At 38.5% G+C, this 71874-nt stretch overlaps 2 protein-coding genes, 5 long non-coding RNA genes and 2 pseudogenes across 10 annotated transcripts; 4 read left to right on the forward strand and 5 right to left on the reverse strand.

Moving 5' to 3' along the window:
• Positions 1 to 1701: 1701 nt before the first annotated feature.
• Positions 1702 to 5026, reverse strand: LOC133741145 (uncharacterized). The gene is made up of 3 exons (XR_009861648.1): positions 4343 to 5026; positions 3936 to 4259; positions 1702 to 3232 (listed from the first exon to the last, which is right to left on the reverse strand). It is a non-coding gene; the product is annotated as an uncharacterized LOC133741145 (long non-coding RNA).
• Positions 5027 to 8041: 3015 nt separating this feature from the next.
• On the forward strand, positions 8042 to 11915 carry LOC133737744 (MDIS1-interacting receptor like kinase 2-like). The gene is made up of 2 exons (XM_062165246.1): positions 8042 to 11422; positions 11560 to 11915. The coding sequence occupies exons 1-2, from the start codon at positions 8137 to 8139 to the stop codon at positions 11913 to 11915; spliced, it is 3642 nt and encodes a 1213-aa protein (XP_062021230.1). The 5' UTR covers positions 8042 to 8136.
• A 3267-nt stretch (positions 11916 to 15182) lies between these two features.
• LOC133740860 (uncharacterized) lies at positions 15183 to 17112 on the forward strand. Its single transcript, XR_009861475.1, has 3 exons — positions 15183 to 15366; positions 15884 to 16002; positions 16507 to 17112. It is a non-coding gene; the product is annotated as an uncharacterized LOC133740860 (long non-coding RNA).
• A 2694-nt stretch (positions 17113 to 19806) lies between these two features.
• LOC133740098 (uncharacterized) lies at positions 19807 to 29190 on the reverse strand. Of its 3 annotated transcripts, none has more exons than XR_009861014.1 (9): positions 29164 to 29190; positions 28968 to 29088; positions 28574 to 28658; positions 28246 to 28362; positions 28088 to 28125; positions 27353 to 27573; positions 27169 to 27247; positions 20336 to 20432; positions 19807 to 20219 (listed from the first exon to the last, which is right to left on the reverse strand). It is a non-coding gene; the product is annotated as an uncharacterized LOC133740098 (long non-coding RNA). The 3 variants fall into 3 exon arrangements; XR_009861013.1 differs by having other exon boundaries at positions 27169 to 27252; XR_009861012.1 differs by lacking the exon at positions 20336 to 20432 and having other exon boundaries at positions 27169 to 27252.
• LOC133735877 (uncharacterized) lies at positions 21321 to 22859 on the reverse strand. Its single transcript, XR_009859321.1, has 3 exons — positions 22655 to 22859; positions 21829 to 21914; positions 21321 to 21706 (listed from the first exon to the last, which is right to left on the reverse strand). It is a non-coding gene; the product is annotated as an uncharacterized LOC133735877 (long non-coding RNA).
• On the reverse strand, positions 23007 to 26764 carry LOC133740097 (uncharacterized). Of its 2 annotated transcripts, none has more exons than XM_062167954.1 (10): positions 25984 to 26764; positions 25485 to 25650; positions 25282 to 25390; positions 24956 to 25031; positions 24766 to 24830; positions 24016 to 24117; positions 23604 to 23693; positions 23409 to 23483; positions 23262 to 23294; positions 23007 to 23130 (listed from the first exon to the last, which is right to left on the reverse strand). In XM_062167954.1, exons 1-10 carry the CDS (start codon positions 26078 to 26080, stop codon positions 23026 to 23028), a joined length of 918 nt encoding a protein of 305 aa, XP_062023938.1. In that variant the 5' UTR covers positions 26081 to 26764; the 3' UTR covers positions 23007 to 23025. The 2 variants fall into 2 exon arrangements, with proteins under 2 accessions (XP_062023938.1, XP_062023937.1); XM_062167953.1 differs by having other exon boundaries at positions 25485 to 25680; positions 25984 to 26762.
• Positions 29191 to 29583: 393 nt separating the features above from the next.
• LOC133741168 (uncharacterized) lies at positions 29584 to 31275 on the reverse strand. The gene is made up of 4 exons (XR_009861661.1): positions 30651 to 31275; positions 30476 to 30554; positions 30059 to 30146; positions 29584 to 29739 (listed from the first exon to the last, which is right to left on the reverse strand). It is a non-coding gene; the product is annotated as an uncharacterized LOC133741168 (long non-coding RNA).
• A 7683-nt stretch (positions 31276 to 38958) lies between these two features.
• Positions 38959 to 42635, forward strand: LOC133737745 (probable leucine-rich repeat receptor-like protein kinase At1g35710; annotated as a pseudogene).
• A 16432-nt stretch (positions 42636 to 59067) lies between these two features.
• On the forward strand, positions 59068 to 63306 carry LOC133740490 (MDIS1-interacting receptor like kinase 2-like; annotated as a pseudogene).
• Positions 63307 to 71874: the final 8568 nt, after the last annotated feature.

Here is a 71874-nt window from a genome sequence, read left to right on the forward strand (position 1 = left end):
TGGGTCCACTGGTTCTACTGGTGCTGGTGGATCCATCGACATCAATTTTGGGCCAGCTGGTGGATCCATTGACATCAATTTTGGGTCCACTAGTTCTACTGATGATGGTAGATCCATTAATCTCAACTTTGGTTCCACCGATTCTACTGGTAATGAAGGATTTCTTGATTTAAATTTGTTTCATATTCTTCCTCACCCTTCAATACTAATACCAGTACAACTCTTTTGGCACAACAGGAGGACAAACATCCCTGCAACAACGAGGAGGAGATCACCAGGAGGTTGAAACTCTTCCTCTGTTCCCCGTGCACGGCGAGGACGTCTTTGGTAACCCGAAGACTACTTCCGAGGAAGGTAGCGCATTTGGTTACTATTCTGGTGGCTCAGGCGGTTACAACCGTGGATCTCCAGTTTCTCTTGAGCTCAGCCTCAACCCATCCGGAGCTACTAATTAGGCTTAGTATAGCGTAGTTCCAATTTCCTTTTTGTAATATTAAATCAATAAGATGGTGTGCATGTCGTTTCTTCTTTTTTGTTAAACCAACAACAACACCAAGGATCAACCTTGGTCACCTAATACTATTTTCAAAACCATTGACAACTCTGCTGCACACATCAATCATAATGATTTATCACAAACAATCAATTAAGTTGCACAGAGGTCTAGCTAGCATCCTTAGAGTCAAACCAAACACAACAATTTTGTCGTTAGAATTAGGGTTTAATAAAGCTAAACACATCCTGAGTTAGCTAGGAAAAACCCACATCCTTAGAGTTACTCATACAAATCTTATAAAATCTCAACCATTTCCTCTATTAATTTCTCCATTAAACTTACCACAATTCATACCCTATGAATTTACGATTTAGAAACCGAATCAAACTCCATATCGCATAGTAATTCACTTGAACCACTATGGATACCCAACAATGTCACTACAATCAATACCCAAAATTGCACTTAACCATTTCTCCTAAAATCCATCACCACAGAAACACACCCTCATCTAATAACATTTACAGAGAGTTGACTCTAAATCTCCCCATTAATTACCGACCAAGATCAAATTCCATTTCAAAACTTTAAGTGTCCCGCCTACTTAAACTTAAAACACAACAACCTCAAATTCACTTCAATCCAACTCCATACTACGATCCAAAACTTAAGAAAACTAGTTCACAAAATCAATTTCCTTCACTTAAATAAAACTATGTCCACAAGTCATAGTCAGGTCAACAGACCAAGGTGTCCAAACGGAGAATTTCCAATCCAGTTGTCTTTGTGAAACGCAAAATATCAATCAAAAATGATGCTCGCAATATCAACCACGTATACAAAACATGTTCCTCGGATCTCGATTTAAATTTAGAAATACCAAAACTACCACTAGTCCCACTTCAAATAGCCCTTAAGATTGTAGGTACTCGGAGAGAACTCAAATATATAGTCGTTCGTCTCAATCACTCAAACACGAGATCAAACTCCGTTCTCGCATCTCAAACTCTGCTCAACAACTTACAAGCACATGGAAGAATTAACCACAATAATTTCTTCCCTAACCGCAACACTACTCATAACTCCACATGAGTCTAGAATCTATTCAAATGCATCTGTATGTCCAACTTAAGAAGGCAAAATTACTATCAATTAATACTCGTATCCACATCAGATACAAGCATAGGTCCACACCATGCCTTCAACCAAACACTTCTACATACAAAAGGAAACTCATTTCCATAAACAATCCTCACTGACTCATCAGAGTTAAATCCGGAGGTTTCCATTCCTCGAAGATCACAACTCGCGGAAACTAAACTTATTCTAATACGAACTTAGAAGGCAACTCTACCGTCCTACGGACATACACGCTGTCTAGACCCCATACTAAGACATACCCAATGATTATACCAATACCGAAGAGTATATGATGGGGATCCGCTGCAGACGGGCCATCACTCGGGAAGTATTGATTATCACCAAATATGTACCTTACGCTCTGATACCAAACTGTCACGCCCCGAATTTTGAATAATAAATTCAAATCCGAAACATGAATAATTACAATTACAAAATCCAAATCTCGAAACTTCGAGTTCATTATTACAATTCACTCTCACAAGCAATATTGTAAAGCTCAAATGAGCATAACACACCTCACAACGTACAATTGCTGTAAAACTCTAACAATTGCTCTAACCGCACGATCACCGTCCTGGTTCTCCTGTCCTGTAGGATTACCCGCTACACAATTTGAATAGTGTACCGGGAGTTGCAACAACACAAAACCCGGTAAGCTTTTTACAGCCAGTATGAGTAAACAAGAAAGAATTGTTGATTTATTTCTTTACAATTAATATAACTCAACACAATCACCATAAAAGGAAGGATACTCTTGAGGCTCTCTTTTAAGAACTCATTCTTAAAAGACTCAAGTATCCTCAACACTTCTCACATAAGACCCCTCACAGTCTCAAGTAACCTCAACATCACTCATACATGACCACTCACAGTCTCAAGTAACCTCAACATTTCCCTCACAACACCACTCAACAATTGGCAGACAGACTAGAGCTCTAACTGATCGTTTCCACCTACCCGGCGCGAGAGCGTGGTTCACGATTTAATACTATTCAGTTCCACCTACCCGGCGCGAGAGCGTGGGTCGCTGATAGTATGCCATGGTCACCCCGTGACCTATTGATCTCCACAGATCATAACAATTTATTGTTCCTCAACAATAAAACTCAACATCTCTCTCACTATATTGTTTCTCAACAATAAACTCAATACCCCTCACAATATATTGTTTCTCAACAATAAACTCAATACCTCTCACAATATATTGTTTCTCAACAATAAACTCAACACAACTCCAACAGTACATATTATTTCACGTAAATAATATATATACATAGACATTCGCACAGGAATGTCTATTAATACCAACTATAGTTCACACGCATTAAAGCAATAAATTCATTTTATACTTAAATTCATTTTCTTACCTGTGAGCCGCAGCCCTATGAACCGTAGTTGATCAAGTTCATATTATTTCAAAACAAATCTTTATTTCATAAACAATTTCCACACAATTACGACAAAAAAATCAATTAATTATATTCGGTTCGTAATATGAACCATGTGAGGTTTACTCACCTCTAATCCCGCTGCGTCTTCTCAACAGCTCAGAATACGATCCACAATCGTCCACCAACTTAAACCGTCAATCACCTAGTCAGATACGATCTTAACTTAGCAATCATTCATAAACCACATATATACGGAAATCCAACGGTCGGATTCTAGTTTAATAATGATCCAACGGTCAGATCAAAATTATATGATGATCCAACGGTCAGATCCTCACGGATCGCCCTTAGGATCATCCTCCAAAATTATCACGAAGATCCAACGGTCAGATCTTCTTGAATCGTCCTTACTAACATCTTCACAAAATTATACGAAAATCCGACGGTTAGATTCTCACGAATCGCCTTCCGAATCACTATTTCACAATTATACGAAGATCCAACGGTCGGATCTTCGCCCATGACCACACAAAGCCACTGGGACAGTCATAAGATCAACATAACAAAACTACAAGTCCATCGGACGGTCCGATCTTCACAGATCACAAATCGAACGATCGAAATCGATCGAAATCGTAAAATTCATAACTTAATCATACGATATCCAAAAATTGCGTATAATATATCGAAATGATCGTATTGAAATATAGAATCTGAAAATGTACAGAAACCATATTTTTGATCCCCGGAGGGGGCCGGAAAGGGCCGCCGGAGTTAGTGGCAGAGCCGCCGCCGACCACCACAAATGGTGTCGGGGCCGGGCTGCTCTTCTTCCTCTCATCATGCTTAACAACTTTCATAACTAGCACGAAGTCTGAAAATGACCGGAAGGGGTCGAAAATTACCTTGAACAGTATGAAGGTGGCCGGAATTTTCCAGAAACCGGCGAGAAACTGCAGAAAACGGCGAGCTCCAATTCGACGTAAAAACGTCAATTTAAGGCTTCGATTCCTTCTGAAGAGTTGTTAAGAAACTCAAGAAGAACTCACTGGTTCAAGAATCACAGAAAAATATGGCCTGTAGCTCGAGATATACCGATCGAAAGCTTCGGTGGTCGGAAAAATTCCAGAATTTTGCAGAATCCGGCAAGGCTCGATTTCGACGTCAAAGCTTCAATTTCAGGCCTCGATGCCTTCTAGAGAGTTGTTAATAACATCAAGGGGAACCCACTGGAAAAAGAATCAATCAAAACGATGCACTACAGCTCGAGATATACCGATCGAAAGATTTTCGTTTCGGATTGAAAACTTACCGAGCTCCGACGAACGTGAAACCGGTCACTCTAGGTGCAATCCTCCTAGTATGATGATCAGCAGGTTGAGGGGAGTTCATGAAGCCAAGGATCGGAAGTTTTGGTGGCCGGAGCTAGGAGAAAACCGGCGTTGACCAAAATCGAGCTTAAATCGGACCGGGCTTGCCGCCGCCGCTACAGGCCGTGCCGCCGTGAAAGGCTGCCACAGACAGGTGCGCAAGGACCATACGAAGCCAATGGAAGAAGTTTGGTGAGGATCGGTGGCCGGAGGAGGAAGAAATCGTCGATCGAAGTTTTGGAGGCGATTTCCGGCGGGGAACTAAAATCGCAGCAGATTTTCCAATTTTGGAAAAATCTGTTTTTATTTTTGGAAATTTCCAAAAATGGAAGCTTTATACTAAATTGGAAACTTTTTCAAAAAATCATAACTAATTCATACGAACTCCGATTTTTGCGTTCCGCATATGCACGCGATCGTATCGACGAGCTCTACAACTTTCATGAAGAAAGTTTTCCCAAATTTTGAACGTATAAAAAGTCAACTTTCGCGAGCCCCTAAATAACGTTCGTTTTTTCGAAAATTAATCGTTCGAACTAATTCCACAACTTCTCCGAGCCTCGTACTCGCTCCCACTATCGTGAAATCATTTCTAAAAATCCACGGAATTTAATTTGGATTTTTCGGGGTATTACAACAAGCAAGACCAGGTTGGTGGTGTTTATTATTTCCAGCTTATTCTGAATATTTTGATAAATTATTAATTATTCTAAGCTTCATTCAATCATTCTCATGTGCTGAATTTTTACTCCAGCTAGAATATTTAAGGGGACTATGACTGCAATATGTTTTTGGTTGAAAGATTTATGAGCTTGATTTATATAAAATGGTAATTTTTATGAGATGAAAAATGTCGTAGCTAGTAACATAGAAGGCTAAGAACTGTTCAAGGTACATGATTTTGTTTACAGATCTTGAATCTATCATATGCTAGCCTCTAGCTATGCCAGTTTTGTGTTGCAATACTATTATGAATACTAGCTATGACTTAATTTCCTTCTTCAATTTCTGTTTAAGATTCTAGACCCTAAACCCTAAACCTAGACCGACTAGCTCTGACATCATAAGTTTATATATGCTATCCTCTAGCTATACCAGTTTCTAGTTGCAATGCCATTATGAATACTAGTTCTGACTTATTTCCATCTTCACTTTGGTGTTTTAAGGTTCTAGACCTATTAGGTTCCATATTTGATTAAAATTTTCTCCTAATCTGTCACTGGAGATGTTTCATCTTCATAGAGATTCTGAGATATTCAAGCTTTCCCAGATTGAGATGGAGATCTTCCAGATTCTGCTATTTGCTAGTCTGAGACACGTCGAGGAACATCAAGTTTTAAAATTTGGATATGAAATCTAAGAATCCTTAACTTAGAACAGTAGCATCAATATTGATCACGGAATATTAATGAAGGCAAGCCTTATCACTAGACAACTCAAGAGCTACGAATATGCTTAATTAATCAGGTTTTGAGATGCAGTTGTTATATTTGATCTGATCATTATGACTTTGTAACTGAGAATTGGGAATTTCTGTTATATAAGCATGCATGTGTGCTTATATTTACAGGCATGAGTTACAAATCTTAGTTGGAACTTAGTCATTATCATAGTATATCAGTATTAATCATGGTGTTTGAATTTATTATCTGTTTAATCCTCACATGCATGTTTGGCTCTAAAAAAGTGACCAAATGCATATATGCTCTTTCAAATAAGATAAATGCTAATGCATAATCATTGTAAACCTATTAACTAGAAAAGCAGAACTATGGCCACTTTCTCGACTAAATTAGTTAGTTAATTCATATTGCTTTTAGTCACAGGGTTAGGAGTTTGTGCACTAGCTGGCCAGAAATAAAAAAGAGGCATGTACCTGGGCACTTAACCATTTAAAACGTGAAAGGAAAAACACTCTTAAGTGGAATTACACTATTACATTCATAATAGAAAAGAAAGAAAGAAAAAAGTGGAATTACTATTGTCCAGCATTTTGCTTATAGGTTAGATTTTAGAAAGAACTGACATTTCCTGTTTGCATAGTCTGCCTGCTATGTGTGAGTCTCTCAAAACTTTACAGATAAGTAACGAAACCTACCTCTTACTTCATAATGGACCTATAGACTATTTTCGAATGCTCATTATCCCTTTTGAATTTTTGAATTTCTTACATTTATGTGCTCGTGCTATTACTTACATTTATAATGATGATGCACATGCTTTAGTCAATGGCGTGCTTCATTGGTCTCAATCTCATGTCGACTATTTGATTGTGTTGTTTGACATGTCCAGTGAAATATTTGGCGAGATAAAGATACCTGAAGTTTTGAGAGATATTTGCTTTATTTCCAAATATGAGGAATCCCTGGCCTTTTTTGAGCGATCAGATATAGAAGTGCTTATGAAAAGTTTGATATGTGGGTGATTCAAGAGTATGCTGTACGTGGTGGAGAAGTACATGTGTTTTGAATTAGTTCCCAAAATAAGAGTGTGCTTAAAAATTATTAACTAAAAGTCAAGTTGTGTTCAAGGTGCCTGGGGTTAGATTGTTAGAGAGAGTCGAGTAGTAGTGCTCAATTTGAGGGAACTAGTATGATGCCTCATTTCGTGCAGGGGCACATCTTACTTGACCAACACAATGCCATTTCGTACGAAATGCAAGACCAGGTTGGTTGGAATATTTTTCTCTTCTGTTTTGTTCTTTTCTTGTTTATTTATTTGTTTATTTATTAAATTATGCCCTATTATTTGCAGCTTATATTGAGATTTTTTTTTCTTTTGAATTTATTCTAAGATTCATTCAGTCATTCTCATGTATTGAATGAGAATTAAGGGGAGTAGGAATGCAATTAATATGCATGTTTTGATACAGATGATTGTATGTTTCATTTATTTGTAAATTTGTAAATTTGTTGTCTTACTGGAAAATTAGTAGTCCAGCTAGAACTCTACTTTAGAGACATGAGAGGGGAACGATCTGTTGTGATATTAACATAGAAGGTTAGATCTTGTTCAAGTTATGTGATTTTGTTCACACATATTATGATTATATCATTGCTACCCTCTAGCTATGCCAGCGTCTCCTTGAAATACCATAATGAATACATAATCAAATCAAAATGGATGTTAGGAGTTAGGACTAGCTCTGGCTTAATTTCCATATTCAGTTTGTGTTTAAGATTGCAGACTCAGTAGAATCCTTATACTGTAGTATTAAGCTTTTCCCATACGTGGAAACTATGGAATATTTCAATCTCTGTAGAAACTCTAGGCCTATTAGTTCATCAAACCAAAAAATATACGAAGCTTCACACAGAAACAATTATAATATGCATAAGCAACAAACAGGTAATAACAATCACAAAGAAACCACACAATCCACTAGGCATATGATAGGATGACTAAGTAACTAGCATGTTGAAAGAAAAGAAACAACCTTGATTACAACAACTATAAGTCATCTTCCAAGAGTCCAGAGGAAAAATCCAATGTTGAAGAGTCTAAGTCATCACAAAAGGAATTGATTTATACTGGAGAACAAAACTTCACTCTCAAGTCATATTCTATATGAATTACAATAATTAATTATCTGAATTTTCTAACCAACCAACCATCTGCAGTATATTTCTTGTTTGCATATTCTGCATGCTATACTATTGTTAGTAATCTCATCTGAACAATTTAGAGAAGTAACCACATTAATCTGAGAGATATAACAGTAAAGCTGATCAACACCATGAAAGGAGTTCAGAAGCCTCCTCCTCTTCTTGTCCTTCATATTCTCTTAATCTCTTTGCATCTATTGAAGGCCTCCTCATCACCAGGAGCAGAGGCTGAAGCTCTCATAAGCTGGAAGAACAGCTTTGATTATGCACCACCTTCTCTCAATTCGTGGTCCTTCACAAACATAAACAACCTCTGCTACTGGACTGCCATTGTGTGCGATCCCAACACCAAAACAGTCTCTGAAATTGATCTCTCAAATTTCAGCATCACTGCAACACTAACTGAGTTCAATTTCAACAAGTTTCTCGATCTCATTCTTTTCAACCTCAACGGTAACAGTTTCACAGGGTCTATACCATCTTCCATTGGCAACCTTGGCAAGCTAGAAGTCTTGGATTTGGGCAACAATCTGTTTGGACAGGAAGTGCCTGCGGAAATAGGCAAGTTAACGGAGCTTCAGTTTCTAAGTCTCTCCAACAACAATCTCAATGGTAGCATTCCTTACCAGCTGGACAATCTCAAAAAGGTACAATATTTGCTTCTTGGAAGTAACCACTTAGAGCCTGCTGATTGGTCTAAATTCTCAGGCTTTCCTGTTTTGACATACCTTGATCTTTGTTTGAACAGTTTAGATTCAGAATTCCCAGAATTTATATCTGAATGTAGGAATTTGACATTCCTGGATTTGTCTCAAAATGCTTTGACTGGTCAAATACCAGAATTGGTATTTACCAATCTGGTCAAGCTTGAATATCTCAATCTCACCAATAACCAATTCCAAGGGCCAATGCCATATAACTTTCCCAACCTCAAACATCTTTATTTGGGAGTGAACGACTTTAGTGGTCCAATTCCTGAAGATATAAGTTTGTTATCTGGTCTGGAAATTTTTGAAGTGCTTAGCAATTCCCTTGAAGGCAAAATCCCATCCTCTGTAGGCCAACTCAAGCAGCTTCAGCACCTTGACCTTAGAGACAATTCCTTGAACTCTTCAATCCCTTCTGAGCTTGGTTCTTGTACGAACCTCACTTTCTTGGCATTGGCTTTGAATAAACTCAATGGGGAACTGCCTCTGTCCTTGTCCAATCTCAACAGCTTGATGGAGTTGGAGTTATCTGATAATCTGTTTACTGGGCCAATCTTGCCTTCTCTGGTCTCCAATTGGACTAAAATGATCTCTTTGCAGCTCCAAAACAATAGCTTCAGTGGGAATATTCCACCAGAATTAGGCCTGTTAACGAAACTTGATCTCCTCTGGCTGCATAACAACAATTTCTCTGGATCAATTCCCTCAGAGATAGGAAACTTGCAAGTTCTGACAAATTTGAGTCTCTCTAGAAACCAGCTCTCTGGGCCGATTCCTATGAAATTCTGGAACCTCACAAATCTTCAATACGTGGACTTCTTCAACAACAATCTCTGCGGCACAATCCCCCCAGAGATTGGAAACATGAGTTCCATAGTTTCCTTTGATGTCTGCACAAACCAACTTGAAGGGGAGTTGCCAAAAACTATTTCTTACCTCAGAAAACTAGAGCAGTTTTTCGTTTTCAGTAATAGGTTTTCCGGGACCATTCCCCGTGATTTCGGGAAGTATAGTCCTAACTTGAGAGCTGTTAGCTTATGGCAGAACAGCTTCTCTGGAGAATTGCCGCCTGAGTTGTGTAGTGGATTTGCTTTGCAAAGATTGAGAGTGCACATGAACAACTTCACAGGGCCATTGCCTGAGTGCTTGAGAAATTGTTCAGCATTAACAATTGTCCGGCTGGAAGTAAACCAATTCACCGGAAACATTACCAATGCATTTGGTGTTCATCCCCGTCTTGCATCAATTCATCTTAGTCAAAACAAGTTCGTTGGTCAACTCTCGCCACAATGGGGAGAATGCAAAAACATCGCGGATATGCAAATGGACGGAAATAGAATTTCTGGTCAAATCCCACCTGAGTTTGGTCAGTTGACACAATTGCAGTATTTAAACCTAGGCTCTAATGAACTCAGTGGGGAATTTCCAGTTTCCATTGGGAATCTAAGCTTGTTGTTCACTCTTAATCTCAGCAGGAACAACTTGACGGGAACTATCCCTTATGTTCTAGGCGAATTGACTAAGCTCGAGCTTCTTGATTTGTCTGATAATAATTTTACAGGGGTATTACCAGTCGACCCTGGAACGTTTGAGAGGTTAACAAGCTTGAACATAAGCCACAACAAATTATCAGGTGGAATACCAGAGGAGATTGGTAATCTACACCTGCAATACTTGTTGGACCTAAGCAGCAATACATTCTCCGGATCACTACCATTAAACCTTGCCAAGCTTATAATGCTGGAGATTCTTAATGTCTCGCATAACCAACTCTCCGGGAATATCCCATCAACATTTTCCAGAATGGTTAGTCTTGTCGGCATTGATTTTTCTTACAACAACTTGACAGGTCCAATTCCAACTGGTGGCATTTTCCAAAAGAAGCTTCCTAATAATGCTTTCATTGGAAATAGTGGTTTGTGTGGTGAAACAGAGGGACTAACTCCATGCACTTCGGGTCTCAGAAACTCCAACAAGAACATTCTTGTTGGCGTCCTTGTTCCCATTTGTGGTTTATTGCTGCTGGTGACCATATCTGCTGTAATCCTTAAGTTCTGCAAGAAATCAAAGCCTGGAGAAATCGATCATCCTAAGATGTCTAAAAGTTTTGATTCAAGTATTTGGGGAAGACATGGTAAACTTACATTTTCTAAAATCATCACTGCCACCGAGAACTTTGATGAAAAGTACCTCATTGGAAGAGGAGGTTTTGGAAGTGTCTACAAGGCTGTGTTGGACAGAGGCAGAGTCGTTGCAGTTAAGAAATTGAATATGTCAGTAGATTCTAGTGACGACATTCCAGAATTGAATCGCAAGAGTTTTGAGAATGAGATAAGAACCTTGACAGAAGTGAGGCACAGAAATGTAATAAAACTTTATGGTTTCTGTTCCTGGAAGGGGTGCTTGTACTTGGTGTATGAATATGCAGAGAGAGGCAGTTTGAAAATGGTATTGTATGGAGTGGAGGGCGAATCAGATGTACTTGGCTGGGGCACAAGGGTGAAAATTGTGCAAGGAATAGCTCATGCTATTTCTCACTTGCATAATGACTGCTCTCACCAAATCGTTCACCGTGACATAACTTTGAGCAACATATTACTAGATCGGGATTTTGTGCCACGCCTATCAGACTTTGGAATAGCTAGACTATTGAGCTCAGATTCCTCAAACTGGACTGCTGTAGCGGGGTCTTATGGCTACATGGCTCCAGGTATCAGTCATTCAATAATCTTATAACTTTGTATTTCATTTATAAAGATGTTTATACTCGCCCATTAGCATTAATGTTTTATATATGTATGTGATGGGAAAATGTTGTTTGATTTTGTTATTTTAATGTGCATGCAGAGCTCGCATTCACAATGCAAGTGACATATAAGTGTGATGTATACAGCTTTGGAGTGGTGGCATTAGAAATCATGATGGGAAGGCATCCAGGGGAGCTACTGACTTCTCTATCGGAAAATGGAGATATGCTTTTGAAGGATTTGCTAGACCAACGACTTCCGTCTCCTTCAGGTCAATTAGCAGGGCGAGTGGTTTCCATGGTGACATTGGCCTTGGCCTGCGCTAGCACTAATCCGGATTCACGACCCACTACGCATTATGTGGCAAAAGAACTATCGTTGACCAGGACCTGGATTTGCCTCTCTGAGCCGTTAGCCACGATAACCATCAATAAGTTGGCAAGTTTTCATAACTAGAAGTGGCTGAAATAAAAAAACGGTTTAACAACTAAATCCCTTCTCCAAAATTGAAAGAGTCTTGCATTTCCTCTAGTTTCTTGTTATTTGGTGAATAAAAGTATTATTCTAGTGCCAGAGATGTAAGGTATAATTATTAAGGAGTATTTCTGTTGATGTAAAACTTAAATAACTGGTACAGCTGTACTATATCTTAAGTTAGTTCATCATGTCTTGTGGTATAAATTTCAATTACAATTTCTTGTGGGTTGCTTTCGTTTGCGTTTTCAATTCTGACATATTAGGGATCACACTATATTGAAGTTATACAGAAGAGAATTTCTACTTGGGCAGTGTATTAGTGCAATACACATGGAGTAGCTCCAAGTTCTATGGTAGTAGTGTAGTACAAGTGACTTGAAGTAGTGTACAGTATTTTTTTTTTTTTTTTTTTTTCATCCTGCTTTTTCATATATGTAACTTTTAATCTGCTAATGTTTATGATCAGGAATTTAGCAACATACACAGTCTGATGTATGAAAAAACAGGAAACTTCATTATTACTCCAAAAAAAAAAAAGACACTAAGTTAGAGAAAGAGAGCAGCTGCGCTAGGGTTTTCAAAAAATTCCTTGCCTCCGTCCGACACGGCGTCCACGGCGCGTCCATGGACGCCGTCGTCGGACGGGCGTTGTTGTTGATAAGTGAGCGTGGTGCCCGAGATCTTGGAGGAGTCGCTCTAGATCGATGGCAGGTGATAGGAGAGTTCGGTGCCTGCGTCTGGTGGTGGTCTGATTCTCGCTGGCGTGGTTGGAGGCTAGTGCTGTCGCCGGGTCTGCCGGAGGTCGCCTAGTCCAGAGCTGTCGGAGACGGTTGTTCGGTGGTTGCTGTGATGTGGATGGGTGCACTGAATCATCCCAGATTCGATTTGGATCGGGTGGTTTCTTGGGTTGGTGGAGATCAGGCCGTGCTGCGCTGGTGTTGGTGTGGCCGTGTTAGGCGAGCGCGTGAGGTGGAGCAGCTATCATGGGGCAACCGGGTCGGCGGAGTGCTGGAGATGGTGGCCCAACGATGGTCGTGGTGCGAACAAGGCAGGGGACAGTCGGCGGTGGTTTTGCTTGAATTGGACTGGGCCATACATGGCTCTGATCTCTTTGATAGGGCTTGGGTTTGGGCTATCCTATTGGGCCCTGCCTTGGCTTATAGTTTATTTCTAGTTTTTGTTTCTTTATGTTGTTTAGTATGGTCGCGCTTCTTGCGAGCAATAAATCCATATATTTGTTGTGTAGGGCTAGTCGGGCTTTTTGCCTGGGTGTGCACTCAAAGTGCCTTGTCTGCTCTAGGTAGGCGGCGAGTCTCTTGCTTCGTGAAATGGTCGCTACCTCCTAGTGGCAGGGTGAGACTGAGTGTCGTCGGATTTATTTTTCGGCGGCAACATAGGAGGAAAGCTGTGCTAAAGCTAGTAATTATGCTATGTTGTAATCGGGTTACATATCGAGTTATCTTTCTGCTATGTTAAAGCAAATGGAGTAGCTACTTGTGCACTCTTTGCTAGTTGGTGCTTGTTAGAATACAAGTCTCCTGTAGAGCTTTCTGATATTATTTCAGAAAATACTCTAGATGCTTATTGTAATCAGGGGTTTAGGCTCAATGTCCCCTCTTTGTATTCGATAGTTTCATTAATCAAGGCTTGAGGGGAGCCGCACCAGCCCTTTATTCAAAAAAAAATAAAAAAAATTAAAGAGTTATTAATTAATAAAGGGAAACATTTACAGTCTGATGTTAGATTTATAGCTCCAACAGTGTGACGTAGCAAGAAAGTCTTTCTATATATTGGTATACAACTAAAGCAATTGTACAACTATAAGTTAGTTTGGAGACTTATCATCATATTAAAATGGGTCCTTGACCCAAAGCACTAAAATGAGCCAAAATTATCTCACTTACCCCAGCAACAGATTTTTATTCCCACTTACCCAATTTAAAATAAAATGACAACTTTGCCCTCGACCTATTTAATGAATTACATCCATGCCATCGATCTCTCTATCCTCTCTCTCTCATCCTCCCCCGATCTGCATTCTCTCTCTCTCTCTCTCTCTCTCTCTCTCTCTCTCTCTCTCTCTCTCTCTCTCTCTCTCTCTCTCTCTCTCTCTCTCTCTCTCTCTCTCTCTCTCTCTCTCCGCCATTGTTAATTCCCTCATACCTCAATCTCTCCTCATTTCACCCCCCGATCTTCGACACCGATCCAAATCTCAATTCTTCGATTTCCATTAGATCTGAACAACCAAGAACTGCAGAAAGTATCACCCGGTGGTCGACGATGTCGAAGCCGACTGAGATGACGAGTTCCAAGGCCAGAGGGGCTGCAAGTATCTCTCGGTGGTCGGCGACGATGATTTTCGGTCACACCAACTCTCTCCGATCATTGCCATTAAGAAATTCAAACAGTCCTTCCTCTTCGGCAACCCCGAGGCCGCAATGAAAGTCGAGGCTCGTCGGAGAAGCCTGCAATCATCGCAATTGCAGCACCGACTCGGACGTCATCAGATTACCATAGAGGGAGGAGACTTCGCCACCGGAGCCGGGCCGCTCTCTCTCCCGTCCAAAATCCAATTCCGGCTCCTCCAAATTCTGATTCTGGTTTTGGACTTCGACGTGCAACACGGACTGCGACTCTGACAGCTATATCTCTCTCACCTGTTTTTATCTTTCTTTCGCTGTGTTTTTGTATGTGTATTGTTGAATCGTTCGTTTTTGGTTGATCGGAAAAGATTGGAGATGAACGGAAGAAGATAAATCGAGTACTGTGACTTCTCCACTAGAAGTAGCTCACAAACATATGCAAGTGGGGGCCGTGGGTGGAAGACAGTATAATATAAATGGCATCGAGTTTTTTATGACACACGGCACGTTGCCCTTTTTCTCATTGTTGGATATTTTTTTTTCTTCTATTGCGACTCAGCTCAGGGAGCTTTGGGTTTTTCTGAGGTTAGAAGTTTGATGTTTTTGAGAATTAATATAAATGGCATCGAGTTTTTTGCTCTTGAAAGAAAAAAAAGATGTCTATTGCTCCCCAATAGACGTCTATTGGGGGGCAATAAATATTTTGAATTGATGTAATCTCCTCGTTTTTTTTCTTTAATCAAAGTTTTATTTGTGTAGTTTTAGGAAGATTAATTACCATTTCGGTAATCTAAACGTCTATTGGGGGGCAATAGACGTCTACTGGGGGGCAATACATGGCTGATAGTCGTCTATTGGGGGGCAATACATGACTGATGGTCTATGAATTTTTTTCCGAGTTAGTTGTGTACTAGAGGAATGCCGCAACTCAGTTTGTTTCTTTTTATAGGTTGGGCTAAAAGGAGAAGCTATGAATCTCGGTTCCCCAACTTCCACCTCTATCTGCAGTGAATTGGAGGAGGGTGTTTATAGGGACACAAAATCAACAGCCACTGACTTGGTATAAGGTATGAATTGAGAACTAGAAATATTGAGTACCAACTAAACATTTTCATTCTTGTTCCTTTATTATCATAAAGCAATTTTGGATAACAGTGATACTTGAACCCTCCTGCCAATATTGAGTACCAATATTATCATAGAGAAATATTGTGTAGACATGCTATGTTGTGTTTTGAATTTATGTTGAGATAGATAGAGAATGCTATAGTTATAGCTTTGTAATGGATTGGATTAGTTTTGGAGAATGAGAATGTCTACTAATAATATGAGTTGTTAAATGAAAATGCAAGAAAAAGAGTAGAGCTTTATCACCTTGGTATTCACTATTTGACAATTGTTGGATTAAGTTGGGCAAGAATTTGAGTCCATAACATTGATGGTTTTGGTAATTTAAAGACAAGTCTATTATCTTGTGCTTCTGCCAAAGAAAGACAAATCTATTGTCCTTATCATGTTCTCATTTTCAGTTTTCTGCATTTATCTGATGGTTGTCTCTTCCTGATCAATGTCTTTTTGTTTCAGCTGGAGACTACATCACCGCCTTGAGTTTGCTGGATTTCAATACCTTGGTAGACCAGTGAGTCCAGTGAGTTGACTCCCCCTCTCCCTCCTCCTCCAGTCCTCCCTTCCCAACCAAAAAGGTCCTAGTTTCAATACTAAATAAATAGTACGTTCTTATTATGTGTTCTGGATTTTAAGTAAGTGTTGTGACAGTTTTAGCAGTTGTATATGTATGGACTAGATGCTATAGAGTAAATTGATAAATGATAGAATTGTCAATGGAGTCTAAAGATATAGGTTCTTAGAGATAATGTATGATGACTACCACATCTCATATTTTAATGCAATTTTCCTTGAGTCTAAAGATATAGGTTCTTTGGTTTGTTTTTGTTAAGTTTCAGCTCTTCTATTTAGGATCATATATTGGTTAAAACTCAAGGTAGAAAAGAGGTTCTGCAAATGTGAATTTGTGTTTCCGAGTTTCTGACCCAGTTGAACTTTTACTGAAAACTGTACAGTTCAGTTGGGAATTTGAAGTTATTATATTCTTACAGATTGCAGTAGACATCTTAAGGATTGTTTCAGAATTGGAATCTCCTAAAAATGATTTTTCTAGAATTACTTATGATTTTTCAAAGTTGCAGGTCTGCTACAGGAATTTCTGAACACAGCAATACTGGGTGTTAAACTATCTTTGTTTCTTGGAAAATAGAACACTGGGTTTCTTATGCCTAAGGTGTTTGTTGAAATGCGTAGCTGAAATTTCCTGTCAGACTTCTTTAACATCTTATATCCCATTTTGGTAACTGGTATAATTTTAAGCCCAAGTTGTTCATGTTTTGTCTCTTGGATCTTCTTTAAACAGCAGCCTACAGTTTACTAATTTCCAGTTTCCAGGTCATCAGTTGCATATTTTTACTTCTACTTATGGATGTAGGTTATGGAGAGCACCTGTGGATTCCACTTACTCCTAGAATGGTAGACATGCTCAGTGAATAAGCTAAAGTAAACAAAGCAGGCCCTGAGCCTTTGTTCTCTGTTAATTATATGCAGCATCTCAGCAAGGAAAATTTCTGTTCTAGGACACTATAGGATGCCGGAAAGGGATCACTATCACATTTGCTTTAGTTATAGGCATGGTTAATGTGCAATGGACACGTTTTATGGACAAGTCTATATTTTTTGGGTTTTATGTATTTATAGGCACCTAGGCAGTGTTAATTCCTTGTAAATGTTGGGATGAATATTGCTTATGGAATGAAATGGTTTTTGGAATCAAGGATGTGTTGTTCAATTGTACCGAATGTATGTCTTCTCTTCTATCTCAGACAATTCAACACCAACAATAAACCATTGTCTAACAAATGAACATGAAGAAAAAAGAAAGAAAAAACTGTTGTCTGAATCATCTATCTACAATAGTTATTAAACATATTTTGTTTTAGGATGCAATAACACACAATGGCTTTAACAACTTTTCTGTTGTCTGGTTCAAAGTCAGTCAATAGTATTCAATTACTTTGCTGATTTCCAAGCGTCCTTCAGACAACAGTTTTTTACAAAAAAATGTTCTCCAACTGTTCTTTACACGTCCCATCCTTTCAGGATCTGCCAACTGAAATTGCTTTGCACAAGAGTGAAGGTACCAACTCTGTTGTTCTTTGTGGTATTCAGACAACAGACTGGGTAGTAACTGCTGTTGTACTAAATTTTATCAGACGACAGTTTTCTGATATTGTCTGATTCATGTATCAGACGGCATTGAGATAGACAACAGCAAACCTTATAATCAGACGACAGTGAAAAACTGTCGTCTAATTCCGATATTAGTGTAGTGTTACCATGATTTTTGTTTAAGATCGTATAGATATATACTAGGGATATTACTCCAGTTCATAGCAATTTCATGAGCCGAACCTGTTAATTTTCTCCATCTTCATCGAAATTGTACAGCGCGCAGAGAATTAAACTTGAGTTGTACTAGTACACCAAGCAAGATTGTTACAATACTTGTTGCATGCTGAAGATACATAGTAGTACGTGGCTGGAGGAAGCATTAAGCCGGTTTTAGATGCCATGCTATTAACCCGGTTTTAGATGCCGCATTCTCTACTGATAGAAATCATGATGTGCCAGTCCAAGTGTGAGGTTTAAAATTACTTTTTGTCCTCGTATTATTCCGAAATGAAAATTTGAGAAGTGAAATTGCTTATGTTGTGCCTCTCTCAGTCTCTCACTCTTTGTAACATAAAGGGTTATGATGGGTCATAAATTTATATAATTTTGTCTTCTTGCAAATAATCAAGCGGTTGTCTTACTTTATTTTTTTTTTGTTACATTAGAGAAAAATCGAACTCTGATTTAGCCTAGTCACAACCTAGTTCTTAACCCTAACTCACCACTTGAGCTAACTCTAAGAGCTTAAATAATCGGTCGTTTTTGTCTGTTTAGGTAAAATAAAATATGAGATTTTTAAAGAGTTATTTTTTGAAATTTTACTCCCTCTTGCCTTTTACATCAAAATTGATTTCAATCATATGAATTCAAATTTGCTCACCACATCACTAAATGTGGTGATATCACCATCCTATGAAAATTTGCCACGTCGTATAGATTTTAACCATATGGTTAACTTTAATAAAAAATCTCATTAATTAAATATTTTATTACTTTTTTAATAAAACATAAAAGCCTCTTTCAGGGCCTACTTCACTCCTTCTCTTTCTCAAAAAAAAAAAAAAAAAAAGGCTTCACTCCTTCTGCAATTCTCTCCCTGTTTCTTCTAAATTGCCATCACTATCTCTCTCACCCACCATCACCACCACCATAGCCACACGACCCCAGGTCCCCAACTACTTATCTGGCTCCTGAGACAATGAAGAGGACGATATTTTTTGCTTTGGTGAGGCTGAGAGACGTTTCTGTTTGGACGTCGTCAGCGTCGAAGCTTTTCGCCACAAGAGATTGTGGTGGCAGAGATGAATTATTCCACCAAAATAAATTCCACTCTAGGTTTTTTTCACTATCTGATGGTAGAGTACCAATGACTTTGATGAATTATTCACCACATTCAAATCTCAAATCTGGGTTTGGTGGGATTATTTATGCAAAATGAGTTTGCCTTATAGTGAAGAAGGTAGGGAGAAAGTAGAAACAGACTGCAATTGAAATTGAAATTGGGTCATTTTGGTATTCGATCAATCCTAGATTTGTAAAATTTATAAGGGGAATCATACAAAACTGAGTTTGCAATGTTTCTCTGTTTGCTGGGTTTGATGGGGAGGAAGAGAGAGTTTTCTTCTTTTAATTCTCTTTCTTCATCAATCTCAGACGCCCGTGAAATCTTTAGTTAAATGCAGAGCAGTATGCAATTCACTGTGCTCTCCTTAATCCTCATCCGCACCAAAACCATCCAAAACGCGACGACGCTCACCTCCTCCTATCCAACGAGGGGAGCATGCAACATATTTCCTTAGGTACTGGACTTTGTTGGAATATAATGATTGCAAGTTTGATTTTATGTGTAGACGAGAAATGCGTGCTACTATTTTAGCAACAACTTTAATTTCCATCTTCAGTTATTGTTGACGTCTCATACAATTAAGCTTCGCTCGTAAACTGGAAGTGTGCTACTTTTTCCATCTTTGTTAGACAAGTTGAGATATTCAATTGCCGAGATTGAATTGTCCTCGGAACTAGTCAAGTCAGTTCAAGACAATTTGAGGAACGTAAAGTTTCAACAATTGGATCTTAAATGTGATCCAGAATACTCAACTCAAAACATTAGCATCAATAACGTTCAACGTATTTTAATGAAGGTACGTAAACGGTGAACTTCATATCTCAGATAACCCAAGAACTGTGAAGAATTAATATACTTTTGAGTTGCATTTGTTGTATTCTTTTATTATCTGATTATGAGTTTGCGTGTAATAGAGTACGAGAAAGAGTGCCCGCGCTTTGCTGCGGGAATTATTGTTATATGTTATTGGAATAACTGAAGTTTAAATGTTTTGTTGAAATTTACAGATTTGGTTTGGTTTGAATTTATTGATTCCGGTGGAGAAATTCGTGTAACCTGTTTTAATCATGCAGTTAAAGAATTCAGAAGATGTACGCAGCCTTTGAGGTTGGTACAGCTTTTGAATTTTTTAGCTGCATTATTAGAACACGTTACACGAAGTTCTCACTGGAATTAATAACTTCAAATCAAACTTGGTAAGTATAGTTTAATGAAGCTATAAATAGAACACAATAATGAGAAGTGTTTCATAAATGTTGGCCTGAAAATTTGAGGTTTTGTGGCTTGTTGTTCCACTAATCTCACTGAAAATTGATCCAGATTATGGTTCAGTCCCTGCAATGTACATTTGACAAATTTTATTACGCATGAAGGGCTATCTATGATATGACTGCAATTTATGAAGTGAGGCATGATGGTGATTGATTTGTATAGTGAATGATTATGCTAACCTTGGAGCACAACTTCTTTAAGTTTCGAAATCTGTGTATGTAGGAGTTTTTAAAATCTGGTCTTCTGAATTTCTTGAATATATCCATTTTTCAAGGGCTAAATACGCAGAAAACAATAGATTAGATTTTCACTGGCTGAAGTGAGATAAAGAAAAAAGAAATGGTAACAACAATATTAATGAATGGACACTATGCCAAAAAGGCCTTCAGACGACAGAACTGTTCTGTCGTCTGAACGAACCAAAATGTGTCGTCTAGTACGGTGTCGTGTCTTGGGGGTATCAGATGACAGAAGTGTTCTGTCGTCTGATTTTTCAGACGACTAAAAGTCATGTGTTGTCTGATGAGTTTTGCATTTTGGGAACATTGTGATTTGTCATACAACAACAATTAAATGTTGTGCCAATTGACTTTAAACGACAATTATTTGTGGTCGTAAAGCGCATCAGAGGACAATTAAGTGCCGTTCTAGGGTAGGTTTATATGACATTTAAGTGTTGTGTGAAAGCTTTTGAAATTATACGTATGTGATGTTGGGAAATGGTTTAGACAATAGATATCATATTTTTTCTGTTATGTCAGTCTCATTACAACGACAATTTACTGTTGTTTGAGGTTATTTAAGACGACAAATATTTGTGATCTGAATATAAAAAAGACCACTAATAGTACATGTTTTATATTGTCTGTGATCAAGGCAAACCACACTTATTTGTTGTTATTATATGCTTCAGCCAACAATTACATCTAACTTATGTTATTGTTTTGCCATTTAGACTACAATTTTTTGTCGTCCCAAAGCCGAAAAGACAATAGATTTCTAATTGGTTTTTGTGTTGCTTTTGTGCAGCTGCAACCACACATTAGTGTGCTTTTGTTGTAGCTTGCAATTTGAGATAACACATAGTAGTAGTCCTTTGTTACAATTGGTATGCATGCATTTTGGAAATTAAAATTGCCCATTCATGAAACCATAAAATCCACATCCAAAATCATTCATTGCAATTCCCATTAATCCACCATTGTCTCATGTACACAAACCTAATCATCAGCATCAGTTCTAAATGGCCCATATCTACTAATCTGGGCAGCCAGCAAAATATATGCATGCAATACTGCAAGCTAATAAACCAGAAGCAATACACAATCTGAGCAACCAACTAAACAACATAGCAAAATAGCTAGCAGTACTGCAATCAAAATCTGGCCTATATATCAACTATGCATGTCCAAAAGCTGATGCTACATATCTCCAACTACTAGTTAACCTACACACTAGTTATCTTTGAACTTAAGAACATACTTTGCCCACTCTGCCCAGACAACATCAGCATTCTCCATTGTGTAATAGTGATTTATATTTCTTTCCCACTGCAATGACAACGATCAGAATGAGGTATCAGGAGCAATCAAAAGTTTGACCTTAGGGTTCAGGAGATGCCAAGCCAGTTTATATATATATATATATATATATATATAAACTGAGAATATACCTGCTTAAGTTGTAAAAAACCTCTGCTTTCCCTAGCTTCCTTGATCGATTAATGAATCCTCCTTTACAGCAAAAAAGAATCCATCACTGCAATAGAATAAATGGAGAGTGAGAGAAATAGAGTGAAAACATACAAGAAAAACATTGTTTAATCCATTCCCATACTCGTTTTATCCCTTGTTTTCTTGTAACTTTACATGTTTTGGCTAATAAATCTTAAAGCTTTGAGCCAACAGGAGCCAAGCTGATTTCAGCTCCAGAATCCATAGCCAAAAAAAGCAAACTTGAACAAAAGCAATCCCACTATGAGACAAACTTGACCCAAAGCTAAAAAAAAAAAAAAAAAAAAAAACTTGTAGCTATAATATTTCTGTTTAAGGAATGACTAAACAATAATCTAAATTTTGCAATCTAATCATGAAATCTAGCAGCAAACCCAAAGAAAAGAACAGGGAAGGGAGAGAAGATCGAAGTGAAGGGTACACTGATGGTCTAAAACTTTACAAAACTAAGTCATGCTTATTCATCAATGTCTCTGTACAGTTTAGTAATTAATTCTAATTACCAAGGCTTGCTTTATTCCCTCAAAACATAATTTACTGCTCCATGAATTACCAACACCATCACCATTACAGTAAATTAAGTTATGTATAACAGAGATCTAAGATATGCCAAAGTTATGATTAGTTCATGCTTTAGGTCTTTTGTTGACATGAAAGGCATGTTCTAGATTTAAGAGAGTAATAATATCATTAGGAGAACATATATGAAATTGAGAAAGAATTTGGCATCAGTGAACACTCCCAAATCCACCAGGCTGAGATTACCTGCAATCTACATGTTCTACTTCCCATAGAGCTCCGTATTGCCTCGCCACAATCTCAATCAAAAACAAAATCCCTCAATGCACATTCACAAGCAGATAAACACAAAAATTCTACCAAACTTTCATAAGCAAAACAATGCCTTGCCTCAACTCGAAACACCATACAAAAGGATACGATGTGCACAGAAAAAAGGGAAATGGGTCAAAAGAAACAAAAAAAAAAAAAAGATTGCAACTTTATACTTATTTCTACATTCTAATAAGACATAAGTTTTGAATTTTTCATACAGCCATGATGAAATCAATCGTTAGACCGAAACAAAACCTAAAATTCTATTAAATAAGACATAAGAAATGGTCTGCCAGTAGTGTTCACAGGAAGAGTTCAATACATGCCTGAATACGTTCTGTGGTTCTGCTATTTTCCAATCTCTTGGCATAGTCACACAACCTCCACACTCCGTCATTAGTTGAATCCTAGAGGTGTCAGAAGGCCAGAACAATTAGAATGAAACTCTATCTTTCCTCAAAGATAATGCATCATGAAGTATATAAATCATTTGTCAAAAGTACATGTATCATGTGCATGGTCAGTAGTACTATAATACCTGCTTGCCTTCTATTATGTTAATCTTAGTTTCCTGAGACAAAAAGAAAAAAAAATTCAGATTTCGAATTCATATATGTGAATCTACTTGTAGGAGAACAAGAAAGATATATAAATAAATAAGATAAAACAAAATAAAATCAGTTACCAGAGTCAGCACTGCATGTTGAACTTTTCTAAAATCCGTGCTGATGGAATCTGTTTTTCCTTGTAGTTCAATAACCTGCAAATGTCTTGAAAAAGTTAAACTTAACAAAACCAGAACAATAAGAAGAAGAAGAAGAAGAAGAAGAAGAAGAAGAAGAAAAATTTAAGTAGCTCATTAGTATCTGACAGGGCCCACCTCCTGTTGTGTCCTAACAGTAGTTTCAATACTCTCAGCTAAATTACAGTCCACACCATCCAAGTTTGAAGATAATTGTCGCCTGGTGATCTGAAAACAAGCAAAATATCAACAGAGTAGAAACTTGTTTATGCACTTATATTTGAGGTAAATGTGTCTATCAATTTGAAGGAATTTACCAAATTTCCTCAAGGACAACAGACACTGAAATTGCATTATTTTATTGACAAACAAAATTAAACTGCATCAATTAGAATCAATGACCAAAGTTAACAGAATATCAAGCACCATATATACGGTGCTCTTTAATGGTAGTTGATTAAGCCATCATCTAATCCAACATGATCTAATAAAGAAGTTTCAGTTGTCCCCATTTCCAAAGTACACATAAGATGAGAAAAGGAAAACTTACTGAAATCGATGAAAAGACACCGTCAATCTGTTTAGAAAAAGACTTGCCAGCATCAGCTAAGCTACGTCTTGTTGCAAACATCATATCAGGAAGTTTCCACCCCTGAAAACACACATGTAGAGTAAGAAATTTTGACAGTACAGAAGAGAAGGAAAAAATATTATAAATATTTAGTCATCCAATCCTTTATTGTCCTGAATCATAATGAATTAATGAGTTTATCAAGCCAAGGTGGTTATTATTTGCTGAAACCAATCATAAGTACAGAATTGACAAGCTATAAATACATAATTTTAGGCAAGAAGCCCTAGGTACAGAGATAATGACCAAGCCAACACTTTAAATTGCATTTCTTAATCATTGACATGCTCCTCAAATTAGAAATAATTCATGTACTCTAAACCTATATATATATATATATATATATATATATATATATATATATATATATAATAAACTTCCAATGTATGAATAAGATGGAATGCTTTGTAACGTGGCCAGGAAACATAAAACATCACATGAGACTTCTTGTTCTATTTTTTTGATATGAACAAAAAAGAAAAGAGAAAGAAACTAATGTAAAAGTTTCAAAGACCCTAATAAGGGCAGAAGGGTAACTTGGACTATGGAAATTACAATATCAATATTACAATGTGAACGTATATTTGTCTCTTTATTTCCCCAACAATAAACCACAGAAATCATGCATGTCTGTACTGTTTATCATATCGCACAAAACAAACCTCTTACCTTCCACCAAAAGTAGCCATATCCTGCCACTACTGCAACAATAATTATACCATATCTGCTAGCACCTGCACTAACAAAAAATAAAGAGTCAAAGAGTACCCATAAACTACTAGACATTTAAACCATGAAACACAAATCATATAATCAATAGCCCAGAAATCTTAGAAAGGCAAGAGAAGAAAACTAAAACCTGTTTGACTCCCAGTCACAATTGTAATTGGTCCATTTGACAAATATGACTGCAGCTCCTGCCGTATTTTGTTCATCTGTACAATTTGAAATGTCCAGTCTCATTACACCATCCTCAAGAATGTTAATGTCCATGAACTTTCAAATGAATTCACATTGATTCTGACTAAGAACAATTGATTTAGAATTCCTCCATGTGCGTAGAAAGAAAACCTTATTCTAATACTCAACTACATCTCAAACAAATTTTCAAAATAAGTATTACATAAACCGCAAAAGTAACCTGAGCCATCAAAGCATCCAAGAGTAAGAGAGTAAGAACGGTACCAGGAACAACATGGCACAGATTATCCAAGGCATACGATAGATTAGAGCTGTGAAACACTTCCCTGCTGCCGATTTTGAACGGTCCAAATGTATAGGATTCCAAAGCCATCTGGTTCATTTTGCACCAAAAAAACCCAAATCAAAATAGATTAAATTTAGAAACAACAACAATGAGAACAAGGAAAAGTTGGAATAGGAACTACCTTGGTGGAGGCCTGGAGAAGATAAGGCCTGGAGAATCCCTCCTTGACTTGACGATAACGTCGTTTGGACCGCGACGCAAAGCTTGGAAGCACGTCAATGGCGGCTTTGAGTTCTTTGCTGAGATTGAAAACGGCTGACAAGTGATGGGAGACGATCTTTTCCTTACTGCAACAGTCACCCAGCAGATTGAAAACACTAGAAAGGAGAGAGATCCAAAATTAAAAGGAGGGGAGAAAATCAGTTAATCAGTAACATTATCTTTGTTAAAAACTTAAAATTACCATCAAGATCAAAATATCAAATGAAAATCGTCAAATCAAACCCATTTCAACTTTACCCATTCAAAATCTAATTTCCCATCATAATTTCCCAACAAGATCAAATGGAAATCAAAGTAGCGAACCCAATTTTACAGATTAGAAATTTAGAATTCAGAAACTCAGAAGAGAAGAAGAGGAGGAGCAGAGCTCGGAGAGGGAGAGAGAGATAGTGAGATACCTGGAGCCTGGAGGCGAAGCTCAGAGACTGCAGAGGCGGACTGGCGGAGACTGGTTGTTGGTTGTAGCCTTGCAGGTTGCTGTGTTCTGTGTTCCATCTTCCGTGTTCGGGTCGGGACTCGGGAGTGCTCCAATTCTCCAACCGAGTTCGGCGATGGGGCTTGAATCCTACCCAGTCAGGGCTGAATCCGCCCCTGCTCTGTGATTTAGTTCTTGGGAAGTGAAAGACTTGTGCTGATGGACAGGTCCCTATCCCTAAATAGAAGAAAAACCTAATCGAAATCAAACCCTAAAATCAAAACTAAGAAGAAGAGGGAGAGATTAAGAAGAAGAATCGAGAGAGCAAGAAGACGAAGGAGAGGGTGAGAATCGAGATATGAGAGAGCTGAGTGAGGATGAGAGAGGCTGGTTTTTGAGGTTTTCAGTTTCGCGAGGTCTAGGTCGAGCTGAGAGAGCAGATCGAGTGAGAAGGACAGAAAATGACTTAATTGCGAGGCACAAGTCAAAATAACCTAGAATATTTTAAAACAAGCTCTACACTCGAACGACATTTAAATGTTGTCTGAATGTCACAACATTTTCTAGTCAACTAGAGCTTGGCTATTAGAGAGGGAAAAGTACTTGATCAAATTTTGGATATCCCTCCAAATTTGAGATAGGAAATCATCATCTTTTACAACAACAAAAATGTGTTGTCTGAATGCTGGTCATTTTTCCAAATTGAACTCGTATGGTTTTAGCCTATATTCAGACAACATAAAAAAAAATTATGTCGTCTGAAAAACTCAGACGACACAAAACAATACTTGTGTCGTCTGAAGTGTGTCGTCTGAAGGCCTTTTTGGCATAGTGGGATAGATAAAATTTGACAATATCTGAGTAAAATAAAACAAATGCAGAGAGCTGAAAACAGGTTGACTAAATTTTCAGTCTATGATGTGGAATTACAGAGGCTGATTCATCGGAAGTTGCACTTAAACACAATGAAAATGCAAAAACAGTAACAACATGCTATTGAATTTTGCATGAATCAGAGTTATTGATAGTTAATCATTTGCCACTCATGTTGAGTAGTTTTGATTCAAAATGATACGAATATTTGTTTCATGTTTGTATTTCCATTAGAAAGAAATGTTGAAAGCAAGTGTAATTGATAAGAAATGAATCAGTTAGCTTAGCTTATTACCCAAATGCAAGCAAAGCAGATAAGCTTCTCGAAGGCCAGCTTTCCATCAACATGCCTCATCTCCAAGTATCTCTTCAACCTGACCTGAATTATAGGTCAGATCATTTTAATTAGGTAATAAAAATTGAAAAGGTTTACTGAAGAAAATACTACTCTTGTTTTCTTAACATAGAATCAGACTTACCGATATGAATGTTGTGGTGACTCTTGTCAATGAATGTAGCCTGTGATGCTGTTTTTGTATTGGAGATAGCAAATTATTTTGCATAGCAAATTATTCTGCATCGTGCAAGAAGATCATTTTGTCCTATGTTTTCATTTCTTTCCTCCTCTTTTTCTTCCAGTTTGTGCTGAATGAACTTTGTAATGGTTGGTTGAGGCTGTGATGAACCAATAGTGTAATTACTGAGAAAAAAGAAAAGAAAAGAAAGATTAAAACAAATTCAATGGAGCAGAAAGTGCACCCTTCATGAAAGGAAAATACAATTCGTTGAGCTGGTTTGTTTTTGGTTCTTCAGGAACCAACCATTAACTTGTTACTCTTTTTTCTTGAAGTTTTTAAGAAATCTTTCTGAGTTCTTTTCCAGTAGTGTTGCATACAAAATTAGTATCCACCATCTAATTTTTTTTTTTTTTTAACGTTAAAGTATTTGGATTATAATGGAAACCATGAATTTCTGAAAATTTACATTTACTCATAGTCTCTAAAGGCAGAGGTAGCCAACTTTCATTAGAACAACCACTTTTTTTCTACATGTCACTGATCTATATCAAAAATTTATTTGGCAAGTATGATGGATATCTATATGCAATCTGCTAGAGATTAGAGCGATAAAACCATTTAATGAAAAGTTATGAAAGAAGTATAATGAGGCAGTTGGGATACAGTGTAAACAAAGATGAAGAGCATTTAACTGACCTTTTTTGTTCAGAGTGCATGGAGCCATATATGCAGCCCTGCAAAACATTTCAAGAATTGGTAACAATAGTTAGTCATAGAAACAGAATATTATAGACAGAAAGTTTAGTTTTTTTGTTCTTTTGTTAATATCCTGAGTTCTGTGCTTTTAATCTTACAGAGGTTGGATAAATTCTTCTTCTTTTTTTGGCAGAACTTGTCAATTAACTGCAAGATGCAAATGCATCTAACAGCATCAATTAGTTGCTTCCTCTTGATAAGATTCCGAATAAAACCTGCAACAAATACAACAGAATGAAAGTGTTTCAGGGAAACCTAAGTCGTCAGAAAAGCAGTAAAAGAAATAAGTTTGAAATGCTAGTCCGCAAAATAGTAAGATGATTACTTAAGAACTTGACTGGTTCAGAAACTCAGCAGAAAACCAAAGAATACATAAGTACAACAGAGAAATTACTATCAGTACGCATCTCACTATTGAATACCTACCATAAATCGAGAAATCTATCCACAACCTTTGGAGAACCATCCTTGTAAACTTCCACTGTGATATAACCTTTGACATGTTTAAAATCTGAATACAATGTGGTTGGGAAAGAGAGGAAATAAGTGATAATATCCAAAAGCAGATACAAATGTCCTATGTTACTCCAAATCAAACCGAGAAACCTAATATATCAGCAGGAAGAATAAGCAATGAAATGCTGTAAACAAACGAATGCAGCAATCCTTCTGTTCTAAAGTTTTTCACTTTCATATTATGAGGCTATAAGTCTATAGCTGGTCATGAAGAAACAAAAGATGTCTTGAACTTTAAATATATAAGGGGCACTCTTTAATATATGCCGTAATTTGAACATTAGATAAGAAACAAAAGTTTTACCTGAATGATTTCAGTAAGCTACACCGAAAAAAAGAAATGTTGCATTTTTATTTGTGTAGATTTAGTTTCTTCTTTTCCAGCTACATTACTGCTCCATAATTCACTGTTGTAAATTGCGTATCTACTTCAGAAAATAAAAAGTTACTGGTGTGTCATTATGTACTTCATGGTCCAAAAGACACTGTTAAATATGTACCTGCCATTTTCAATCAAGAAAAAGTCTTCCTTTGCCTGTAATGTTGGTGTATCATGTATTCCCAAGAGTGAGCAACCTTGACTCTGACAATCAGAATAGAATAATGCTCACTTCAAGTCTTTATTCTGGTAACATGAGATTGATATGATAATTTAGAATCAACAGACTTTGTTAAATTATTACCTGCTGAAATAAATTCTCTCCTAATCTGCTCAAATTTCTGAATTTCTGAAACTTTCCGGAAAATTTAAGCAAATCTTGCATCAAATAATTTGGCTACTCCAACTCCAACAGTACTAAAAAAGAAGTTGTGAATAAGTTTTTGTAGGGAAAAAAAAAAAAAAACATGTTCTAAATCTTCTATGTAAAGGTAAGTCAGATTTTGACTACTTACAGTTACCGGGCTTTAAACAATGATTGAAGTCTTTGCACCATCGTTTGCCAGATCCAAAGCAATTTCCATGCCAGAATTCCCAGAGACAACCACCAAAACATTGTTGTTCTTGAAGTCAACCCCGGATTTGAATATGGTCGACTGAAGAACATCCCCATCAAAACTACTCAACCCTTCAATATCTGGCACACAATACAATAGAATGTATTGTATTGTCAGATGATCTTTTAAGCCTACATTTAATGCACCCTCCGATCCTCAGATAAATAAACCTAATTCAATCTCACAAATAGGAATCACAGAATGTTTACTTTACACTAACATTCAATTGCTGAAGCATAGAATCATCTAAATGTTCATAAGGAGTGTACTGAGTCCTAACGTTAACAACACCAATGGCATTCACAAACCAAAATCAAGAAGTCAATTATTTCAATACTGAATCAAAATTGAAACTGAAATCTCCATCATATATCTTGAGCTGGGGATCAAATTACTCACCTCCACTCGCCCTCTTCTTAAGGAGAGTAATCAATGTCATCTTTCTTCACGCAATTGAACATCAAAGCCACCAAAGAAGCAAAAATACCTACAAAAACCACTAATCACAAACTCGAATAAAAAACCCTAAAGACCTAAACTTTACAATATACACTTTCTCACATTAACAGAGTGTGAGGAGCAAAGCATGGCCTAACCAAATGTCACATATATAAACTGATCATGGGATGAAAGCATTCGAATCGAATTAGAATTCTATATTTCAGCCATCAAACCATATGTATTGTCTTCACAATTCATACCTCAAAGTCCAGGATCGGAATCAAAGCCACAAAACATTTAACAAAAGAAGAAAAAAAACACAAAACTATTCAAAACAATCAAGAACAAAACCACAAATCCAATTCTCACAATTACCTTCCACCCGGTCTATTCTCGCCGAGATCTTCCCCCCTCTTCTATCCCTCACTTGGACCATTTTGGAGTATCTTAAGACCTGAAAGAAATTCCGAATTAAACCACAAAAACAAACAATCTAAAGCTTTATTTGATTAGAACAAACTGGAAAAAACACGACTTCAAAATCGATTACCCAGTTCCATCTTCGTCCTCCTCGATCTTCTCGTCCCTCCGTCTCAACCAAGCTTCTGATGAATGTGTTTGTTTTTCAAGTTTCTAATCAAGCATCGGCGAGGAAACTTTAAGATGGGGATTACCTTTTAAATGCTATAGTACGGATCGTCAGATTAGAGACCTTCATCGTCAAATCAAAAGAACAAATAGACTGCAGGCGAGTTTCACTTGAGCTATTGGAGTGTTTTGGTTAAAGCAAAAGAGCCTCTTCGCTCTCAGAGTCTCTTTCGACCTCTATCACAGTCCCTTTCCTTCTTATCCACAGCAAATCATTGACATGTGAATAAATCTTGAAGATATCAAACAGGGATGTTAAAGAAGCAGAACCAAAACTGATTAGCAAGCCACGACCTATATCCGTGAGACAAAAATCGTCAAATCTCCAGGCTACTGAACTCCGGGCTCGATCATGCAAACTCTTCGCCCTCTCTCTATCTCTCTGTTTCTCTGTGGATCAAACTCCTCTCTCTCTCTCAGTCTCTCAGTCTCTCAGTCTATGGATCAACTACCAAGGGAGACAGATCAACGCCTCTCTCTTTCTGCCGATGGGTCAGCTACCAAAACACACAGGTCAAAGCGGTGGCAGGGTCCGTGGCAAACAAACGAAATAACAGGTGTCCGATACAGACAGCTGCTGTTGCCTAGAATCCTTAGATGCAGGTATCCAGCCGCAATCCTAGCCAAAGAAGAACATACAAATCATTAAGCAAACAATCGGACAATCAACAAACCATAATGAAATCTGATGAGACCGATACTCACCACCATCAAGCACCGCAAGCCCAACCCAATCCAAAAAAAGATTATCGGTTACAACAGCGGTTTAGCAAATCTCAACAGGAAAAACAGCGGCTAATCAGAGGAACACAGCTGATAACGCGGAGGAGAAAGGAAGGGCGCAGCAGGGAAGCCGGAATCAGAGTTGTAGACGCTAACGATCTCTCTCTCTCTCTCAATACTCTTGTTTGGACCCAAAATGAACATTTTGGCCTGACAAGGCATGTGTTGGAGAAATTGAGCCAATGTCAGTGGCTCAAGCTATATTTTGTCGACAAGCTCGAAATATATATTTAGAGGCTAAATAAAGCCTACTATGGAAGCATGGAAGCATGAAAAGGTAACTTTAGCACATTTTCCTACTTCGGCTAGGAGAAACCGAGCTAAACAGAAGGAGCGGCCGCCTGACCAAATAAACTCTAAATGAGCTCAAACTCTGCAGATCCATTCTAGACAGCCCAAGGATCATTTCTTATGAAGAGTCCCAGAGCTAGTTTTGAGTTGAAGGCCTTTAAACAATCCGTCCAATTCTCTGCGGAAGCAAAACTGGAAAACTGGACCTGTAAGAGGTCCAGCAGCATTTCCGGCCCAACCACATGGAAGAAAGCTCTGAAATTTGGTCAGCATGATCTAGATTCATAGTGGAACATTTCGTATGAAGAAGTCATGGTCAAAATCTGAATTCTTGGTGGAGATATAGCTGCAGAAAAATTGGTGCAGTAAGTGCTTAAACCTAACATTCCATTAGTGTTTAAGTGCTTGAACCTAACAATTCCATAAACTCATAAGTGCTCCATCATGATCCCATTAAGTGCTCCATTATGATTTGTTTAAATGCCAAATAGTGTTGCTTGGAAGCCTATAAATAGAGGCTACAACATAGAACAATTCACCAATTCATACATCAAAACATCTCTAAGATGATCTAAGTTCTCTCTAGAGCAAACCTCTCTAAGAGCAACTCCTCTCCTTCTCTTTCTCTTATCGGTGATCACACTCCTAGTCCTAGTCTTCTCGGAAGCCGACTTTCAGTGCCACCAAACCCTCTGTCAACGTGCTTCGGTCCTAGTCTCCTCAGGAGCCGACGGTAGTGCCGCGACCAAAAGACTCATTCATACATCAAAACATCTCTAAGATGATCTAAGTTCTCTCTAGAGCAAACCTCTCTAAGAGCAACTCCTTTCCTTCTCTTTCTCTTATAGGTGATCACACTCTAAGTCCTAGTCTCCTCAGGAGCCGACTATCAGTGCCACCAAACCCTCTGTCAAAGTGCTTCGGTCCTAGTCTCCTCGGGAGCCGACTGTAGTACCGCGACCACAACGGTTACGGAACCAGCCAAGCAAGGGTAACGCCCTAGCAACCCAGCCAAGCTAAAGTCACGCTTTAGCAAGTACTTCTCTCTACTTCCCGGTGATTTCGCTCTGTTTAACCTACAACGTTAAGTATCGACTTGGTGACACAAGACAAAGTCCTCCAGCACGAGGCACAAAGAATCCTGCGACGAGGTTGGTGCTCTCCTCGTCTACAGTCGCTCAAAAGAAGTCAGGTCAAGGGACATCCCCAACGACCGCACCCGAACGGTGCTGGCACGCCCGCGCAGAAAAGAGACTGTTGACCAGCTGCAACAAAATTGGAGCCAAACAACTCTTTCATCTTCTCTCTCCGTCTGTTTCTGTGGAGTAAACACAGAAGGGTAAAAACGTCTTTCCACTATTCATTCATTTTGTCTTTTCTGAAATGAACAGTAAAAGTGTAGTTTAGCTTTCTAAACTACAAACAATTCAAATGTCTGATGATGCTGGAGATGGAATATACAAACAACGATTGCAATAGAACGGCCGACTGTAGAAGAGAGAAGACGATAAGATCGAAACACAGGTGAACAAAAAAAATCTCAAAGGAGGGCAGAAGGGTCTTTTCCGGAGGAGGCACTATTCATTCCTTTTGTCTGTTGCGAAATGAACAGTGAAAGCGTTGTTTAGCTTTCGTATATTTAGAATTTCAAAATTGTTGTTGGAACATAATCAATAGTAAGTATATTAAGAACTGCCATGTTTGAATCTAAATAACTTTTTCTCAAACACGGTGTTTGTGGCCACTTTCGATCTTGACTGAATAAAGGTATTTACCACCGAATGGGTAGTTGATTCAAAGTGATACTAGTTGCGGGCTAGGAATTTCTACACTGGCTAACAAGTTGAAAAATTTAAAACATGAAACACGGAGCACTCATGAGTGGATTTACTGTAGTGTAGAAATTGTTGGAGTTATGTGATTTTGTTCAACAGATCATGAATATATCATATGCGACCCTCTTGCTGTGCCATTGTCTTTTTGAAATACTATCATGAATATATAGCAGTATCAAAAGGTATGTTAGGACTAGCTCTGGCTTAATTTCCATATTGAGTTTGGGTTTAAGATTGCAGATCCCCATACTGTACCATCGAGCTTTTCCCATATGTGGAAACTGTGATTTTTGCAGTCTTCAATCTAGGCCTATTAGGTTCATCAAACCAAAAATATAAAAGAGCAAGCTTCCCAACGAAACAATCATAATAGACATAAGGAGTAATCGGGTAATAATCCACTAGGCCTATGGATATGAAGACAACTACTGAGACTAGCATGCCAGATGATGAATGATCCACTAGGCCTAGTAATCGGGTAATAATCCAGTTGTTTTCTGGTATCTTGTTCATGGAAGCTGCAGTGATAAAGCAAATGCAGATGATGAATGATTGAATGGACATATAAAATAGACAAAAAATTATGGAAGTTGTTATCATATTCATTCATTCATCTTTATTCAACGTGGGACGTGGTTGCACTTCTTGATATCAACAAGCAAACGTTTTTATATTTGAGCATGTGTGGTGGGATAGAGATTGATGATGTTCTAAAGGCTAAAAGTGAACATTTTGTCCGCAGTGAAGAAAGAGAAGGTGATAGGTCAAGTGGTGGGATAGAGATTGATGATGATGTAGAAGAAGAATATCATGGTCATGGTGCACAAGAAATGGAAACAATAAGAAATAGCATTACTCAAAGTTTGATGAGTGCGCGGAATAACGTAAACATTTGAATATGTTATGATATTTTTTGTGGTTACTTGATGCGAACCAGAAATCAATTGTTATTAATGTTACTAATATATTTTAATAAGTTATTTTTAAAATTGTCCAATATTAATCATATGGTCACTATGATTTATAAAAATTGAAAGTTGACAAAAATTAATAAGGACATAATAAAGATTAAAAATGATAACAAAAGCATTTGAGCAACATTGTATTACCAAACAATCAAGGCAAAATAATCTCATGTCCAATTTGGTCATTCCACAAACAAAAAGCACAAGCCAGTTTGAGTTTACCAAACACTTTGACACTGCTTTTGCCACTGATAGCACTTATAAAAAGTCAGTTTACCAAACACTCAGCTGCTTTACTTTTCAGCTACTTATTCTCAGAAATAAGCAGAAGCCAGCTTTTCCTCAAAGAACAGCCATACCAAACATAGCCTGAGACTAGCATGCCATATATTTCCTCTTTGCATATTCTGCGTGCTATATATAATATCGTTTGTAATTCCATCATTTAATTTAGTTAAATTTGAATAAGTAATCTATTCATGTAGACCTGAAAACTGAACGGTGTAGATGTTAGTATGTAACAAAAATGAATCGCTTATATATATATATATATAGACACACACACATACGCGATTCCTTTAGCTAACAAATTCAAAAGGTTAAAACATGAAACACCTTAATTTAGTAAAGAAAGTGGACTCATAAGTGGTATTTACTTGCCTGTAGTTTTTGCCTAGGAATTTCGATCTGCTCTTGGAGCATCTTTAACAATGCTAGCCATTTTTTAGTCAAATTTTAGCCAAAGTAGCTAAAATGTCATTTTAGCTAACCACTTTAGAAATATATCTGCATCAATGCTCTCTAGTTTAGCTAATTTTAAATTTATAAAGATTAAATAGTTTAAATGTATTTATAAATTTACATAAAATAACTTAAGAGAAATGTTTTAAATTAAACTAGAAACTGCTCACACCCTCTGGGTGTGGAAAAGTGGGTGGTTATCAGTTTAAAAATGGGTAGTTAATTTCTGGAAAATAATATATATATTTTTAAATTATTTAATTTAAATTTTGACTTTTTTATCCCTAACATTTAATTGGATATATAAAAGTTATTTAATATTTTAAGGGTATAACAGTAAAAAAATTAATTATGGCTAACAAAACCTCTTTCCTTAATAGTAGTATAGATAATAAAGAGCATCATCTCGCTCTCTATATTTATGAGCGAGATAGCTAAAAGTTATAGAGCTTTTTACCAATAACTACAAAATGACACTACTATTTACCAATAGCAGACTCCTAAACCAATAGCCCATGCGGCCAATAATTGAAACAGGCTGTTAGCCCATTTTATAGAAAAAACACTCAAATATTAAGAAAATTACGAAACATGCCACTGAGACTCACATAACCCATTTCTCCCAAAATTAGAACGGTTCCAAAATCGAAACCATCCCAAAATCCAAATCCTCCCTAAATCGATCTAGGGCTCCAACGAAGGTAGGGGACGAAGCAGCTGGTGGATCGAGGCGGCGAAGCAACTGGCGAAGGGAGGCTGCGAATCCGGCGAAGCAACAGGCGAAAGGAGGCTGCGAATCAGGCGAAGCAACCGGAGAAGGGAGGCTGCGAATCCGGCGAAGTGAGGCGGCGAACCGAGGCTGCGAAGGGAGGCTGCGAAGAGGATGAGGTAATTAGCCGAATCTTTTCCTTTATTTTCCTTATTTGTTAAAGTAGCTTTCAATACTTTTCGGTTGAAAATTTTCAGATCTGGTACTATTTGTTGTTTTGTTTTCTATTTTATTTTATTCCATAGAACTATTTGATTTGATTTCACTGGTTTTTGATCTGAAAGTATGACCAAATAATTGGTGTTGAATAAAATTGAATTTCAATTTTTTTTCCCTGTATTTGGTGGATTCTCAGTTTTGTATTGAGGGTCAGTAGCTTTAGTTTTGTGTTTATGGTACTTTCTTATTGGATTGGTGGTGTTGTGTAATGCTTTAGTTTTGTGTTTATGGTACTTTCTTATTGGATTAGGATGGAGCTAATGAAAGCAATGCTGAAGTGAGCAAACGCGAGAAGGCCAGACTAGTATACTACTGGGGGCCAGTACACTACTGCGGATCAATACACTACTGAGAGTCAGTATACTACTGGGGCTAGTATACTGCTGGGGGTGACATACTACTAATCCTCAGTACACTACTGCTTGTATGCGGAAGCAGCAAAGCCAGAGATAAATGATAGTGTCCAAGTTTCATATTGTAATATGTACAAATAGTTTTTGGAATTATTAAATAAATGAGTTGTTTCTAAGAAAAACAAAGATGGAATGTAGAGATATTCTTTTTTCATTTTTTTTTTTGCGGGTAAAGGTCATCCATTATGCAGCTCAGCAAGCAGTACAAAAACGATCCCCCCTATGGAGGCGACAGAAAGAACCGTTCCGTAGAAACTACTACAAAGCCACCCCTAAACAGAGTAAACTAAACTAGTAATCTCCTAGCACACCCACCTTCTAGGATTAAGCCCAAACAAAGAAAAGTAGAAGCCCGAGGAATAAAAAATAACGCCTCCAATATAGGGGCTCAACGGGTATCTCTTTTCTTTGTGATCTTTCCCACTCAAAGCAAGAAACAAAAAGACCCATTATCTTTTAGAACAAAAAGATAAAGGATCAAAATTAAAATAACAAATAAAACTAGGGTAACTACCAGGGCCCAAATTGGCACCCTAACAGTCAAATGCCAAGCCCAACCCAACCACCTAGGACAAACCCTAAGTGAGCAAGCAGCCCTACCGCCGCCACCAAACACCCGCCGGAGGACACCGACTGCGCAACCACCACTTTGGAAAGCCTTCACCACTGTTCTCCAGATTCCGTCACCGGAGATGAGGACATCCCAATACCAGTCCCTGTCAACCCACTTAGGACACACACCAAGTGAGAAGACAGCCCTGCCACCGCCACCATGCACCACTCGCCGGAGACCCACGCCCGTGCATCTACCACCATTAATAGCTCGCGGACCCGATTCTTGGCGAAACAGCTCCGACGGCGAGCAGATCCCCATAAGTCCGAGATCACCCCAATTCTGCCAACGTTCTTCGCCGCAATCTGAGCATACACCGATGCCAGACCTTGCCTCCAGCATCCCCAGAGCACTCTGATCTAGATCTGTCATCCAAGCAGCAACCCAATCACTAGCGGTGGCCTTTGCAAAACCCATCCATTGAGACCCATCAGGATGACCCCAGATCGCCTCCTTATTAGCCACACCACCATTGCCGCGAAAGCAAACCACGAACGCAGCAAAGAAAATAAGGCCGAAGCCTACAGAATACAGGCATCGTCGAGCACGCCCGCCGTTACCAAGGAACAACCGAGAGGGAGGTGAAGAGACCCCCTTCTTGGGTGAGAGTACAAAGCCGCCACCAGGAAAACCTAGCCGCTGCCAAGCTACCTCTCTTGCGAGAGTCAGAGAGAGAATCATGTGTGACCTAGTTATTTTTTTGAGTTGAGATTGTAGATATTCTTTTTTCATAATGCTACTGACATTCAGCAGTGTTAATTCACATTATCCAAATCACAAGGGCAGTTTCGTAATTTACTTGTCAGTATAAATAATTAAAAAATGGAAGGAATCTGACCGCAAGGGACAATACCTTGCACATGGGCCTTACACACTAGCACATGGGAATTAAAAAAAAAACAGGTTTGCTGATGGTAATTTATGGGCTAAAAGTGTAGGTAGTGGTAATTTGCTAAAAGTTATAATGGAGATCACTTATAAGAACATCTCCAACAGTGATACTTATATTCACAGCTAAAAGTAGCTAAAAGTTAAATATAGCTAGTTAACTATTGAGTTATGCTCCAGCAGAATACCTAAATCCTAAGTTAAATTTAGGTTTTAGTTAAATTCTCTCTCATCTCTAGCTAAATATAGCTAGAAAATTTAGCAAAAGTTAAATTTAACTTTTGTTTAGGCATTCTGCTGGAGTAGAATTTTAGTCTAAAATTAGCTAAATATTTAATTTATTTTAAAATAAGTAGTCTGTTGGAGATGTCCTTAGGAGTCTGGTGCAGCTACTAAAATAGATAAAAAGTTAAACATGCTCTCCAAAATAGCTAAGGAACTAAAATAGAGAGTCTGCTAAAGATGCTCTTACTAACTAACAATTTCGAAAGGTTAAAACATGAAACACGGGGCACTCATAAGTGGAGTTACTATGGCATTCAAAAGAAAAACTACAAACTATATATATGAATTTCCCAAGTCATTTTAAGTCTCTTCAAAACTATTAAGAGAACTTACAAAATCAACCTCTTGCTTGAACATTGATCATCTCCTGGTGTAGACTCCTTGCTTTACCGGATCGAGCACAACATCATGAAAGCAGTTCAGGAGACTCCTCTGCGTCTCCTCCTCCTTCTTATTTTTTTGCTCTTTTTGCTTCTATTGGAGGTCACATCATCACAAAGAATACAAGCTGAAGCTCTCCTAAAATGTAAGAACAGCTTTACTTCTTCACCACAGTCTCTGAATTCATGGTCGCTCACAAACCTAAACCACCTATGCAACTGGACTGCCATTGTCTGCGACCGCAATACCAACACAGTTTCTGAAATCCACCTTGCAAACTTCAACATCACTGCAGCACTAACACAGTTCAACTTCGACAACTTTCACGATCTCGAGCATATCAACCTCAATGGCAACAATTTCTCAGGGCCTATACCATCTGCCATTGGCAACCTCACCAAGCTCATAACCTTGGATTTGGGAAACAATACCTTGGAACGAGAAGTGCCTGCGGAAATGGGCAAGTTAACGGAGCTTCAGTTTCTAAGTCTCTACAACAACTATCTCAATGGTACCATTCCCTATCAGCTGGACAATCTCAAAAAGGTACAATATTTTCTTTTTGGAGTTAACCACTTAGACACTCCTGACTGGACTAAATTTTCAGGCTTTCCTTTGTTGAGGTACCTTGATATTTCTCTGAACAGTTTAGATTCAGAATTTCCAGAATTTATATCTGAATGTAGGAACTTGACATTCCTGGATTTGTCCCAAAATGCTTTGACTGGCCAAATACCAGAAGTGGTATTTACCAATCTGGTCAAGCTTGAACATCTTAATCTTACCAGTAACCAATTCCAAGGGCCAATGCCATATAACTTTCCCAACCTCAAACACCTTTATTTGGGATTGAACGACTTTAGTGGTCCAATTCCTGAAGATATAGGTTTGATATCTGGTCTTCAATTTATTAGCCTGTATAACAATTCCTTAGAAGGCAAAACCCCATCCTCTGTAGGCCAACTCAGGGAGCTTCAGCACCTCGATCTTCGAGAGAATTCCTTGAACTCTTCAATCCCTTCTGAGCTTGGTCTTTGTACGAACCTCACTTATTTGGCCTTGGATGGGAATAAACTCAGTGGGGAACTGCCTCTGTCCTTGTCCAATCTCAAAAGCTTGGTGGAGTTGGTGTTATCTGATAATCTATTTACCGGACCAATCTTGCCTTCTCTGGTCTCCAATTGGACTGAAATGATCTCTTTGCAACTCCAAAACAATAGACTCAGTGGGAACCTTCCAGCAGAACTTGGCCTGTTGAAAAGACTTGATATCCTCGATCTGCACAGCAATAATTTCTCTGGATCAATTCCCTCAGACATAGGAAACTTGCAAGTTTTGACAAAATTGGATCTCTCTAGCTAGCAACCAACTTGACGGGGAATTGCCGAACACCATTTCTCTCCTCACTACCCTCCAATTCTTTTCTGTGTCCAGCAATAATTTAACGGGAACCATTCCCAGTGATTTTGGCAGACACATTCCTAACTTGACTCTTGTTAGACTTTCAAAGAACAAATTCTCTGGAGAATTACCGCAAGAACTGTGTAGTGGATTTGCTCTAGAAACTTTTGTAGTGAATCATAACAATTTCACAGGGACATTGCCTGAGTGGTTGAGAAATTGTTCAGCTTTGTCTAGAGTCCGGCTTGATGAAAACCAATTCACCGGAAACATTACCAATGCATTTGGTGTCCATCCCCATCTTGAAGTAATTTATCTTAGTCACAACAAGTTCGTTGGTCAACTCTCGCCACAATGGGGAGAGTGCAAAAACATCACGGATATGCAAATGGATGGAAATAGAATTTCTGGTCAAATCCCACCTGAGCTTGGGCAGTTAAGACAATTGCAGAAGCTAAACCTAGGCTCTAATGAATTCAGTGGGGAATTTCCAGTTGCCATTGGGAATCTAAGCTTGTTGTTCAATCTCAGTCTCAGCAGGAACTACTTGACAGGAGTTATCCCTCGGTTTCTTGGCAAATTGACAAGGCTTGAGTTTCTTGATTTGTCTGATAATAATTTTACAGGCGTATTACCAGTCGACCCTAGAACGTTTGAGAGGTTAACAAGCTTGAACATAAGCCACAACAAATTATCAGGTGGAATACCTGAGGAGATTGGTAATCTACACCTGCAGTACTTGTTGGACCTAAGCAGCAATACATTCTCGGGATCACTACCATTAAACCTTGCCAAGCTTATAATGCTGGAGATTCTTAATGTCTCACATAACCAACTCTCCGGGAATATCCCATCAACATTTTCCAGAATGGTTAGTCTTGTCGGCATTGATTTTTCTTACAACAACTTGACAGGTCCAATCCCAACAAGCGGCATTTTCCAAAAGAAACTTCCGGATAATGCTTTTGTTGGAAATGGTGGTTTGTGTGGAGAAACAGAGGGACTAACTCCATGCACTTCAGATCCCAAAAAGTCCAATAAGAAAATTCTTCTTGGTGTCCTTGTTCCCATTTGTGGTCTATTGATGATTGTGACCATAATTTCTGTGACCCTTAATTTCTGCAAGAGATCAAAGCTAGGGGAAAGCAATCGTCCTGAGCTGGCTGAAAGTTTTGATTCAACAATAAAGAGAAGAGAAGAAAAATTTACATTTTCTGAAATCATCACCGCCACTGAGAACTTTGATGAAAAGTACCTCATTGGAAGAGGAGGATTTGGTAGTGTCTACAAGGCTGTGTTGGGCAGAGGCAAAGTCGTGGCAGTTAAGAAAATGAATATGTCAGTAGATTCTAGTGACAACATTCTAGAATTGATTCGCCAGAGTTTCGAGAATGAGATAAGATCTTTGACAGAAGTGAGGCACAGAAATGTAATAAAACTTTATGGGTCCTGTTCCTGGATGGGGTGCTCGTACTTGGTGTATGAATATGCAGAGAGAGGTAGTTTGAAAAGGGTATTGTATGGGGTGGAGGGTGAATCAGAGATACTTGGCTGGGACACCCGGGTGAAAATTGTGCGAGATGTAGCACATGCAATTTCTCACTTGCACAATGACTGCTCCGAGCTCATTGTTCACCTGGACATAACTCTGAACAACATATTACTACAGCGGGATTTCGTGCCATGGCTATCAGACTTTGGCACAGCAAGACTATTGAGCTCGGATTCCTCAAACTGGACTGCTGTAGCGGGGTCTTACGGCTACATGGCTCCAGGTAATCATTCATTTAGTAAACTTCTATGTATTTCAACTATACAGAGGTTTCTACCGACACAATAGTAATAAAAAAACTTCGTTAATTTAGCATTGTTATTTTATCTGTGTATATATATGATGGAAGAAACTTGGTTGATTTTGGTATTGTAATGTGCATGAAGAGCTCGCGTTCACAATGCGAGTGACAGATAAGTGTGATGTATACAGCTTTGGGGTGGTGGCATTAGAAATCATGATGGGAAGGCATCCAGGGGAGCTACTGGCTTCTCAATCAGAAAACAGAGGATTTCTTTTGAAGGATTTGCTAGACCAACGACTGGGGTCTCCATCAAGTGGGTTAGCAGAGGGAGTGGTTTCCATTGTAACAATGGCCTTGGCCTGCACCAGCACTGATCCAGGTTCACGGCCCACTATGCAGTTTGTGGCAAAAGAATTGTCATCAGCCAGGATCCAGAATTGCCACTCTGAGCCGTTAGACATGATAACTTTTAACAAGTTGGCAGGTTTTGAAACTAGAAGTGACTGAAATAAAATGGAATCTTAACAACCAAATCCTACTTCACAGTTGAAAGAGTTTTGCATGCCCTATACTTTCTATATTCTACTTTTCCAGTGAATAAATCAGTTAGTATTATTTCTTAATTACTCTAGCTCGAACAATGTAAGGTATAATAAAGATATAGTCTTTCTGTAATAGAACTAAAACAGATTGTACAGTTTCAGTGTAGACTATTAGTTTATTTGGAGGCTCATCATGTCTTGTGGTATTGAAAATGTAGGGTGTACAGTTTCACTAATGCACTATAAAGTATAAGTTAGTCTGGATGCTCACTATGCCTTTTGCATTTTTGTGTTTCTTACATTTATGTGAACGAACAATTACTTACACATGCTCTAGTCAATGGTGTATTACATTGGTCTCAATCTAGTGAGGACTGTTTCATGGTGTCGATTGATATGTCCAGTGAAATATTTGGTAAGTTTTGAGGGACAGAGATATTTGCTTTATTTCAGAATAAGAGGAATCCCTTGCCTTTCATAAGAGATTTGATATTTGGCAAAGTGCTTATGAAAAGTTTGATATGTGGGTGATGCAAGAGTATACTGTGGCGGAAAAGAACTAGTGTTGACTCCGCCACAGCATACTCTAGCCTAGAAGAAGATTATGCTTATCCATTATTAACTAAAAGTCCAGAAGTTGTGTTCAGGCACTTGCATTTAGAGAGACTGGTAACGTAGTGCTCAATTTCCTTCTTACTGAAGTCCCTAAAACAAAACGAATTGATGATTTCAAATTTGAGGATAACAGTGGTGATGCCTCATTTCGTAACCAGGTTGGTTGGAATATTTTTCTGTTGTTTCCTTTTTTTTTTTTTTTTTTTTTTTTTTGTATAAGTATGCCCTATAATTTGCAGCTATATACTGAACTTTCTTTTTATTATTTTGATTTTTTTTTTTTTAGAGATTCATTCAATCATTCTCGTGTGCTAAATGAGAATTAAGGGTAGTGGGAATGCAATATGCATATTTTTGTTTGAATGATAGTATGTTTGATATAAGTGCTAGAACTTTGATTTACAGAGACATGAGAAGGAAAGGATCTGTTGTTAGACTAACATAGAAATGTAGAAGGTTATCAAGTTATGTGAGTTTGTTTATACAGATCATGATTACATTATAGGCCAGTGTGTTGTTGAAATACTATATATCATGAATACATATATAGCCAAATAAAAGGTACGTTAGAAGTTATGACTAGCTCTGGCTTTCAGTTTGTGTTTAGGACTGCAAACCCACTAGAAAATTTTCTGTAAGTGTAAACTGTGGAATCTTTCAGTCTTGATAGAAAATCTAGGGCTTCTTTCAAAAAAAAAAAAAATGCAAGGCCTGTTGGGTTCGTCAATTATAATAGACATGAGGAGCAAACAGGTAATGACAAATTAACAATCACAGAGAAATCACTAGGTCTATGATTGGAAGATTACTAAGACTAGCATTTTAAGATTGCAGATCCATTAGAATCCTTTTACTGTATCATTAAGCTTTTCTCATTTGGAAACTGTGGAATTGGTTGATAATGTGTTGGTTTGTTTTACCAGGTATATTGGTATGAAATGTACAGGAACCTCGCCATACGGCACTAGCAGTTGAGTACAATACTATCATGCCTTTGTTGTGAAGAAGCTAAAAAACTTACGAAGCACGCACCTCAAATTTTTTTTGTTCTATCAATAAACTGTTTTTTTTTTTTTTGAACTGATATTTATACTCTTAATTTTCTTTTAAATATAATAATTTTATAGTTTAATTAAAACACACATGAGAATAATGTTAGTAGTAATTTAATGAGAATGAAATTGTTTTGGACACCCGCGGTTGATGGCTCTATCTCTCTGTTTCGGTACACATTTGTTTAAGCAAAAAATAACAGGCTCATGACTAATAGGCCAGCACTTGTGGCCCAATTTTAAGAGCTTATGTTTGTAAATAATCTTTATTCATATGTGTATCGCTTCAGTGGCGGATCTAGAATTCGAATTTGGGGTGGGCTATATATTCAAGTGTCTTCTTTTGGGCGAAGGTCAAAAAATTTTTCGGCACAACTATGCACAAATGTAAAAAATATCATTTTGTATTGTCGTCAACGGACGTCAGGAGGCGAGAGTATTTGGAAGAGAACAAGCAGTGGCTTACTGACTATGATAACGAGAGTGAGAAACCTGAGTGAAGAAGAAAACGAGGACTCAATCGGTGATTAGTGATGAAAATGACGGAGAGGAGACTGAAAACCTATTCCTAATTACAACATTTTGTTCACACTATATATAGAAATTTTTTTTTTTTCTCCAAAAAGCTCAAGATGTATGTAGATCCGCAAGTGTATTGCTTGCGTAGAGAACGATGCCACAAAAGACTTGCAAGCCCTATATGGCTTTTGTCGTCACTGCTCTGGCTATGCCCAAAGTTCGGAAGATTAATCTGACCTGTTGAAAGAAGTAGTAATCTGCTTTGATTACTACAGAAATAACGTTGTTGACGAGTTGCGCTACGGGTCCCGATTCTATATTGTATCCCAACTAGTAAAGCTAGGGTACTCGGTACGTGACCTTGGTAGCGTGTATATGATGACGTCAGACTGAAGACCAAAGCCAGAGCAGTGACAAAAGCCATATTAGGCTTGCAAGTCTTTTGTGCCATCGTTCTCTACGCATGCAATACACAGATGAATCGATGTATCAGTATATGAAATTGGATTTGGGATTGGGGTGGGGTGGGGTGGGGTTTTATAGGAGTTTCTAGCTGCATCTTTCGATCATGTAATTGTATATATGGCCGGTCATGCACTAGTACTACACCACCTAATTATCCCTATGTGCAAGGATCGTGAGCACAAAATCACAATTCTATGCATTCTTTTATTTCTGATAAAAAAAAATATTTCAAGTGAAATTAATGGAAGCACAAGTTGCATTTCTTCTAAAATAGTTGTGGATGAACTGATTTTGTCTTTGAGAAGACAGTTTTTCATTTATCTCTTCTTCTTTTGCAGAGTGATAGGCTGAAGTAGATACATGCCCATCTGGCATGGGTACTTGGGTACATTGAACTCGCTCTGCTTAGTCGGTATGGATTTCAAATAGAAGGATGTAGATATAAGCTTGGACTTAATTGAACAATTGGCCCACTGGAATAAAGAAATTGTGCAATATTGCTAAATTATAGAGAATCGCTAAGATTGTTCTCCAAAAATTATATTCCTTTGCTATATATATATATTTTTTTCTTTTTCGAAGAGAGCGTAGGGATACTGTATGGACTAATATTTTGATTCGTGAACTGGGGGTTTAGGAGCAATGGTAATCATTCTCAAAAAGAAAAGAAAGGAGCAATGGTCATCATTATGTTGTTTGGGTTATTGGCTTATCATCAAGAAGTTGCAAATGCAATCTTCTCAGGGTTAGAGAAACTTTCTTCTGCTTCATCGGTTTACCCAAGCCAACCTCCTTGTCAGATTGTATCCATCGATCACAAACATCTGGATTCCCGTTGCCCGAGCCAGTGCCGGACTCCAGCGTTGGTTGTTGGTGGGCGGTGTGGTCCTCCGGTGCATGATGGGAAGGCATCCAGGGGAGCTACTGACTTCTCTATCGGAAAATGGAGAATTGCTTTTGAAGGATTTGCTTGACCATCGACTTTGGTCTCCTTATTCAAGTCAATTAGCAGTGCAAGTGGTTTCCTTAGTTACAATGGCCTTGGCCTGCACCAGCACTAATTCGGAGTCACGACTCACGACCCACCATGCATTTTGTGGCAAAAGAACTATCAACAGCCAGGACCTGGACTTGCCTTTCTGAGCTGTTCGGCACTATAACCATTAATAAGTTGGCAAGTTCTCATTACTAAAAGCGGCTGAAAAAAAGAGAGAAGTTTAACAACTAAATCCTACACCAAAATTGAAAGATTCTTGCATTTCCTCTGGTTTCTAGTTTTTTGGTGAATACATATACTAATTCTAGCTCCAACAAATAAGGTTTGATAAGAGTAAGGTATTCCATATTAGAACATATAGAAAGTTTGGCTGTTGCCATGATTTTTGTTTAAGATCATATAGAGGGGATATTACTATAGTCCGTAGCAATTTCATAAGCAGAACCTGTTCATTTTCTCCATCTTCATCGAAATTGTACAGCAGAGAACTAAACTTGAGCTGTACTAGTACAATTGTCCAAGCCAGATTGTTACAATACTTGTTGCATGTTGACGATACAGAGTGGTGGCTGGAGAGGAAGCATTAAGCTGTTTCCAATTTTTATCAAATCTTTGTAAAGTTACCATGCTATTAATTCGGTTTTGGACGCGGCATTACCTAGTGCAATTTCTAAATGATGTGCCGATCCAAGTGAGAGTTTTAAACCTACTTTTTTATCCTAGTATTATTCCGGAATGAACATGTGAGAAGTGAAATTCACTATGTTGTGCCTCTTTGTAACAACCCTCTTCTATGATGGGTCATAAATTTATATAACTTTGTCTTCATGCAAAATAATTGGTTGTCTCGTTTTTTTTTTTACATTAAAGAGAAATCAAACTCCTGATTTAATCGTAATTGTAAAAAAAACTGAAACCCTAAAAACTCTGAAGGACGCCTCGCCTGTCCGGCTTCTCCTCTGTATTGGCCTTGCTGGTGCACGATCGGTGCGGCCGGACGCGTAGTTTTCTTCTAAGGCGTATCCCAAGCTCGGTGACTGGGATCGGACGGGGTGTGGCTTTTCCTTCCTCTCGGTCGAAGGGTGGAGCTGAGTTGCGGTGACGGACTGGGGTCTTTGCCGGGACGGAGTTGCGTCTGGTGGAAGTCAGGGTTGGCAAGCCAGATCTGGTGGCTGGTTGGAGTAAATCGAAGACCGGTTGTTTGGGTTCAATGGTTGGAGTAAGGCAAAGACGACTCAATATTTAAGTCTGCAAGCCATTGAACCCAAACAACCAGTCGTCTTTGCCTTTTTAGGTAAAATAAAACCATCTGTAATTTTTTTTTTTTTATTGGAGCTGACTCCCTCTTGCTTGTTACATCAAAATTCGTTTTATTTATATGGTTTTGATTCATTTTAATACATCTATCATGAGAGTTGAACTGAAGACTTTCCATTCAAAAAAAAAAAAAAAGGGCCTTGACCCAGTATACAGAATCAATCAGGCTAAGGCTTTCCCACTTACCTCATCAAAAGTTTTTAATTTCCAGCTACCCAATTCAAGCATTAAATAACAATTTTACCCTAAACCAAATTAATAAACTACATCATGCCATCGATCTATTTCTCCTCTCTCTCATACGGATACGGTCATACCTCTTCGATCTGAAACTCTCTCTCTCTCTCCCCCCACCCCCGCCCTTCCCTCTCTCCTTGTCGGAGTCGGACATACGACGTCGCTCGGTTGGGTCTCTGTGCTCGACGATAGCCGGCGTGAAGAAGGATAGCTCCAATCTGATTGGTACTCTATCACATGTGAAGCCTTTTCCAAACACCACCACCGGTTTCCGGTCGCCGTTTCTTGAAAATTAATTTCCATTGGGTTCCGACGCCTTCAACCGAATTCTGACCCGCTCTACCATCGGGTTTCTGGATTTCTGTGATAAGGGTTGCGAGGAGGAGACGCCGATGGAGGAGGTGGAGTCTCGAAGGGACTTGAGCGCGAAAATGTTTGAGAGGTTGAGGGAGAAGAATTTAAATTTTCTAGAGAAGGTCGACCCAACCCAGGCTCAGGCTCTGCTTTGGGTGCTCTGGATGTTGCAATTATGTTGGCAGAGAGTCTACCTAGAATTAATCATGCATGTGTGCCAGTTTGTGGTTAATTGGTTAAACTAAGCCGAAATATGCAAATAGCTTGGGTAACAAAACTTCTATGATGGGTAATGTTTTAATTCATCACCCACTAGTTTGGGCCTTAGTCACCGTTGTACCAAAGAGAAGAATCTGAGTATAGATATACTGCAGTTGCAAATAAAACCTTTGCAATCATTTTGAGTATCTCAAAATGGGAAAGTGCAAGGTTTGTCCTTCAGCTGTAATAAAATAATTATTGCCCCCCAATAAATGTTTATTCTCCCCCCCCCAAATAAAAGATTTTGAATTTATGTAATCTCTTCATCTTCTTCTTTAATCAAAGTTTTATGTGTCTAATTTTAGAGAAATTAATTCCCCTTCTCCCTAATAAATTTTTATTGCCCCCCAATAAACTTTTATTGGAGGGCAATAAAACCCGATAAAAAGTTTTCATTAGGGGAAAATAAAAGTTTATTTGTGGGGGGGGGGGTTAATAAATCTCTCCAGCGACCTATGAGATTTCCGACGACCTCTTTGGGGACCTTCAGCGAGGTTTCATAAACTTTTATTGCCCTCCAATAAATGTATATTTGGGGTAATAAATGTTTATTAGAAGGACAATAAACCTCTCTAGTGACCTATGAGATTTCTAACGACCTCTTTAGAGACTTCCGGCAAGGTTTTCAGAGAAGTCCCGCGGCTGGCGATTGGTGACCAGATTCCCGTGGCCAGTCATATATGGCTTCTCTCTCTCTCTCTGATCTCTTTTTATGTAACAAAGGGATGAGGCAAAATAGTTTCAAAAAAAAAAAAAAAACTTAATTGGGTATTAGGGAATACCTTATTAGAGTTTTTATGGGTATGTGGAAATAAAAATAAGTGGATGGTGTGAGGGGGGGGGGGGGGGGGGGGGAGGGGGGAAGTACCTAGAATTAGGGTAAATGGTCAAAACTAAAATAAAAAATAAAAGCACTAAAGGACGATCAGCTGGCCAACTGTACAAGCTTTGTTTTTTGTTTTGTTTTTTTTTTTTAAAAAAGGCCTGGTGCGGCTGCTCTCAAGTCTTGATTAATGAAATTGCAAAATACAAGGGAGGGATGTAGAGCTTGAACCCCAAATTACAATATGCATAAAGAGAACATCTTGAAGTAATAACAGGATTCTCCACAAAATCTATATATTCTAAGTTCTAACAACCACCGCAAAGAGTGCACGAATGGCTACTCCACTTTCTTTGACATAGCGGTGCCATACAGGAAAGATAACTTTATTACGAAGAAACATCATTACAAATAACACATCTTTCTCACTATGTTGCCGCACGAAAATAAATCCGACGACACTCAATTTCATCCTGCCACTAGGAGGTTGCGTCCATTTCATCAAGTGAATAGCTCGCCACCTCGTTAGGACAGACAAGGCACACTGAGTGTGCATACCAAGACAAAATCCACGTCCCCCTACCCAAAAGTGGTAGGGACTTATTACTGGCATAGAGCCACGTCTTTTTTTTGAAGAAAATAATGAATTTTATTCATCAAATATGATTTAGATCATACAATAGGGCATCCGAAATAATAGTCGGAGCAGAAGTGAACCACTCAGTCTGAATAGAAGATTTAAAACCAAGGCTAGCCAACCTATGAGCAATAGAATTTGCTTGCCTATTTACATGAAGCAATTCAATGAAATGAAAGGACTTACATAAATCATTGATATCATCTACTAGGTTACTTAGTAGCGAGTGGTCACCAACCCAATCAGTAACAGATTGTATAGCAACAAGACAATCACTTTCAATTTCTACCTTTGTCGCTTCCAATTGTTGAAGCATATGCATGCCATGCTTGATTGCTAGTAACTCAACATGAAGGGGTGACGTAATAAACTGCACTTTACATAAACTGGGTCAAGGACTACGTCTTACTAAAAGTAAATAACAATAAAACAAAGCAGAAAAATAAACTGGGTTAAGGGTCAAAGCTCAGACCCAAAGCCCATCAGGCCCAAGTTTGAGTAACTAAAATTGCAGAGATCACGACCCACCCATGCTGAGTAACGTAAAAGTAAGGATGTTTCAATTTTTTAAAATTCAAATTAGGAGGCATTTGTCATTTTGTCGTAATGGCCGTTACGTACTCACCTATGTGTCAAATTATTATTGGCTGCCGTGACAACGGTCTGGCTACCCTACCTAGAAAAGACATTGCCCCAAAACAGAGTCCTGTTTTCTCATAGTACTATTTCATTCAACCCTCTCCCTGCCTGTTGCGACCTTTCATCGCTTCAGAACCAGCAGCAAACTAAAACCCCCAGCTCCTCCAGTTAAACATCAAAGCAAAATGTCACCGGAAAATCAATCAGTGCAACCGATCTCAGACGTCCGTCAAATCTTTACTCAAATGCAGAACAGTATGCGCGCAAATCATTGTGCTGTTTAATCCTCATCCTCAGCAAAACCATCCAAAACGACGACGCTCACCTCCTCCTGTCCAACGAGGGAAGCATGCAGCAAATTTCCGTAGGTACTGGTCTTTGTTCGAATATAATGATTACAAGTTTGATTTTATGTATAGACGAGAAATGCGCGCTACTATTCTAGCAACAACTTTAATTTCCATCTTCAGTTTGTGTTTAAGATTGTTGACCTAATAGGATCCACATACAATTAAGCCTTTCTCTTAAAGCTGAAAGTGTGCAAGTTTTCCATCTTTGTTAGAGAAGTTAAGATATTCAATTACCCAGATCGAATTGTCCTCGGAAGTTGGAACAAGCTGATAATTTGCCAGATTCTGGTATTTGGCTAGTCAAATCAGTTCGAACAATTTGAGGTACATCAAGTTTCAAATATTGGATATGAAATGTGATCGAGATTCGAGAATACTCAACTCAGAACATTTGCATCATTATCGATCAAGGTATTTTAATCTCATATCTTAGATAACCCGGCCATGAACTATAATTAATATAGTTTTTGTTGTAAAACGAACATAGAAAGTGTTTCATGCAGAAAATGGAGAGAGCTTTGCTTCAAAGAACTTGAGAGAGAGAGAGAGTTTAGATGTAGAGAAGGAGTGTAGTATTTTCTGTATTCATCTCATAACATGGATGAGAAATGGACTACATATAGTGGAAGATAGGGAACATGTAGCCTAAAGTCCTCCATAAAACAAGGACCCCTAAAGTCCTCCATAAAACAAGGATTCCTAAAGTCATCCATAAAACATGGAAAGGGTAAGCCTATAACAACATAATGATTTACCCTATATCTATTTACATGATATAGCCATAATGATTTACAACACTCCCCCTTGGATATTTCATGTCAATAGTGTTGCATGGGTTGTGCGCTTCTAAGTTGTCTCATCAAAAACCTTGCCAAGTAATAAAAACCCTGTGGAAAAAAAACAACCTTGGTCGAAGGAGAAAAAGAGCACAACGCGTATGAGTGTGGAGTAGTAATATCACAGCTTCGGAGATAAGTGGAGTCTTCTTATTAGCATCATAAGTAGGTAGTATGTCTACGAGAGGGATGCATTTAGATTTGCTACACCAAAACCTTGCCCGGTAAACCCAGTGGGAGAAACCCGTGGTCGAAGGGAAAAGATGAGCAAATGCATATATGTCAAATCAAAGCATCTTCAGGATGTAGTATAAGTGGGGTGACCATTCTAAAGATGTGCCTCGTTAAAACCTTGCCAGGTAACAAAACCCAGTGGGACAAAATAACCCTGGACGAAGGACGAAAAGAGTACACGATGGTCAAGTGTATGTGCTTCGGGATACTCCCCCTGATTTCGACTCCCCCTGAAAATTACATGTTAGGTAATTCAGATAGTTTACGTAGACCAATACCTTGAACATGCTTCTGGAATGTAGACTTTGGTAGTGACTTGGTAAAGAGGTCTGCACGATTATCTTCAGATCGAATCTGCTTGACTTCAATCTTCTGATGCTCCTGTTGTTGCTGATTGAAGAAGAACTTCGGTGCAATATGTTTGGTGTTGTCTCCTTTGATGAAACCCGTCTTCATCTGCTCTATGTAAGCAGCATTATCCTCGTAGATAATGGTTGGTTCATCAGTGGTGGAATGCAGTCCACATGTGCTTCGAACATGCTTTGTAACGGCTCTTAGCCATGTACATTCACATACTGCTTCTTGAAGAGCTAGTATCTCAGCATGATTCGAAGAGGTAGCAACAAGTGTCTATTTCGTAGACCTCCAAGAAATTGCAGTATTCCCAATGGTAAAGACATAACCAGTTTGGGAACGTGCCTTGTGCGGGTCTGATAGATAGTCTATATCAGCATATCCAACAAGGCGAGCATCATTCTGAGGATCAAGGGGGTTTGATCCATTCCTTGATGCGTAGGGATAGAATAAGCCCATATCCGTTGTACCTCTAAGGTAGCGGAAAAATGTCTTTCATGCCATTCCAGTGGCGGCGTGTTGGCGCAGAGCTATATCTAGCTAACAAGTTCACATCGAATGAGATGTCCTATCTAGGGCATTGAGCCAAGTACAATAATGCGCCTATTGCACTTAGATATGAGACTTCTGGTACCAATATCTCTTCGTTATCATCTGCAGGACGATACGGTTCTCTCTAGACTTCAGACGACCATGGGTGTGCTTGCTTTTATCCTCATTAAAGCATCTTAACATCTTCTGGATGTAATTTGGTTGATGGACCAAAATTTCATCTGCACTGTGCTCGGGCTCCAGGTCGAGACAATAATTTGTTCTCCCAAGGCCTTTCATCTCAAATTCCAACTTCAGGTGCTTTGCGGTTTCCTTGATCTCTTCAGGAGTATCGATCAAATTCATGTCATTGACATAGACCGCCACAATTCTAAACTAGGAACTTGTTTCCTTAATAAACACGCATGGGCATAGTTTATTATTCACATATCCCATCCTGATTAAATATTCACTTAGACGGTTATACCATCTCCGTCTAGATTGTTTTAATTCATAAAGTGAACACCTCAAAACTAATGGAGAACGTGTTCCGTGGTCTAGAACTATTTGCATCGGGTATATTAAGTTCTTCAGGAACTTTCAGGTATATCTCTGTATTGTGAACCCTATGGAGATAAGCTATGACCACATTCATAAGCTGCATATTCAGTTTTTCAGAAACTACCAAACTGAAAAGGTAGCGGAACGTTATGACGTCCATTACGGGAGAATACGCCTTCTCGTAATCAATCACAGGGCGTTGAGAAAATTCTTGCGCCACTAGACGAGCCTTGTGTATCACAATCTCGTTTTTCTCATAACGCTTCCTTACAAATACCCATTTAAATTCTACAGGTTTAACATGGGAAGGTGTAGGAACAACAGGCTCAAAGCACCTTTCTCTTTGTTAAGGAATCTAATTTGACCTGGATTGTTTATTTCCCTTTTTTTTTTTGGCCAGTCGTCTCTTCGTTGATATTGATCAACAAAGCAAGGTTCGAGATCATCGCATATTATAGTTTCGGTGGCCACCGCAAATACTAATATATCATCGATGATAATCTCATTCAAATTCCAAATCTCACAAAATTTACCGAGATTTCTCTATTCTCGGGAGTGGGTTCAAATGTTGGAGCGTCCCCCAACGTCGTCTCTTCTAGGACGGACCCATAATCCGGATTTATCTCGTGAGATGAATCAGTTTGAGATTGCGATGTCAAGAAGATTCATTTGTGCCGAGTTTACCCTCTTCTGGGGATAAGAATCCTTCGAACCTAGTGGTCTACCTAGCTTCTGGGCAGGGATATGTGACTGGTTAGCCGCCATGGTCGTACCTCGTCCATCTGGGACGACGCGTCCTACAGGGACATCTATCCTTGCAGGCACATTTGCAGCAGGTATATGTGATCTCGTCACTTTAGCTAGATCAGAGAAAGCGTCTGGCATATTTTGGGCTACACTCTGTAGATCTAGAATTCCCCGCACTTCATTATCACATTGTGCGGTTCGGGGATCAAGATGAGACATAGTGGGGACATTCCACGTCAATTCACGTCGTTCATCAGGAACGGTAACGTTCTTATCTCCCCCTAACGGCGGGAAGACTGTCTCATCAAAGTGACAATCCGCAAATCTAGCGGTAAAGAGATCGCCTGTCAAGGGCTCTAAAAAGCGTATAATGGATGGGGATTCATAACCGACATATATGCCCATCCTTCGTTGAGGACCCAATTTTGTACGTTGTGACGGCACAATTGGCACGCGGACTGCATACCCAAATGCGAGTAAGTGCGAAACATCAGGTTCGTACCCAGTTACCAACTGTAACGTGGAGTAAGGTTGGGTAGCAGTGGGCCTCAACGGGACCAACATAGCTGCATGCAAGATTGCATAGCCCCACGCAAAAATTAGAAGCTTGGTGCGCATTACCAAGATTCTATTTGCGAGACCATCTTGGGTGTGAACATAGGGAACTATATGTTCAGCATCAATCCCAAGGGATATGCAATAATCATCGAAAGACTTCGATGTAAACTCTCCGGTATTATCAAGTCTTATAGACTTTATGGGATAATCCGAGTGGTGAACCCTCAATTTCATGATATGGGTGAGAGTTTAGCAAAAGCAGCGTTTTCTTGTGGACAATAGTGTAACATGTGATCACTTTGTCGATACATCAACCAAAACCATTAATATTTAACTGGTCCACATGGTGGTTGGATATATATGTCCACAAATTTCCCTTGCATTCTGTGCAGAAAAATGGTGGTGTATGTACTAGTCTTTGCATATGATGGTCTAGTATGGCATAGCGTGTCATTATATACAAGACCCTTATTCAGAAGGGGATGCACCTGCAATGAATTGAGGATACGATGCATCATACTTTGACCTGGGTGTCCCAAACGGTCATGCCATAGCAAGTAGTTGCTTAAATTAGTTAGCATCTAGCTAACAGATTCCAATTTCTCCAATGTACGCTTCTGGCCACACACTTTGGAGGTTATGCAAAGATATTACACTCATTTTTCTCAGTGGTTTCAGCGTGATAACCGTTGGTTCGAATATCCTTAATACTCAATAACGTTCTTCTGGAACGTGGAGATTATAAGGCCTCATTAATGGTAGGTTCAGTACCATTGGACAACATATAGTGGGTTTTGCCATAACCCTCTATCAGGTTGGATTGGCCGGATACGGTTGTCACAGAGGTATGAATAGATAATAAGTTTGAAAAATATCTCCGATCTGGGAGTATGGTGTGGGTAATAGCAGTTTTAACCAGACAACAAACTTCCCCACAGAATATGCCTATTCATTTATTTAATTCAATGGATCACATGTATGAATAAGTTTATTGAATTAAATATATTCGAACATAACCACATTTCTATAATCCAAAATAATTGAAAACATAAATCACCAAAATCCGAAGATGTTTCATTCATTAAGATGAAATAGATATGGCACAAGGGGCCAATTATACCCATGTCTTCGAGTTCTAATCCTCGGTATGTTCAGTAACTGCCTGAAAATCCATGATCTCTAGTGTGGAATCGATAGAAAATGACCCTTTAATAAAGTTGGTATTTCGAGTTCTGCGACTGGCGTAATACTCATCTACTGCTTAGGCTATCGCACAACAGGTGCGGGACCAGCAGTCAATTCCTCCACATTGATAACAAAGATCATGCTGATCGATTCTGGTGGCAGCGGGCCGGACCAGTGTTCCTTTCAACTCGGGCTTGCTGAGTTATGGCATCATGGTTCCTACCACGTGGGCCTTGGCCACGTGGAGCCTGATTACATGGCCTCTTGGGCTTTGGCCAAGTGGCAGACGGTCATATGGGCTAATTTCGTTCTGCCAATCATGTCTTGCTTCAAGCAAGAAAATGGTCATTTGATGGTGAAAGTGCTCTTCTAGAGCGACCCAAAGAGTCTGTGTATCCTCTTCATCGGATACTCAACTTGGAGTGTTTTCTCCATATGTTTCCTTTGAAAATTATGGCACTCATATTAAAAGTCTCAATGACGACATTGTTAGCATTGATTGTTGATCTCATCTTCTTTGCAGTTAGATGAATTATCACATTTTGAACCACTTTAGATAGTTTCTTCCGGAAACCTCCAAAGAAACAAAGTCAAGTTTGTTGAGATTTGGTATTTCTTACAGGAAAGGAACAAATAATCTTAGTGCTTTGGGTAATATCGTCCATAAGCAACTAATAGGAACTTCAGGTTCTATAACATGGTATGAAAAATCGGATTAAACATGTAAAATCTACGGTTTTATCATGTGTGGTGAATTTATGAAGGAAACTTCAAGTTTCTTAAATGACATTATCGAAACTACAAGTTCGATATGTGTATGAACTACTGGTTCATTTAGAACTTCTAGTTCATTAGGTACCTGCATTTTCTACACATATATTCTAGTGCGAAAATTTAGACAAGTAACACAATAATATTGAATAGAGCAAATTGAAATAATATCTCACAAATTGAATAAATGGAAATCACAAATCAATTGAGATATTAATTGCATGCTAGTAATATAACATATTAATTGTCACACAATTATGTGAATAAATGCTTCTGGCAATTAATTACACATATGAAATATGGTGAATTTATTTACAATATCAAATCATTTTTCCTTTTATTTGATTCTGCTGGACCAAAGGAGTGGGCTTCATAGTGAAGCCTATCGGGCTTAGTCTGCGGGCTTGTGACCCGACCTTTCATGCGTAATTCAAATGGTGTGTGAGACCTGCTAGGCTGCTAGGTCCCGCAGAGGGAGAGTGGGCCTGCTGGGCTCAAGCTGGTCTGCCAAGGAATGAAAAGTTATTACTCAACCATTTTGGTAACTCCAATTAAATACGACCAGGTAAGAGTATGAGGTTTGGGTGGAGCGAGGTTCTCTTAAGTACACAGCCTCATTGTATCTTGCCTAGACATCGCATCGAATTGGGTGCGCCTACTTGGAAAGATTCATAACCTTTCAATGTTATCGAAACTACGGGTTCGATACGTGTGAACTTCTGGTTCAATATTTATGTATGAACTTCTGGTTCAATATTTATGTGTGTGAACTTCCGGTTCGTTAAGTACCTGCATTCCGCACATATATATTCTAATGCAAAGAATTTAAGCGGGTAAAATATTTAAATTTAATATGAGCAGGTAACACCACAAAACATTATCATAATAAATAATGAAGGAAAGATGTATCATTATCACAAAGTCCAAACAAGTATTTATAGATATTTGTCACAATATACATGAATTAATAGCTAAATTAAAAAGCTATTGATTTTCCTTTTACTCATTCCATTATGCCAATTATAGTGCAAGAGAAATAAGTGTCTCTCATAGAGGATTAGGTTAAACTAGATGTTTCAACAAAAGTCATAAATCGTGATTGCAGCTTCTACTGAATAGCAGTCGAAAAACAAACCAAAATCCCAACCAAAACAACCCAGAAAAATATGAAAAATTATAGAGATGCAGTAAACACACAGAGGCTCTAGCATACAAAATTTGGTGAATTTTGGAGTTGAATTACTATTTTAAATAAATACGGGAACACAGAGGACAGAAGGTAAACTGAAACAGTAAAATCTGTTTTTGCTTGGAAAAACATATTTGGTTGTAGAGCTGGTAGATTGATGTTGATTGAATGATGAACCTCTTCTTTTCTGCAACCCAAGAGTTATTCACCTCTTCTCTTGTCGATCGGCAATCCGAATCCTAGAGCTAGTAGTGCTGATAACGTGTTGTAAAACGAACATAGAAAGTGTTTCATGCAGAAAATGGAGAGAGCTTTGCTTCAAAGAACTTGAGAGAGAGAGAGAGTTTAGATGTAGAGAAGGAGTGTAGTATTTTCTGTATTCATCTCATAACATGGATGAGAAATGGACTACATATAGTGGAAGATAGGGAACATGTAGCCTAAAGTCCTCCATAAAACAAGGACCCCTAAAGTTCTCCATAAAACAAGGATTCCTAAAGTCATCCATAAAACATGGAAAGGGTAAGCCTATAACAACATAATGATTTACCCTATATCTATTTACATGATATAGCCATAATGATTTACAACAGTTTTGAGTTGCATTTGTTGTATTGTTTTATCTATGAGTTTGTAATAGGGTATTTCGAAATTGCTGTCATATGTCTGCCTTCTTATACTTACAGGCATGAGTTACAAATCTTACTTGGAACATTGGAACGTAATCAATAGTTACTTATCAAGAAATTAACACGGTGTTTGAATCTAAAATCACTTTTCAACCCTCACAAATAGCTTTATGAAAGTTACCAAATGCTAGTGTGCTATTTCAATTTAATTGAACATAAATATTGTGTAATCATTAAAGACCTATTAACTAGAAACCCATTAGCAAAGTAGGCTTGTGGCCACTTTCTTGACTAAATTAAGGTATTTGCTTGCGAATGGTTAGTTGATGCAGAGTGAAATTAGTTGTGGGTTAGGAGTTTCTTCACTTACTGGCTAAAAAATTGAAAAAATTTAGACATGAAACACGGAGCACTAATACGTGGAGTTACTATTGTTTTCAAAAGAAAAACTTGTTACTGAATGAATTTCCCAAGTCATTTTGAGTCTCTTCAAAACTATTCAGAGAACTTACAAAATCAACCTCTTACTTCAAAATTGATCATCTCCTGGTGTAGATTCCTTCTTCCATGCAGCTTTATTGGACAGACCACAACATCATGAAAGCAGTTCAGGAGACTCCGATCCTCTGCGTCGACTCCTCCTCCTCCATATTTTCTTGCTCTTTTTGCTTCCATTGGAGGCCACATCATCACAAAGAATACAGGCTGAAGCTCTCCTAAAATGGAAGAACAGCTTTACTTCTTCACCACCTTCTCTGAATTCATGGTCGCTCACAAACCTAAACAACCTATGCAACTGGACTGCCATTGTCTGCAACCGCAATACCAAAACAGTTTCTGAAATTCACCTTGCAAACTTCAACGTACATCACTGCAGCACGAACACAGTTCAACTTCAACGAGTTTCTCGATCTCACCCATTTCAACCTCAATGGCAACAATTTCTCAGGGCCTATACCATCTGCCATTAGCGATCTCACCAAGCTCACAACCTTGGATTTGGGAAACAATACCTTGGAACGAGAAGTGCCTGCGGAAATGGGCAAGTTAACGGAGCTTCAGTTTCTACGTCTCTACAACAACTATCTCAATGGTACCATTCCCTATCAGCTGGACAATCTCAAAAAGGTACAATATTTGCTTCTTGGAAGTAACTACTTAGACACTCCTGACTGGTCTAAATTTTCAGGCTTTCCTTTGTTGAGGTACCTTGATCTTACTTGGAACAATTTGGATTCAGAATTCCCAGAATTCATATCTGAATGTAGGAACTTGACATTCCTGGATTTGTCTTAAAATGCTTTGACTGGCCACATACCAGAAGTGGTGTATTTAGCAACCTGGTCAAGCTTGAATCTCTCAATCTCACCAATAACCGATTCCAAGGACCGTTGCCATATAACTTTCCCAACCTTAAGCACCTTTATTTGGAAGCAAACAACTTTAGTGGTCCAATGCCTGAAGATATTGGTGTGATATCTGGTCTTCAATTTATTAACCTTTATAACAATTTCTTTGAAGGCAAAATCCCATCCTCTGTAGGCCAACTCAGGGAGCTTCAGCACCTCGATCTTCGAGAGAATTCCTTGAACTCTTCAATCCCTTCTGAGCTTGGTTCTTGTACCAACCTCACTTTCTTGGCCTTGGCTTTAAATAAACTCAGTGGGGAATTGCCTCTCTCCTTGTCAAAATTGACCAACTTGGTGAAGTTGGGTTTATCTGATAATCTATTTACTGGGCCAATCTTGCCTTCTCTGGTCTCCAATTCGACTGAGATGATCTCTTTGCAACTCAAAAACAACAGCTTCAATGGGAATATTCCACCATAAATTGGCCTGTTGACAAAACTTGATATCCTCTGGCTGAGCGAAAACAATTTCTCTGGATCAATTCCAGCAGAGATAGGAAACTTGAAAGTTTTGAGAGAATTGTACCTTGGGGGAAACCAGCTCTCAGGGCCAATTCCTATGAAATTCTGGAACCTCACAAATCTTCAGATCCTTTGTATGGAAGACAATAGCTTCAATGGGAATATTCCACCAGAATTTGGCCTGTTGACAAAACTTGAACGCATCCGGCTAGGCGAAAACAACTTCTCTGGCCCAATTCCCTTGGAGATGGCAAACTTGAAAGATCTGACAACTTTTAATCTTTCGAGAAACTACCTCTCCGGCCCAATTCCCCCAGAGATTGGAAACATGAGTTCCATGGTTAACTTTGATGTCAGCACAACCAACTTGAAGGGGAGTTGCCGAAAACTATTTCTCACCTCAGAAAACTAGAGTGGTTTGCCGTTTACATTAATAGGTTTTCGGGGACCATTCCCAGTGATTTCGGGAAGTATAGTCCTAACTTGACATTTGTTGGTTTCGCATGGAACAGCTTCTCTGGAGAATTGCCGCCAGGGTTGTGTAGTGGATTTTCTTTGAAGCTTTTCTTAGTGCAGTTCAACGACTTCACAGGGCCATTACCTGATTGCTTGAGAAATTGTTCTGCATTATCTAGAGTCAGACTTGACGAGAATCAATTCACCGGAAACATTATCAATGCATTTGGTGTTCATCCCAGTCTTGCAGTAATTTATCTTAGTAACAACAAGTTTGTTGGTCAACTCTCGCCACAGTGGGCAGAATGCAAGAACATCACTGATATGCGGATGGAGGGAAATAGAATTTCTGGTCAAATCCCACCTGAACTTGGGCAGTTGACACAGTTGTGGTATCTAACCCTAAGCTCTAATGAATTCAGTGGGGAGTTTCCAGTTTCTATTGGGAATCTAAGCTTGTTGTTCACTCTTAATCTCAGCAGGAACCACTTGACGGGAACTATCCCTCATGTTCTAGGCAAATTGACTAAGCTTGAGATTCTTGATTTGTCTGATAATAATTTTACAGGGGTATTAACAGTCGACCCTGGGATGTTTGAGAGCTTAACAAGCTTGAACATAAGCCATAACAAATTATCAGGTGGAATACCTGAGGAGATTGGTAATCTGCACCTGCGGTACGTGTTGGACCTAAGCAGCAATTCATTCTCGGGATCACTACCATTAAACCTTGCCAAGCTTATAATGCTGGAGATTCTTAATTTCTCGCATAACCAACTCTCCGGAAACATCCCATCAACATATTCCAGAATGGTTAGTCTTCTCGGCATTGATTTTTCTTACAACAACTTGACAGGTCCAATCCCAACCGGTGGCATTTTCCAAAAGAAGCTTCCGAATAATGCCTTTGTTGGAAATGGTGGTTTGTGTGGAGAAACAGAGGGACTAACTCCATGCACTTCGGGTCCCAAAAGGTCCAACAAGAAAATTCTTGTTGCCGTCCTTGTTCCCATTTGTGGTTTATTGCTGATGGTGACCATATCTGCTGTAGTCCTTAAGTTCTGCAAGAAATTAAAGCTTGGAGAAATCGATCATCCTAAGGTGTCTAAAAGTTTTGATTCAATTATTTGGGGAAGACATGGTAAACTGACATTTTCTGAAATCATCACTGCCACCGAGAACTTTGATGAAAAGTACCTCATTGGAAGAGGAGGTTTTGGAAGTGTCTACAAAGCTATGTTGGACAGAGGCAGAGTCGTTGCAGTTAAGAAATTGAATATGTCAGTAGATTCTAGTGACGACATTACAGAATTGAATCGCAAGAGTTTTGAGAATGAGATAAGAACATTGACAGAAGTGATGCACAGAAATGTAATAAAACTTTATGGATTCTGTTCCTGGAAGGGGTGCTTGTACTTGGTGTATGAATATGCAGAGAGAGGCAGTTTGAAAATGGTATTGTATGGAGTGGAGGGCGAAGCAGATGTACTTGTCTGGGGCACAAGGGTGGAAATGGTGCAAGGAATAGCTCATGCTATTTCTCACTTGCATAATGACTGCTCTCACCAAATCATTCACCGCGACATAACTTTGAGCAACATATTATTAAATCGGGATTTCGTGCCATGGCTAGCAGACTTTGGAACAGCAAGACTATTGAGCTCAGATTCCTCAAACTGGACTGCTTTAGCGGGGTCTTATGGCTACATGGCTCCAGGTATCACTCATTCAATAAACTTATAAACTTGTTTTTCATTTATACAGATGTTTATACTCGCCTATTCGCATATATTATTGTTTTCTATATGTATATGATGGGAAAATGTTTGTTGATTTTGTTATTCTAATGAGCATGCAGAGCTCGCATTCACAATGCAAGTGACAGATACGTGTGATGTATTCAGCTTTGGAGTGGTGGCATTAGAAATTATGATGGGAAGGCATCCAGGGGAGCTACTGACTTCTCTATCGGAAAATGGAGATATGCTTTTGAAGGATTTGCTAGACCAAAGACTTCGGTCTCCTTCAAGTCAATTAGCAGTGCGAGTGGTTTCCTTGTTAACAATGGCCTTGGCCTGCACCAGCACTAATCCGGATTCACGACCAACCATGCATTTTGTGGCAAAAGAACTGTCATCAGCCAGGACCCGGAGTTGCCTTTCTGAGCCGTTCAGTACGGTAACCATCAATAAATTGGCAAATTTTCATAACTAGAAGTGGCTGAAATAAAAAAAGGGGTTTAATAACTAAATCCCTTCTCCAAAATTGAAAGAGTCTTACATTTCCTCTAGTTTCTTGTTATTTGGTGAATAAATGTATTACTCTAGTGCCAGCAATGTAAGGTCTAATAAGTAGCAATTCTGTTGATGTAAAACTTAAATAACTGCAGTTGTACTATAACTCAAGTTAGTTCTGCTCATCATGTCTTGTGGTATAAATTTCAATTACAATTTCTTGTGGGTTGCTTTCGTTTGTGTTTTCGATTCTTGAATATTAGGGATCATACTATATTGAAGTTATACAGCAGAGAATATCTACTTGAGCTGTATTAGTGCAATACACATGGAGTAGCTACAAGTGACATGAAGCAGTCTACAGTTTTTTTTTTTTTTTTTTTTTTTCAGCCTGCTTTTTCATATATGTAACTTTTAATCTGCTAATGTTTATGATCAAGAATTTAGCAACATACACAGTCTGATATATGAAAAAAGGAAACTCATTATTAATCCAGAAAAAGTAACGAGTTATTGATTAATGAAGGCAAGTATTTACAGTCTGATGTTAAATTTATAGCTCCAACGACAGTGTGGTAGCTAGAAGGTCTTTCTATTGGTATACAACTAAAGCAATCGTACAACTATAAGTTAGTTTGGAGACTTATCATCATATGAAAATATAGGGTGTAAGTTTGATTTATTTTCATCCATCAGAGTAACAGAAATCTCTCTATTGATCGAAGTCTTTCTGTCCAGGACAAACAGCTCGAAGTAGAATTTAGGAAAAACAACTGAATATGTTATGAATTAATGGTAGGAATGCACAACCATTAGGTACTAGCTGCTTGTTCATATTCAGCAGCTTGGTTCACGGATCATGATCAGGATAACCGTGTATATGCTAACCCTCTAGCTAGGCACTTCTACTGTCTAGCTAGTTGCAATACTACTATGAAGGGGTGAATTCCAGTACTATCTCCGACTTTATTAGTGAGGGATACTCAAATATATTTATTAATATAGCGAAGATTAGAATATTAAACAAATTGAGTATAGTATATGCATGCAGGGTCTCGTACTGAGTACCCTAGCTTTATTAGTTGGGATATAATCCCTATAATATAGTATCTGGACCCGTAGCCCGTAGGGCAACTTGTTTTAGATTTACAATCAACAACGTTATTTTCCGTAGTAATCTTATGAACTTTGGACACGCACAACGAATATAAGGGTCATGCGAAGTGTTTGCTTTGATGGCATTTTCTATGGCGGACAAGCTATACTTTTTGGGTCCTGGGATGATGGACGACTCTTTTAAGGATCTCGCCTATCACGTTTTTCTTCCACATATCGTGACACCATTGGAAATATTTGGTATGTGGAAACCGGAAAGACGGTGTCTAAACACTGTCCATGAGCCTGCTGCTCATGCTTCCAGAAACCTATATGGTTTCCCTTTTCCACATCCGACCAAGAACGTTGTTCCAAGTTTGCTTTTAGTACTGTTTGGTGACTCATCTACATATTGCACAAAAATAAGATATGATCTTTAGAAACTAAACTAAAAAGTTACTAAACATATAATCACATAATAATGTGTTACCAGTGTTTCACTAAATGTCACAACGCCTGAGCACTTCAAGCGAGGTCCATTATAGTTCGATGGCCATAGACCGTGTACTGTGATGATTGGAGGGGGAGTGTTAGGGCAGTTGATATCATAACAAACAGGCTTTGGCCACCGTTGAACAAACAACAGGTATTGGTAGGGTGTATATGATGACGTCAGACTGAAGACCAAAGCTAGAGCAGTGACGACAAAAGCCACACTGGGCTTGCAAGTATTTTGTGCCATCGTTCTCTGCGCAAGCAATACACAGATGAATCGATGGATCAGTATATGAATTTGGATTTGGGATTGGGTTGGGGGAATTTTATAGGAGTACTTTCTACCTTCATCTTTCGATCATGCAAAGATTGTATGGCTAGTCATGCACTAGTACTACACCACCTAATTATCCTATGTGCAAGGATCGTGAGCACGAAATCATAATTCTATGCATTCTTTTATTTTTGATAAAACATGAATCATTTCAAGTGAAATTAATGGAAGCACAAGTTGCATTTCTTCTAAAATAGTTGTGGATGAAACTGATTTTGTCTTTGAGAAGACTTGAAGAATTGCACAGGGCTGCTCCTGGCACGTACTCCAAATTAACAGAGGTCGGTTGAGTGCTCTTTTTTCTGTTTACACACTCTATCCACATTTCTTGACAGTCTAAGTTTGCATTTTATATATGCTTTACCAGTTTTTCATTTATCTCTTCTTCTTTTGCAGAGTGATAGGCTGAAGCAGATACAGGCCCATCTGGCACGTACATTGAACTCGCTCTGCTTAGTTGGTATGGATTTCAAACAGACAATCAGTGAGGTGAATCCCAGTCTAGATAATTCAGAAGTATGTAAACATAAGTTTGAACTTCACTGAGCAATTGGCCACTGGAATAAACAAACTACGCAATGTTGAATTACAGAGAATCCAGAGCATGAAGACTGCTCTTCAGAAACTCTACTTTCGTTGCTGTATATTTTTTTTCTTTTTCGAAGAGAGCGTAGGGATTACTATATGACTAATATTTTGATTCGTGAATTGAGAGTTTAGGAGTAGTGGTCATCATTATACCGTCTGGGTTATTAGCTTACCATCAACAAGTTGCGAATGCAATCTTCTCAGGCTAGTTTAGAGAAACTTTCTTCTGGTTCATCGGTTTACTAAGCCAACCTCAGCTCCTTGTCGGATTGGATACATCGATAGAAAACTTCTGGATTCCCGAGCGAGTTCCGGACTCCGGCGTTGGTTGTTGGTGGGCGGTGTGGCCCTCCGGTGCATGATAGCAGCGATGCATGTTGCTGTTGATCCGTGTCGGGCCCCGCCACATAGAGAGCGGCTTAGGACGTCGGAAAATTGGTTGATGGACTCTCGCCGGACTCAGGGGGTGGAAAAGTAGTACAGTCGATCATGGCTGAGGCACGGGTCTTGTGCTCCGAGCAGGCCGGCAAGAGGCATGGAGCTCCGATCTGCAGAAGGGTGGCGAGATGGTCTGCAGGTGCGGCGGTGTTTTTGCAGCAATGTATTTTGATCTCGATTGAGTCTTCTGGAATGGATGGGCGTGTGCGGACCGGAACTGACTCGTGGCCATCGTGTCTACATCGCCAGAGGGCTGGCGTTTTGAGATTACGGATTCCGGCTAGGAAGAACAGATGAATGAAAGTTGGGCTTTGGGTGCCCATAGTGATTGAGAGGCCCAAAGCAATGACTGTTGAGGACTATTGGGTGGGGCCATTCCTTTGTACTATTGGTGAAAGTATATGGCTTTGTAGTTTTCTTGAGACATTCCGTATTGGCTAGTATCTATCTATACTATAATACTATTATAAAGAGAAGATATTTTGTTAGCTAAAACTGATTATTTTTTACCTTTTCAACCCAAAAAGATTAAATATCATCGTCCTAACATTCGATCACAGTTTGATTGTTCTTGGGCAACTTGGCTCAATATCAGGATAGAATGAGGCCTAGAAAAGACCAGGCTAAGGTAACAAGGTCTAACCGTCTAACTTTGTTCACGACTAGAATAAGATGCCAGAGAACCATGCCTTTAGAACTAGAAGGTTTTGATACTGGGGTCAGCTGGGATCAAGATTTGACACTAAATAAAAGAGAATGCGAACATTATTAAAGTACCAGACAAGCAAGTACGAAACCCCAATAGATAACATTTTATTCATCAAGAACAAAAGTGTCAAAACATAATAAACAAAATAATAATAAAAATATCCTAAAACTACCCACTTATATAAGCATAACTACCCACTACTCCCACACCCATCCTTTTAAATAAGGAGATTGATTTTGTACTGCGGTCCACTAATTTGAGAATTGGTGTCGCGGATAAGTCAAGTGTTCCATTAGATTTTATTTTAGAGAAGTGAAATTTGCATTTCTCGTTTTACAATCTACACTCCATATTTTCTTTTATAGTACTTAACATCAACTACTCAAAAACAAAACATGAAGTGTGAATTGTAAAATGAGGAGTGTGAATTTCACTCCCCTTATTTTATTGTTCATTCCCTGCAATTTGGTGGAGAGAATTCTCAAGGACTTCCATGAGTCTCATTTGGGCTATAGTATTGTGAGCACCCCAATTGCGAGCATTGGGGAGCAACATAACTGGATTTTCAGGGACAAAGATAATTAACATTAGTTTGTAGTTGCATTGTTTTTTTTTATTTCCAAGAACTGAGCTTCAACTTTGAAATCGAACTACCATTCCGACAACTCATGATTTATTCTGCCTTAGATTTTCAGTTTAACCGTATTAGGTCAAATTATGCTCCTGTGAATGTTCATAATGTTCCTATCTATTGATCGAAGTCTTGCTGTCCAGGACAAACAGAAGTAGAAACTCCTAAATGGAAAACAACTGAATATGCTATGAATTTATGGTAGGAATGCACAACTATTAGGTATTAGCCGCTTGTTCATATTCAGCTTTTTGGTTCACAGATCATGATCAAGAGAACCATGTATATGCGAACCCTCTAGCTAGGCACTTCTACTGTCTAGTTGCAATACTACTATGAAGGGGTGAATTCCAGGACTATCTCAGACTTTATTAGTTATTATACTTAATTTGTTTAATATTCTAATCCTCACTATATTAAGCTCAACACTTCAACAACAATCTCATTAGTGTGTTAGAACAGCAGAAGAGTTGTAGCCACTTGATTTCATTTCGTACTATATTTAATGGTGTAAGGGTATAGGCTCACAACATCGTTCACCAGGAGATAACTTTGAGCTACTTATTACTACAGCTGGATTCAGTGCCACAGCTGTCAGGTGAAAATCATGAAGGACTGTAACTCATATGTGCTGAATGTGTTGCCATTGAATATAGTATTGGAAACTGTTTGATCTAAAACAGAGTCCATATTTACAAATTTACAAGTTAGTCTGGAAGGCCATCATGTCTTGTGACATTGAAAATGTGGTTTCAACGTTTTTGATTAAGATTCAGGCATATTAGGGGTCTTGCTATAACTGACTGTAAGGTTTTATCTGAGTAGAAACTATTGAAATATTGCCTCTTCATAAACAGCGGAGAATACCTGCTTGAGCGGTACTAGTACGGTTGACATGGAGCAGTAGCTCCAAGCATTCTGGTCCTATTCGGATCTCCATGGACATGGAGCGACTACAATTGAGCTATCTCATAAGCAGAAGCTGTGGAAAACGTTCAGCTTTTGTTTAATAGAAATTTCCTAAACTAACATGCAGCACCATTGTTTAATTTATCTCATTTCTGACTCAACTCGACGATAAATTTCTTAAGACTTGGTTCAGAACCAAACGAAATCTGGGGTTTCAAGTGTGAAATTCGTGATATCCCTTTGGCTTCGACAGAATTCCATTATCTGATTCAAGGTCACAAGCACTCCGATTGCGAGCATTGTGGTTCAATCCATTTACTCGACAATTACTTGAGTATAGAAACCCCTCTATTGATTCTACAATTTCATCTTCGTAGAAAAGTAATGACTACATTGTGGCAAGCTGAAGTTGAATAATAATGCCATTCGTTTTTGGCTTGGGCACTGGAACGTACAATGAATAATTTCTTTCTTCTCATATCAATAGTCTTATAGACTTTTCTGTGCTGATCATGTGGTAAATGACATTGTTTTCAGGACTAATATTGATCCAGGTTTGTGTACGTAGGTTCATGATATATACAAGCAGAGTATATTTCATATAAATAGTACAATACCCAAGCAACTATCTCACAAACAACTCATAGCAAGGTCTAGTTCACACAAAAAATTAAAAAATGGACACAATGAACAGACAACAACAATCACAAAACAAAATTACAGACCATGAGGTGTACTGTGTACAAGAAGAAGAGTAAGCATATGTAACAATTGATGTATACCGTACAACTTCCAAAGAAAAAACAAAATATGAGATTTTATAATATCTTTTTACTTCCTCTTACCCGTTACATTAAAATTCGGTATATTTTCGTACAACAACTATTATGTCATCATGAAGAATTGAACTAAAAAAAGTTAAAATACAATAAAACTTATGTCACAAAACTAAATAGTCATGTATTATATCACTGTAGAAAGTATGGTTTTAGTAATTTTTCCATTTTGAATTTTTTCAGTTTTGTAATTAAAATTCAATTTATCAAACTTAAATTACATGAGAAAATTGGACGACCAGCGAATAGAAACTCGCCAAGTGTACAAGCTTAAGAAAAATGCAAGAATGTTTCAGTATTAATGTTCAAATTAGGGGCATTTGTGGTATTGGCTGTTACTTGGTCCCAAAAACAGAGCCCTGGTTTCTCCCATTATTATTTCATTCAATCAACCCTCCCATTATTATTGGCTTCTGGAACAACACTTCATGCTTTATGCACTTGCCCCAAAGCTAAAGAGATTTGGGTTCTTACTTCTTATCAATTGATTGTTGGTGGTTGGCGCCAAGGGAGATTTGTAGACTTGTTTAGAGCTACTATTTCAGTTCTATCAAAGATAGAGTTATCCTTTGCAGTGGTCCTTTGTCGACGGATCTGGCAGGCTCGTAATGAAGAACTTTTCCAACATAAATTTGTTATTTGTCAGTGCACAGTCTCAGATATCCCAAGTTCACTCTTTCTTATCTGACTTTGTTCTTACTACTGTCGTTATCCCAAAGTTTGGTGGTCCTCTAGTGAAATCCCATTGGTCCAGGCCTTGTCTTCCTTTTCTCAAATTAAATGTAGATGGTGCAGTTGATGATTTGACAGGAAGAAGAGGCTTAGGGGCTGTTTTGAGGAGTGAAAATGGTGAGTTAATGTTGGCTGCGTCTAAAGGCTTAATGGGAGGTTTTGGTGCCAAAGCTACGGAACTATATGCTGCAGCTCTTAGGCTTCGAACTATTTTTCATGCTGGCTTCCAAAATTCACAAATTATCTTGGAGATGGATGCTTTATTGGCAGTCAATGATCTCAAAGAAGATGAACCAAACTGGTCAATTGAAGGTGCTTTAATTGAGGAGGTGAAGGCAATGTTTCACCTCTTCCCCTTAGTAATGTGTACATATTGCCCTAGAAAATGTAATCAGGCAGCGCAGTCTTTAGCTAGGCAGCGCAGTCTTTAGCTAGGCATGCGCTTTTGTTCCTGCATTTCATGTTTGGGTAGAGAATAGACCACATTGGCTATCTGATGTACTCATTGCTGATGTAACTATCTAATTGCTTAATATATGCAATGTTTCCTTTCTCAAAAAAAAAAAAAAAAAAATCCCCTCCTGACCTTTCATGGCTTCAGAACCAGCAGCAACTAAACCCCAACTCTTGCATAAATGTCGCCGGAAAAACCGTCAATGCAATCAATCTCAAACGCCTCCTCTCCTTAAAAGGTTGGTTGTCAAATCTTTACTCTAAAGCAGAGCAGTATGCAAATCATGGTGCCGGAAAACCATCCAATCCACCAACCAAAATGACGACGCTCACCTCCTCCTATCCAACGTGGGAAGCATGCAGCAAATTTCCTTGGGTACAGGTCTTTGTTCGAATGATTGCTACTTTATGTGTACATGAGAAATGCTATTATTCCAACAACTTTGAGTTTGGGTATCACGCCCCGAATTTTGAATACATGAATTTAAATCCGAAATGCGAAAACCCAAACCTTCGCTTGGAAATACGTAGAAACTTTTTCAATTAAACTAAAAAATAAAACAACCGAGCTCACCAACAGAAATACAGACTCATTCTTTAGAGTCACATATTATATTACAAAGAGTTTACAAATTAAACTGAACAACAATTCAATAAGTAAACACACTCACCACTCTCACTACACAGCGGAAAATTAATACCAAATTACACTTCTACGTCCAAGCTATGATAGCTACAAAACCTCAGCTTCGACGACTGTTACTCTAACCTGCACAATAACCCCTACATCATGTAATAGTGCACCAGGTTGAAACAACAAATCCGGTAAGCTTTTGCAAGCTCGTATGAGTAAACCTAAATAACCACAAACACATTTCCGACTCAAGGACAACAATTCAAGAAAATACAGTAATCTCAGCATAGAAAATTAGTTCAGGAGATCACATTAAAGTCAAACAAAAGAATCGTAGTAATCCCTGCATATAATTTAGTTCAGGAGATTACTTAAAAATCAACAATAAAGATGAAAAAGGAAAATAAATAAGGAAAAACAATTCAAGCTAAAATCAAGAAATCGTCTTTTCAACTCAATTAAAAACTTCCACCTTTTAAATGCAACACCCATGTCCTTCATGGACCATAAAATAAAGAAAACACCCACCATGATTCCTTAAAAAATCCCATATTCTCTTCCCAAAAGACACAATGCAAGTCACACCGTGACGAAATCATATAGAATTTTAACCTCACAAATCAACAAGAAATTTCAGTCCAACCTGGACAATAAAGAAAGTACACACCCGACACTCTCTTTTACAAAACATGCACTCATAAGCATGATAACACAAAGTCATCCCCCAAGCAGTTTATTGGCAGACAGACTAGAGCTCTAACTGAATCGTAGCCCGTCACCCGGCCAAGGTTATGGCATCCGATACTGCATTGAGACTACAACCTGTAACCCCGGATCCTTAGGCCAACTTGACTGTTACGACCCGAACCTAAATTTTTACCGTTTACTAATCATTGGACGGTAAACGACAGCTCTTTTACTTTTTAGAA

This window comes from Rosa rugosa, chromosome 3 (assembly GCF_958449725.1).
Source record: "Rosa rugosa chromosome 3, drRosRugo1.1, whole genome shotgun sequence".
Taxonomy (NCBI): domain Eukaryota; kingdom Viridiplantae; phylum Streptophyta; class Magnoliopsida; order Rosales; family Rosaceae; genus Rosa; species Rosa rugosa.

What these genes read in the sequence shown, in the direction of transcription:
- LOC133737744 (XM_062165246.1), top strand. Translation starts at nt 8,137, where the DNA reads ATGAAAGGAGTTCAGAAGCCTCCTCCTCTTCTTGTCCTTCATATTCTC. An exon ending in TTATGGCTACATGGCTCCAG is followed by an intron (nt 11,423 to 11,559) that starts GTATCAGTCATT and finishes ATGTGCATGCAG; the next exon opens with AGCTCGCATTCACAATGCAA.
- LOC133740097 (XM_062167953.1), bottom strand. Translation starts at nt 26,080, where the DNA reads ATGGAACACAGAACACAGCAACCTGCAAGGCTACAACCAACAACCAGT. An exon ending in GCTTCGCCTCCAGGCTCCAG is followed by an intron (nt 25,681 to 25,983) that starts GTATCTCACTAT and finishes TCTCCTTTCTAG; the next exon opens with TGTTTTCAATCTGCTGGGTG. An exon ending in GTGTCTTTTCATCGATTTCA is followed by an intron (nt 23,694 to 24,015) that starts GTAAGTTTTCCT and finishes GCTTGTTTTCAG; the next exon opens with ATCACCAGGCGACAATTATC.